Source organism: Apodemus sylvaticus, chromosome 3 (assembly GCF_947179515.1).
Source record: "Apodemus sylvaticus chromosome 3, mApoSyl1.1, whole genome shotgun sequence".
Lineage (NCBI taxonomy): Eukaryota > Metazoa > Chordata > Mammalia > Rodentia > Muridae > Apodemus > Apodemus sylvaticus.
The window spans coordinates 53930140-54002228 of NC_067474.1; positions in this window are offsets into that span (position 1 = coordinate 53930140).

Genomic DNA, 72089 nt, shown 5'->3' on the forward strand with positions numbered 1-72089 from the left:
GCTAATTTCTTAGCTCCAGCTAACCAGCATCAATAATCCCAGTAACACAAAGGTTTACTTTAGTGGTTCTGGTATCTTGTTACTCACAGCTGATTCTTCAGCCCCAGCTAACCAAAACCACAAAATCTTCACAATCAAAACATGGCCACTCTAAGAGTCTTTAATCTTCCCTCTGAAATTTCACAAGCCAGGCCTCCATCTTTTGCACTGTTCTTAACATTGTCTTCCAAGCTCCTATAGAACTTCCCACTGAGCTCTTAATATTCTAATGGATTTTCCAGCTCAAAGTTCCAAAGTCCTTCCACAGTCCTCCCCAAAACATGGTCAGGTTGTCACAGGAATGCCCCACTATGCTGGTACCAATTTGTCTTAGTCAGGATTTCTATTCCTGCACAAATATCATGACCAAGAAGCAAGTTGGGGAGGAAAGGGTTTATTGAGCTTACACTTCCACATTGCAGTTCATCACAAAAGGAAGTCAGGGCTGGAACTCAAGCAGGTCAGGAAGCAGGAGCTGATGCAGAGGCCATGGAGAGATGTTTCTTACTGGCTTGGTTCCCCTGGCTTGCCCAGCCTGCTCTTTTATAGAACCCAAGAGCACCAGCCCAAAGGTGGAACCACCCACAAGGGGCCCTCACCACTTGATCACTAATTGAGAAAATGCCCCACAGCTGGATCTCATGGAGGCACTTCCCCAAATGAAACTCCTTTCTCTGTGATAACTCCAGCCTGTGTCAATTTGACACATAAAACTAGCCAGTACACTGCCACACACTCATGGAACAGTCACTACATTGTCTAAATGGGAATAAGATAATTAATAGATATAAATGGAAAAATTAACTTGGCTGCTATCCTATACGCTATTCTATATTCAATACACAGATCGGTTATTTGAGTTCAGCAGCTATGCCAAAGTTTGATCTTGCCAGGGAATATTATGAAACCTGGCTTGTGTCACCAGCCTTCTTTGCCATACGGTGGTTATGAGTGTAACTAGAGGTGGCCACTTGCTCCCCTTAGAAAAGGAAGCACTGTGACAAGCTGCAGAAAGCATGTCAGGATTTAATCACTGTGAGCCGAGCCATCTGTGTCAGTGGAGAGAGGAGCTGCCTTTGAAGAATATGAAAATGAAAGGTCATATGTGTCAAGCCCTCAGAGGATAAAGTGCACAGTGGGTTCTACTTATATAAATGGAGTCTTCAGGCTGAAAAGCACCAGTCACAATGGATGAAAAATGACAGTCTCAAAGAAGAATAAATAAATTATTTAAAAGTTAACACCCATTCAAATATTGTGGTAGTCGAGAGACATTGGCCACCATCCTCATAAAATTAATGAAATGATTAATGATTTCGGTACAATCATATGATGGAAATTATGAGCACAGATTAATTCTTGTAGAGATGTAACATTTTTGCTTAAGCATTTATGTTTAAATATTAAATAAAATACAACAATTAATTTAACAGATACAATGATTATAATTCTACGTCTAAGCAGTACATATTTTCAAAGAACTAGGATAATAGGTTCTTTTTTTTTTTTTTTTTTGAGTTGGGATGGAGACTATATTTTCCTTAGTTCTACTGTCAGTGAGTAAACACAGCCTTCTGATTTGTTTCTGTCTATAGTGGAGAATGAGAACTAAGCTCTTTGTCTGATTTGGTAGGAAATTTCTTATGTTGTAGAATGTAGTTGAGTATTTTTTCCTAAAACTTCATCTGGAGAACTTTTTGTTTTCAACTAAAATAATAATAATAAAATGAAATGAAGAATCTACAGTGAAAGACTAAATTAATCTGGGCTTTTGGATCATGAATATTTATTTAGGTACCCATGTGATTCATTGGAATGCTGAATTGGATTGAAGGATATATTAAATTATCTGTCTCTCTCTCTCTGTCTCTGCCTGTCTTTTTTCTGTCTCTGTGTCTTTGTTCCTCTCTCTGTGTGTCTCTGATCTCTGTGTCTCTGATTTGTTCCTCTCTCTGTGTCTCTGTTTCTCTGTGTGTCTCTCTCTGTGTCTCTGTCTCTCTGTCTCTCTTTTCATGTCTCTCTTTCTGTCTCTGTGCGTCTTTCTGTCTCTGTCTCTGTCTCTGTCTTTCTCTGTCTCTCTCTCTCTCTCCCTCTCTCTCTCTCTCTCTCTCTCTCTCTCTCCCTCTCTCTCTCTCTCTCTCTCTCGCTCTCTGTTACAGTTTGAACATAAAATGTTGCTACAGCCTGGCATGTGTGAATACTTGATCTCTCCCAGTAGACGACCCTGGTAGGTAAATCCTGGCTAGAAGTGCATCACAGGATATGGGCCTTAAGGGTTATAGCCCAACATGGGGTCGGGTTTGAGGTCCCTCCTTGTCTTGACTGCTGTAAAATGTGGTAAGGTGCTTCATGCTCTCATGAGATGCAACCAGCTACCTATGCTGTCATCCACCACCATGCTGTCTCTGCTGTGATGCACTGCATCACCTCAAAAAGTACTCAGACCAGTGGTAAATCCTTCTTCAAGTTTTTCTTTCAGATACTCTTTCAAAGCAACTGGAAACATAATTTATCACACTGTAGGTTTGGTAAGAGCCAAACAACCTCTTAACCACAAACACCAGCTTTAGGTTTCCACAGCCGTGGAAGACTGCTGCTCAGCAAGGGTGTGACCAAGAGAATGAGATGAAATCTTTTTTTTTAATTAGTTATTTTCTTTATTTACATTTCAAATGTTATCCCCTTTCTACATTTCCCCTCCAAAAACCCCCTATCCTATCCTCCCTCCCCCTGCTCACTAACCCACTCACTCCTGCTTCCCAGCCCTGGCATTCCCCTACACTGGGGCAATGAGCCTTCATGGGTCCAAGGGCCTCCCCTCTCATTGGTGTCTGACCAGGCCATCTTCTGCTACCCATGTGGATGGAGCCACGGGTCCCTCCATGTGTACTCTTTGGTTGGTGGTTTAGTCCCTGGAAACTCTGGGGGTGCTGGTTGGTTCATATTGTTGTTCCTCCTATGGGGCTGCAAATCTCTCTGGGTCCTTTCTCTAGCTCCTCCGTTGGGGACGCTGTGCTCAGGCCACTGGTCGGTCTAGAATGTCCCCCTCTGTATCTGCAATCTTATTTTTAAGTTTTGTTTGCATTTACCTGTTTACTCTATGAGAGGACGATGGCATACGCATTCCTGGGGGCGGGGGGGGGGGGGGGAGGACAGTTTTTGGAAACTGATTTCCTCGTTCCACCACTTGAATCCCAGGCACTCAGCATAGGCCTCTAGTCTTAACAGCAGTCACCTCTACTCACTGACCCATCTCACAGGCCCAATAAAAGAAAAGTTTGCTATTAAGTAGAGAATTATAAACACCCAGTATTAGATTTCTGAGACAGCATAAAGACATAGAGGACTGAAAAAGGCAAGAGTCCTATGCCCAACAGGAGGAACTGTGGTCTTTAGATCATAACGCAAGCTATAGTCTCTCTCCTGTGGATAACCAAGAGGTCTGCCTAGGGAAAAGGAGAGCTGTGACCTTTGTATCGATGGGATGAAAGGTTTGAGAATGGAGGAATTGTTGCAGCCATGGGGGTTTTGTGGTTCTGTAGCGTCCCCTTCCTCAAATTCCCTCTTTCAAACAAGACAGATTATCTTCGGAGACAGGATATCTCTGTAAACATTCCTTCTGAGGCTGAAAGAATGAGGTCATTTGGAATCTTATTAAGAATCTTGTTTTACCACTGAGAACAGTATCACCTAGAGATTCTGGTCATCAAGGCACCAGTGCTGAGACCATGGTGGTTCAGAAGCATGGCAGAAGGGAGAAGTAATAGAAAAGCAAAGACGGAGAAATGCTATGGTCATAACCAGAAAGAGACACAGGACAGAGTGCCAGTGTGAACATAGCTGATCTGGGAACAGGCAACAGGCAACAGGCAACAGGCAGCAGGCAACAGGCAACAGGCAGCAGGCAGCAGGCAGCAGGCAGCAGGCAGCAGGCAGCAGGCAGCAGGCAGCAGGCAGCAGGCAGCAGGCAGCAGGCAGCAGGCAGCAGGCAGCAGGCAGCAGGCAGCAGGCAGCAGGCAGCAGGCAGCTGGCAGCAGGCAGCAGGCAGCAGGCAGCAGGCAGCAGGCAGCAGGCAGCAGGCAGCAGGCAGCAGGCAGCTGGCAGCAGGCAGCAGGCAGCAGGCAGCAGGCTCATGTTTAAAGCTTTGTTCTGATTCCCAGCATCAAGCACTAGGCAAAGTCAGCCTTCATATTTCTGTTTCCCCTTAGAAAACATTGCTAGGATGGCTTGGATATCCAACCAGCTTCTTGCTTGGGACCAGCACAAGAGACACTGAAGCAAGCTAACTGGGTACTATATACAGTGGCATTCAGGTTGCTTGCATGGAAGGGTGCAACATTCACTTTCATAAAACCTTTGTGACTCGCAGATGTGGTATCCAGAGTGAGAAAGAATTCTAGGTAAAGCTGACTGACTTATTATAATGGCAATGGTGTGGCGAGATTAGAATGTTGCATGTTCTTCAAAATACCATATAACCTAGCTACACCATTCCTGGGTGTTAACTGAAGTAATCAAAGGCATCATGAAGTAGACCTGCACAGCCATGTTTATTATAGTGACATTCACAACAGTTACCTCTGGCACGAGTCATCCGCCAATAAACCAATGAATAATGAAAATGTGATACACAGACAGACAGACAGGAAGAATTATTTATAACATCATAAAAAAAGAATAAATTGAGATTTTCAGAAAAAAATGATAGAACTAGAAATGATCATATTTTTAAGGTAAACCGGACTTAGAAAGACAACTAATGCATGTTTTCTTAGAAGGGAATATAAAATAATGAAAATTAAAGGACAATTATAGATGAGGAGGTATATCATATGGGGATGGTGAGGAGAACTGGTTATAAGGCCCGATATGATCAATGCACATAATGAGTCTATATAAAAATGACACAACCACACTCATTATTTTGTACAATTAATATATGCAAAGAGATAGAGTAGCATATTAATTGCTCAGGGACCTACAACATTTTATGAGCTGTATGTTACATTTATATTTGTTTACATAAAATTAAATTACATTTCAAAACCATAAAAGTCTCAAAACTAATGAGCCACTGCCACCTTCATCAAAGGAAAGATAAATTTTCTTACTTTTGAGTGTTAAAACTGTTTCAATACAAGTCTATATAAATATCATGAATAAAATGAGAGCATTAAAAGTAATTTTATATTCTTAAACTTGTACCAATTCTCAGTAGATATGTTTGATTCATACAGTCAGTGTTGTATTTTATTGTAAATGAAATCTAATATTTGAAAGTAAAATAATATTGCCATGATGAATATCTTTAAAGATTACTGTTGAATTTTAATAAGACTCAGACTATGGCTTTCAGGTACACTTTATGTTTCTAAAAAGTATCATTACTGTCAATTAATTACACCTGTGGTCCAGTGCTTGAATTGGAGATTTAATAGATGAATTTGATTATTATCAAATGAACTGAACTAAGCTTTCTTCAGAAACAAAATCACATTAAAAAAGTCATATGAATTTCATGTGGTATAGGAGATTGGAGCTAATTTCTCTTCAATTCATGATGTGTGGGTAGGGCATATATCAGGCAATTGTGAGGTGTAAATGGTTCATCTCTTGCCTGGGATTTGCACTAGTCTATAACTAAATAAAAAGTGTAAAAAGCCTACTTGGAAATTTAAAAAAAATTACCACTAATAGAAAAGCAACACTGCTAATATAGTTCATAAATGGAATATTGAAAATAAAATATGGTCATTTAAAATCAAAGATGATGAGACAGAATCACAGAAAATTAACAAGGTTAACTTTTCATACTGATTTGCCTAGTACCAGACCATTTGGAGGGAATGCTGCCTTGGGGCATTTCTAGGAGTGGCTTTTTTCCTAGTCAGATGGTGGCATCACCAGGTCTAGAGGACAGTGCACTACAGGCTACTTGCACCATACACAGAACAAACTCCCAGTCTAGACTCTTGCATTACCAGGAGTCAGTTTGGTACAGTTTCCTCTGCCTCAATTCTTATTGGCTCTTGGGATGAAATTAGGCCTGCCCCTTTAAATCAGTCTTTATTAGTTCAAGATCAATTGATTTTCAACTTTAATATCCCTGCAAAAAAAAAAAATGCCACAAAGTTACCACAATGATTAGGACTTATCACATCCGGTGTCCCCAGTTAAGTTGGGCAGTCTTGGGATCACACTCCTTACCCTCTTTACCTTCAATATATGTTGATTTTTTTTTTAATTCCCCTGTTGCTGTTTCTAGGAGAAGCAGAGCCTGTGATGGTTTTCTGTGGGAATGCTTCATCTTAATAGTGCATAAATCTACCATATAGGCACGTAAAGGAACTAAGAAGTCACATTGTTCCAGATCTAGGCTGAAGAGGCAACTAATATGTCCCTGACTCTTTTGCCTACTTGTAGGACCCTTTGGTCCTCTTGAGTTGCCATGTCCAGCCTTAGTGTGATGGTATGTGCCTGGTCTTAGTGTAGCTTGTTATGTCATGTTTGGGTGATGTCCCTTGGAGGCCTGCTCTTTTCTGAGGGGAGATGGAAGGTAGAGGTTAATCTGCAGAGAGGGAGTAAGGGGAAATTAGAGTGGAGATGAAATATGAGAAAGATGGATTCTAAAAAAAAAAAAGAAATATTACAACAATGGGGTAACAACAGATATCAGGGCTGGGGAAGTACATAAAACCCAGTTTGTTTCCTCTGGTGCTTACTTGTGAATGGGGAGCTAATGGTCACAAGAGGATGGACTGGTCAAAAAAGCAAATCATGCAGTGAAGGTCAAATCATCCCTGAGCTATGCAATGCACATTTATTTCTATCAATATATGAAAGTTCACTCTTGATGACTAGCAACTGCTTTATAATTGGGAAAAAATATAACACAAAAGAGAATGATGGACTCTAGCCCTCACTTTGCCAGTTCATGGCAACAAAGATGAAGATTCCTAAGTAACCATAAACAAAGGAGTTAGAAACCCCTCACCAAACCCTGACCTGGGAATGCTAGGTGTGGAAGGTCAGACCACCATCTTCCCTATGACTCAGAGAGCCTGAGAATGTGACACCAGTGTGGGCAAGTCATTTGCCTTCTCTGCTAGGGCTTTGTATACTTTTAGTTACTACTATATTTTATGAATATGATGTATTCTTTTATTATTATATAATAATAATAATATTATTATTGAGGCCTTTTATTATTTTATCAGTGTATGCATGAAAGAAAGTGATGAAATCCATATTGATTCTCAAGCTGTTGCTTTATATCGTTTCCCCATGAGTTTTGCTAAACATTTATCAACGTGATATTTTCAATGAATGAGATTTTTCTGTTTATTGAATGATTTTTCTACGAGTGGTTTTATGGATCTGGTCTTAATTTATTAGTTCCTTTCTTTTGCTTGATTACAATTAATTTTGTTCCTATTTTCATTTCCTAATTTTTTTAAATGGAAGCTTGGGTTATTTATTTGGGAGCTGTTTTCCTTCTTAGAATGGGCACTTTTACTGCACATTTTACTCTACACGTTCCTTTATCTGACTCTTACAAATTTTGGCATGCTTTCCTTCATTTTAATTCAGTTGAAAATCTTTCCCCTCAGAGTACTGGATAGATGCCTCAGTGGTTACGAGCGCTTTTTGCCCTTTCAGATGACCTGGACTCGATTCACATTTTCCACATGGTGGCTCATAACCGTCTGACTCTAGTTCCAGAGAATCCAATGCCTTCTTCTGATCTCTGTGGGCATCAGGCACACATGTGGCACATGGACATACATGCAGGCAAAACAGCCACACACAAAAACAAAATAAAATAAAAAATCTTATAACTAACCAGGGGTTATGTGAGACTATCTTAAACAAAGTCAAGCCCCCTGAAAAGTTTCCTTTTAGACTTACTTAACGTATAGAAATATGCTACTGAAATTCTCTATTGTTTGGACATTTTTCTAATATCTTTCTATTATTGGTTTATTATTTGGTTCCGTTATAAAAAAAAATCTTGGTTGGATTTGAATGCTTCTAAATGTGTTAGGGATTTTTTTTTTTTTTTTTTTTTTTTTTTTGGTGTGTGTGTGGGGGGGGCGGGTGCTAAAGGTTTGGTTCACCAGCTTAAAAACTCAAAGTGCACTGCATGAAGCATTCATCCTTGCTTATGCAAAATGTTGCATCATTGTCTTTAGATTGATTTGGTTGTAATGATGGCTTTTCTATATTGCTTATTTCCTGTGTTCTTAGATGAGTGGGTTGTCTTCCTCTCTGTTAGTGTCTCAGTTAGGGTTTTATTACTATGAAGAGACACCATGACCAAGGCAACTTTCATAAAGGAAAACATTTAATTGGAGCTTATTTACAGTTTCAGAGGTTCAGTCCTTTATCATCATGGCAGGAAGCGTGGCAGGGTGCAGGCAGATGTGGTGCTGGAGAAACTGAGAGGTCTGTAATTAATCCAAAGGCAGTAGGAGACTGTCTGCCACATTGAACATACTTGTTCATATATGACCAAAAAGTCTGCCTTCTTAGTGAAACACTTCTTCCAACAAGACCACATCTTCTCCAATACAGCCATATCTCCTAATAGTGCCACTTCCTATAGTCCAAACGTTCAAACAAATGAGCCTGAGAGAGCCATTCCTATTCAAATGACCACAGCTTTTACTTCCCCTTAACTTGAGACTTCCTTCAAAAGCTGTATACACAACCAAAACAGACTTTTCATAGTGAATTAAGCCTTTCATTATTATGTTATTTTCTTCTTTTCTATTAACAATTCTATCTGGTTCAAAATCTACTTTATTAGCTACTTCTATTTTTTGTCCATTAATGATGGTATGATATCTTCCTTTTTACCTTTTCCTCTGAGTATATAAATATCTTATAATTGAAGCAAATTTCTCAAAGATAGCATGTAGTTGGCCATATGTTTTATGTTTAGCTCTTTCAGAAAATAATTGTCTCTTTATTGAGTGCTTAGATATCCTGAGTTTAGTGTAATTATTGATTTTTTTAAACAACTCTACCATTTTGCTTGTTATCTGAACTCCCATCTATTTAAACTTTCTCGTTTTCTACTTATTGAATTCTTATGGATTAAAGAACTATGATTTAAAATTCCTTCTTTTATTTCCTCCTAGATTGTTCTTACTAACAGTCACTATATTTTAGTGATTTCCCCCATAATATTATAACATTTATTTACTTTTAACAGTACTTAAGCCATAAAATTATTTTTGTCTTTTTTATTGAATATACAAATCTTACCACTATATTTAAGTGCTTTTAACTTTCTCTCTTTGTGTTGCAGTTCTTTATTATACATGTTATATATTTCATTAGGACTACTAGAAAAATAAACTAAATAGAAATACAGTCTATAACCCAAAATAATCTATTCATAAAAGAGCATGAGATCTTAATAGTTATAATAGTAACACTGATAAAGTAAAGAACTGTCTGCCCCCATCTTAAACTTAAAAGTCATTTTATAGTAAAGAAAAACTAAGTTCATTTCTGTTTATGATAAAACCTCTACTTCTCAAGGACTGGTTTATGCCCCTCCTGTAACTCTAACTACAAATGATTCTGTACTGCCTGTTCCAGGAATGGCAATCATGCCTTTGTGTCAAATGCTGTTTAAAACTATCTTGTAACCCTATCTTTGCTTCAAAAATTTATTATGGCCACCTTTGACCACCTTGTTATGACTCCCTTGGTATGCCCACTTTGCCACCATGTCTTTGTTTCAGGAGGTCCCTAGAGCTAACTTGCCATGCTTATGTTCTGCTCCTATAATGCCACCTATTTTGCCCACCAAATGCCCCATTTGGACATCCCCTACCTGAGCTATAAAAGCCTTATCTTTCTCACATCTAATGCTGATCTCTAGAACGCTGCCTTAGGAGGGGGTGGCCTATGCACATAATTTTAAAAGCTTGATCCAATTAATTTGGACATAATACTTTGGGTCAATGGTCTTTCTCCTTCCATCTTTGTGATTAACAGAAGCTGAAGATCATTGTGTTCAATGAAATAAGCAGAGCACAGAAAGAAAACCACTGTGCCATCTCACTCAGATGGAATCTAAAATGATGGTCCCATAGAAGCTAAAGAAGCAGTATGATTGTTAGTTGCCGGGGTAGATCCAAGGAAGGTGAGACTGAAAATGTCAACCTTTGGGTCATAAGTTGTCCTTAGATACAAACAAAATGTCTAGATATGATACTGCACAGTGAGGTGATACCAGTAAAAAAAAAAGGCATATATATTTTTAAAGGCTAGTATAAAAGATCTTAAATGCTGTAGCATAATGAGAAAGTGCATGTTTTAGTAGATATGTATGTTTACTTTGATTTTAATATTGCATAAGGCATGCACGCATCGAAGGATCATACAGAATGATCTGTTGATAGGTACCATGTTAATTATGTTCTAAATACATTCAATAACAAGAGAAAAGACCACTTCCAGACATAACATTATCTGCCAACTGAAAACCAAACACGATTTGCCTAGTCCAAAAGTCCAAAATTCTCAAAGAAAATTAGCACAATAAAGGTGAGGGAGCCCTGACATGGGCGACAACATGATTAGCAGACAACAGGTTCTCTAAGTCAACCAGAAAATCTCAAGACAAACTTTTTAAAGAGCTTAAGGGAAATCTGTCAAACCAGAAATATATACAGGTCAAAACTATTCCCAGGATTGGGAGTGAAATAAAGACAGTATCAGGTGGAGGAAAACTGAGGTAAGTGACCACGTGCTGAGCTGACACAGAGCAAATGAGAGCTTTCAACACATGTAGATAACTGTACCGCCAAATGAGAGCAGTCAACACATGTAGATAACTGTACCGCCAAATGAGAGCATTCAACACATGTAGATAACTGTACCGCCAAATGAGAGCTTTCAACACATGTAGATAACTGTACCGCCAAATGAGAGCATTCAACACATGTAGATAACTGTACCGCCAAATGAGAGCATTCAACACATGTAGATAACTGTACCGCCAAGAACTGATCAGAAGAAATGAAGGAAGAGCAAAACTGGTAGACATCTTCTAAAATACATGTTTTCTTTCTGCTGTTACAAATCCATGTGAAAGGTAAAAGAATTAATTAAAATATGGACTGGCAAGAATGGACAGCACTAAAGAGCACACACTGAGGCATGAGGTGGCTCACAGTTGCCTATGACTCCAGCCCCAGGAGATATGACACTCTCTTCTAGACTCAGGGGTACCAAGCAGGCACACAGTACACAACATCCCATAAATCTTTTAGAATAAAAAAAAAGAGTCTGGTAGGTTTTTGTCCCCCATGTAATTGATACATAATTTTATTTTATTGGCATATAATTCATTAATTAAAGACATATATATTTACATTGTGAAGCCTGTTTTTAATGAACATATATACTGTGAAATAATTACCACAGTTAATTAACATATCTATTATATCACCTAGTGCCTTTGTTTTGATTTTTATGAGACCATTTAAGATCTCAAAAATTTTTAAAGTACGAGAAAATATTATTAGTTGTAATTGCCACACTCTATGTTAGACATCCAGAACCTCTTCATTTTCTTTTACTGAAATCTTCTACCCTTTACCTGTACCTCTTTCCATTTCCCCGTAACCAGGCCCAGCCAGCCCACCACTCCACTGTATAATTACTGGGGCCCAGAGCATGAAACCTGGTTATGATTCTGAAAGCTCACTTTCATGAAGAGAAAATGTCATAGCATAAAAGAAAACTGAAAGAAGAAGTAAATTTACAGTTTGGGCTAAAACTAGAGAGAAAATCCTCAGCCTCTACCTTGCTCATAGCAGTATCACAATTTATAGAAAGGATTTTTATAAGCCAGGAAATGTATATATGGAGAAAGGCATACCTCCCCAAAGATGTCTTTCATCTATTGCTTAACCTTTCATCTGTTGCTGAGGTGACATATTCCCTTGATTTCCAGTATTACACACACACACACACACACACACACACACACACACAAACACATTCATGTCACATACATACATCACACACCTCACTCATACACATAAATTTTTATGATCCTACATACTGTCTTCCAATTTGTTATATCACTGCATTCTTGTAAGAATTCACTTGTCCTTCCTAACTCATGTTGCCTTTTGGGCTTTCATAATAGTCATTCTAAGTAAAGTAAGGTGACATTTCATTGTGGCTTTGGTTGACATTCCTTATTAATGTTAAGCATTATTTCTCATACTATTGTGTAGGACTGTGAAAGGCAGCCTGGTTCCTGGGTGAGCTAAGGCTAGAAACCCCAATGACCCTAAAGGAACAGAAGGCATTTCGCCCCACTCTCAGGGAACCAGGCTCTTGACATGAGGCCACAGCCCTCCATAGATTTGTAGCCACATAAGGGCAAAGTCCCAAGCCCCTCCACAGGTAGAGGACATGGTCATTCAGCCTCAAGAGAGATCTCCATTTTAATGAGGTTCCTAAATGCCTGGAGGACTTAGCCAATAAAATCTCCTTCCCAGACACTCCTCCCTGCAAAAGGCCTGCCCTGAAAAGTAGGGTATGGCTGTACTCATCAAATTTTCACCATGACAATAAATGCCTTAAAACCATGGACCATCAGCATCTACAGTGGGGAGCAATGGAGAAGGCCTTTTCTTAAAGAGCTGCTGTCTAACCTCCCATAGAAGGCCTCTCTGCACTCCCAACCATGACCAAACTTAAGCCCAAGCCAGCCATCGACAAGCCAAAGACTCTCCCTGTGGGATCCAGCCAGAGCACCCCACTTTTCCCTCTCAGCCGGAGGTTAGATCCAACCTACAGAAGTCCACTCCCTTCTCAGCTCACCTGCAGCTCCCAGTGGCGCCTGGGTGCCCAGCAGCCTGGCCTGGGGACCTACAAGCCAGCTCCAGCATCCCCAGAACCTCAGACTGTTTCCCCCCAACCCCCAGAGTGGTGTCCTGAGGCTTCCTCATAACCAGGCACCCACCCAGCGCTGGTGTAGGGGTAAGCACACCAAAACTCCCATGTCTTGACTACTGCTTCCTGTCTATCCAAGCAGCTGAGCCCTGTGGCACAGCAGATGTGGGACCCCACCAACCCTACACTTTTTCCATTTGCTTCCCTCTTGTAAGAAATATCTGGTCAAGCATTTTCCTTACTTTCTAATCTGACAGTTTTCTTGCAAGGAAGTTATTTAGTGTGTGTGTGTGTGTGTGTGTGTGTGTGTGTATGTGTGTGTGTGTGTGTGTGTGTGTTTGTGTGTCTGTGAGTGTATCTATGTGTGTGTGTAAAATACACTATGCTACTCTGTGTCAACTATAGGGTTCACACCTCTTTGTTCTGTTTACTTTCTTTGTTGTGATGATGCATTTTCATTTGCTATAATCTCATTCCTCTTATTTATTTTATTCTCTACGACTTGGAAGTCATTAAAAACATACTGCCCTAATCAGCATCAAAGAACATTTACCTGTTCCTATTCTGAGAGGTAAGAAGAGTGCCTGTCCAGTTTTTTAATAACTCTCAAGATCTCTAAATCTATTTCCCAAGGGCACATCTTGTACGTGTTGGGAACAAGCACAAGAAATTTATTCAAAAATACTACCGTTTCATTTTCAATCTCCATTTAATCATAGGAAGAATCTAAATTCAAGGTCCTAGGCTCTAGAAGAGCTGAGGACTTCCCTATATCTGAACAGCTTGTGTTCTAAATAGTTAGTTGCCTGAGTCTAGGCATCCCAGGGACAATTTGTAAGGAGCCAGTTGTCTGAGTCAGCCATTTCAAGGATACTTCTCCATCTTACTGGCAGGGACAAACAAGTTCATGTTTCCATACCTAGGAATAAACACCTATCCCACTTCTCCAATTTTTTTTCTTATTGTCTGTTAACTAGTAAAGACTATAGAAATTGCTGTTATCTAAGCCAAGATGCAGAAGTTGTAAAAATATATAACCAGTTGCTTGTTATGCCCAAATTAACTACAAGCAGCTGACCCACTCCTTTGTCCACTTATCACGCTGAGCTCCAGACCTAATGTTCAGGAGAATTAAAGACCTTGAAGTCAAGTGTCCCGTATATGGTCCAGTCTCCAATGGGTACTACCTTGTTTGATCCATAATGTCAAAATACATTTAGATGGCACTGCAGCTCTCCCCAGATCCCCCCTCACTTTGTGTTCCATTCTATAAAAATGTTGTACAATCTCCCTTTGGGACAAAATTCTAATCCCAAATCAGCTGCCTTCCTGAGCTCACAGAAAATAGTGCTTTCATTTATAAGCTTTTGTATCCAAAGTGACACAAGCTAAGATTCCTCAGCTTTGTATATATTGGATATTAGCCCTCTATCGGATGTAGGGTTGGTGAAGATCTTTTCCCAATTTGTTCGCTGCCGTTTTATCCTTTTGACAGTGTCCTTTGCCTTACAGAAACTTTGTAATTTTATGAGATCCCATTTATACACAATAGAGTACTATTCAGCAATTAAAAACAATGAATTCATGAATTTTTTAGGCAAGTGGTTGGAACTGCAAAATATCATCCTAAACGAGATAACGCAATCACAAAAGAATACACATGGAATACAATCATTGATAAGTGGATATTAATTAGCCTGGAAGCTCTGAATACTGAAGATACAATTAGCATATCAAATGATTCCCATGAAGAAGGAAGAAGAGGGCCCTAATCCTGGAAAGGCTTGATCCAGCATTGTAGGGGAGTACCAGGACAGAGAAAAGGGAGGGGGGAAGATAGGAGAATGGATGGAGAGAAGAGGACTTATGGGACATATGGAGAGGGGGAACTGGGAAAGGAGAAAGCTTTTGGAATGTAAACAAAGATTATAGAAAATAAAAATATATTTAAAAAAAAAGATTTCTCGGCTTCCACCCAACATTAGTTCTGGGGCTAGTAACCTGGGGCTATGGCTTCTCTTTCTTTTGTGTAACTTAGAAAACCAAGCATTGTCAAAACACAGACACAGAAGCATTATAAATGTTTTCAATGCACCACTGTTCGTTCACATGCCAAAGAATTAAGTGAACACTACCTCACACTGTAGACAAAAACTAACAAAAACTGAGCTAAATTTCTGTGGGCCAGCATTTGCCAGCATTCGTGAGGTCACTGTATAGAAACCTCTGGTCATTTGGTAGCTCCAGGTAAATAAAGTACCACATGTGTGCCTGTGTCTGTGTGTCCGAGTTTATGCACACTTTTGATCATATTTTGATTATATTTTCTTTCATGTTCCCTTTAAGACTAGCAGAATTATAAGTGTGTATCTTTCTGTAGTGGACTTAGTTTTAGCAATATTATTTTAAATCTGTTTAACTGAAGAGTCAAGTGAATTCTGGATATCATCATATAAAATTACATAATTGTACGTTATTAAGACAAAATGGATTTTTGCTTCTTCTGGTATTCAAATTCACGACTAAATATAAAGTTAAATCCACATTTATAATTAGCAACTTTATGAGAAGCAACTAAAAGATGGGAAGCAAGTAAAGATACAAATCCCAGAATGCTTAAATATATTGTTTAATTATAGAGGACACCAAAGTTACCAGGTTTACCAGATAACTTTCCTGGTAAGTTTTCCATCTACTGTGACTTTTAGGTTAAAAATTTGTACATAAATTTATTTATTTTAGCTTTACTTAGAAGAAACAAAATTAATTCAAATTTTATCCACAGCCTCAATTCAAGTGTTGAAACTACAAAACTGTTAAAACATAGATTTAAATCATTACACTTTTGAACTTTATCAATATGAAAACATTTGTGCTTTAACAGTGAATGAAAATGAGGACATAGTTGAGATATGATTGAGAAGAAGGGATTTATTGTAGATACAGGAAAGAATATATCCAGAGATATCAGGAAGGCTCTAGACTAAACACAGAAAGCAGAATAGACCTGGGCCATGAAAGAAGGCAGGGGAGAAGAAAAGAAAAGAAGAGCAGAAGAGAGGAAAGAAAAGAGGAGAGCAGAGGAGAGGAAAGGAGAGCAGAAGAGAAGAGAGGGGAGGAGAGGAGAGGAGAGGGGAGGGGAGGGGAGGGGAGGGCAGGGGAAGGGAGGGGAGGGGAGGGGAGGGGAGGGGAGGAGAGGAGAGGAGAGGAGAGGAGAGGGGAGGGGAGGGGAGGGGAGGGGAGGGGAGAGGAGAGGAGAGGAGAGGAGAGTAGAGGGGAGGGGAGGGGAGGGGAGGGGATGGGGGAAGGGGAGGGGAGGGGAGGGGAGGAGAGGAGAGGAGAGGAGAGGGGAGGGGAGGGGAGGGGAGGGGATGGGGGGAGGGGAGGGGAGGGGAGGAGAGGAGAGGAGAGGAGAGGGGAGGGGAGGGGAGGGGAGGGGGAGGGGAGAGAGGAGAGGAGAGGAGAAGAGAAGAGAGGGGAGGAGAGGAGAGGAGAGGGGAGGGGAGGGGAGGGCAGGGGAAGGGAGGGGAGGGGAGGGGAAGGGAGGGGAGGAGAGGAGAGGAGAGGAGGGGAGGGGAGGGGAGGAGAAGAGAGGAGAAGAGAGGAGAAGAGAGGAGAAGAGAGGAGAAGAGAGGAGAAGAGAGGAGAAGAGAGGAGAAGAGAGAAGAGAGGAGAAGAGAGGAGAAGAGAGGAGAAGAGAGGAGAAGAGAGGAGAAGAGAGGAGAAGAGAGGAGAGGAGAGGAGAGGAGAGGAGAGGAGAGGAGAGGAGAGGAGAGGAGAGGAGAGGAGAGGAGAGGAGAGGAGAGGAGAGGAGAGGAGAGGAGAGGAGAGGAGAAGAGAAGAGAAGAGAAGAGAAGAGAAGAGAAGAGAAGAGAAGAGAAGAGAAGAGAAGAGAAGAGAAGAGAAGAGAAGAGAAGAGAAGAGAAGAGAAGAGGCACAAGTGGACAAAGAGAGGAGCCATAGGCCAAGAGAGAATCCATGGACCAAGAGAGCCAAGAGCAAGCCAAGAGAAGACAAGAACCAAGCGAGCAAATAGCTGAAATCACTGAACCAGATCCTGGGGAAGGGAAGTGGAAGCCTAGCCTGTGAGAGGGAGAGGTTTAGGGTAGGTGTACTGAGTGAGACTTGTCTCATATTTCTTTGAGACCTGGCAAACAGATACTATTGAGAAAGTGAGAAGACAATCTACAGGATGAAAGAACAAACGTGTAAATTGTATGTTAATTGAGAATTTATACTAAGATTCCATGTGGCAGTTTCTTCCCAGGACAACTTAGAGGGTTATAATTTGAGGTTTCCAAATGTGATATTTTATATGTTTATGCAAAGGTAAAGTGGTATAAGATATATTCTAGAGAGTGTGGTGAGGTATGGGGGAAGGGTGCCCATGCCAAGGCATCCCTTTCCCCTGAGGGACCAGCCACGTGATGTTATATTATAGAATAGAGTTTATTCAGAGCAGGGGAAGGGAGTTAGTAGAGTAGTAGAGGCAGAAAGAGGGAGATAGTAGAGTAGAGGCCGGGCTATGACCATGTGGAGAGGGTGGAAGGGAATCTAGAGGGGGAAACAAGAGGGAGCAAGAGAGAGAGGCAAGAGAGAGAGAGAGAGGCAAGAGAGGGAGGAGGGGCAAGCAGCCCCTTTTATAGTGGGTGAGGCCTTCCTGGCTGTTGCCAGGTAACTGTGAGGTGGAGTTTAGACAGAATGCTATCAACATCCCTTGTTCTCTTTCTTCTGTTCCTCTTTTTTTGAGATGTATTTTCAAAAACCTGGTGATTCCTTGATTTTCCACTTACATTTACTGAAATTTACTAGCTGCAAGCTTTAGGAAGTGGACAGTTCATTAAAGGAAGTCTTAAATACAGATATGTGTAAATCTTTCCAAGCCTCTGGCTTTTTTCCTAAGCCTGGAGGTGGAGGGGATAAAAACACATGCTGGGAACTGGGTGGTTGAGAAGCACTGATAAAAAGTCACCCACTCCACTCCAGTGAAGACGTGCAGACTGCCACAGCCCTTTACAGATCACTGTTTACTGGGTGTGACCATATCTCAAGTGCTCATGCGATGTTCATCTGTGTTCAGCATTGGTCTTTGCCCTTGCTTTCTTGATACTTTTCTGGAATATCCAGAGATTTAAAAAATCGATCTCCCAAAAGATGTCATGTTTCAAAAACAAGAGTAGGTATTTGGTCTTTGGAAGCGAGAAGAGCCATCAAGGACAATGCCTGCTTCCTAAGTTTTCATCAAGTTTATCCTTGCTTAGCAGGGTGCATGGACCTCCAAGTGTGGTGAGTACATCCTCTGGGAGCCTCCTCACATGTCATCAGTAGCCATGACTTCTGTAACCTTGCATTAGATTTCGTTGCCCCTGCCTCAACAAATCAGTTACAACCTTGCCCACATGTCCCACTCCAAATGTCTTTTATCCTGCTATCTTATTTTCCTCTATGGTTTGTCTTTGTGGATTTGAAACTTTGTTTACATTCCTGTAATAACACTCAATGTGGTCTTGTGAGACAAAGGAAATAAGATTTTTTTCAGTGTGTCGTTTTTAACTAGAAGGTTAATATATCATCTTCTTTCAATAAATTGGAGATAACAAAGCTGACACAGACCAACAAAATGCCTTGACTCTTCATATCAAAATGTATCTTTCCGAGTTAAATGATGCAATTAAGACAACAATGATAAAACAACCCTGCTCCAGTTTCTCTGTGGAGGTTCACATAGTAAATGAGTCAATGAGAGATAAGTCCCCGCATTTAATGCATTGGTTGAGGTGACAAGATTCTGAGGGAAACTGACCCTGTTTTAACCGATAAAATACATGGAAAAGATTTCCTGAAAGGATTGACTTATTGTTACAAAGAAGATTGCTAAAATCTGAACATCCTTTCTGTATGAGAGATGCCTTTGTACTCAGCCTGACCCATTGGGCTTTGTTTGGAGGAAAACCTTGGCCAGTGTCCAGCACAGGTAATTTGTGGTCTGAGAGAGATAATTTTCTACTTTGTTTCATGAGAAGAATGCCCTGACCACAAGGGACTCTTGGAAGGAACAGGGTGAGATTGAAAAGTGAGAGAAGCTGGTGGGAGTGGGCCAGGTTAAAGTTGAATGTGTAATGTATGTGGTTACTTGGGGAGTCATCTGCAAGCCTGAAATAACAGAGACTATACAGGCAATCCTGGTGGTTCTTGCTCTGCCACTCCATTAACTTGCTAATAGAGTTGTTGTGTGACTTGTTTGTGGGGGTTTAAGCAAAACATTTCTCTTCCAGTCACCAAAAGGAGTGTGCTAGAATGTTCTTCTGTAAGACTGACAACAGCGGAGGTCATGAACTTGAGCAGGGGAATTAGCAGGCACAGGGATGACTGTCAGGCTTGCAGAACGTTTATCTCTGAGATAAAACCTTGTATTTTATTTTCAAGGATAACCAGGAGTAGGCAAAGGTAATGCAATTATTCTCAGAGGAAGTACACAGCTATAGAACAATGGGAACTCTTAAAAGGTGCCCTTAGCTATTTCACAAACCGAAGGCTGAAAAGGCTCTGCTCATTCCTTTATGATGTCATTACAAAAGAAACCAAGGTTCATAAATGTAAATTGCTGGGGAAGCAATGGACATAATTAATGGAGGAGAAAGTCTTCTTTTAAAAATGCTCTTTACGGTTGGAGCTTGGATATAGTATTGTTTAAAATGTGTGAATAATACCATCCAAACTTGGCTTGGATATAGTTTTCTCTTTTAAGTATCTATGGCACATGAATAAGAACTGGGCTCTGTACCCACCTTTTATCCAACAGTGATATGGCATATATAACAGGGGTGTGTCTGAACACTTAAGATTCTCAGTCACTCCCATTTTTGTAGATATACCTCAATATTAGAATTCTTCAATACTTTTAAATAAATTTCTAAACTTAAAGGACACAATCTAAAAATATTATGGCAAAATTATAAAGTATTGGTTTATTTTACTATCTTATAACTATCATACCTTTGATCTAGTTAACAATAATGACCACTGGGATATATGCCAAATTTTGTATGATACCTCTGCAGGGTCTAGAAGTCATATTCTAGCAGTGATTATTAGAAATAATCAGTTTACTCTGATAATTGCTTTATCTTAAATAACATTGACAACAATGTTTTATCTTAAATAACTGTTTCCCATTTGATTCAACACATACCTGAAGCTAAATTGGCTTTGGATTGAATCTATCTATTCTGTGTTTCAAAACAGTATAGCTGGATAGAGTTTACTTAATGACAGTATCTATCTTGTCACATTATTATAATATTTCAACATATTAAAACTAACAATTGTACCTGAGACGTAGTAAAACTCAATAACTTACTACTATTAATAATGTAATTTCAGTTAAACGAGCAATAGTCAAATACAATTTTGTGGCCCACTCTTGAATCATCTTAGTATGTGTTCAACTTTTCTATATCTAGATGAAACTCTTTTAAAATGCTGGAGTTGTATTTTGTATCCCAACAAGTTCTTCCTTCATCTTGTCAGCTATCATCAATGCCTCATGAATCTAGTATTTTCTACAATGATTAGGTAAATAGGATCCATAAAGAAAAAATTTTTTAAATATGTAGAAAATCAAGGAACAGTGAGATGGCTTAGCAGAGCAAAGTATGGCATGAGCTTGGTTCCCAGAACCTCCTGCCACAAGTGGCCATTTGAACTTAACGCATGCATACATGACATACACACACACATATACAAACACATGCATGCAGATTTGTAGGCATGCAGATTTGTAGACATACATACACACATGCACACAGACTTAAAAGCATATGAACACACATATGCATATTCACACACATTTGTGTACACATACATGCACACACATACATACACACTAAATTAATTAATTATTTAATTAATTTAAGAACTATCAACTAAAGTCAACAAGGAAACCCACAATTATTATCAAGTGATAGCACATTTTTTTACTGAAATAAGCTCAAAGACCAGTGCTTTAAAATGCAGTTTCACCATAGCAATTTTTACACAGTTTCCACACAGTAAACATGAGATAGAAATCTCATTACTGTGGGACTTTTACGAAGAAAAGTTATTGATAAATAACAACTTGCACCAAAACCTATTCAAAGCTTTATTAGATACTTTGGCCCTGAAAATGCCCCCACACAAGAATAAACTTAGTTTTTATATGTGTCATAAGGAAGGAGAACAGTGGAGACCGAATCCTTGAGACCAAGGTCAGACTGAATTTGGGAGACAATAAAACAGCCTTGGCAGGCTCCATCCCTGCACACTGTCCCAGTCACGAGGCCAGTTCTCCTTGGACCCCACATTTCAGGGGGTGACAGCAACAGCTGTGTTGAGGATTGGGTCTGGGAGCACTGTACTAAACCTAAAGCACAGAAGAATTTTATTTTGACTTTCCATGTTTACCTAAGTCGGGTGCTTCCTTTACAAAATGTTACATAGTTCAAAGTTGTGTGTGTGTGTGTGTGTGTGTATGTGTGTGTATATAGATACATATTCATAAACTGTGTTAAGTATTACGTATTATATCATGGTTATATCAAAGCTCTCACAGAGAGCAAAAGGAGCAGTCATAAATACAGGGTCAATACCCATTGTGAATTTCCTAAATTTCTTACAAGTTTAGGAGGAGCAGGGTCTATTAGGCATGAAGCAGGACACAGATAAAGCCAAAAGGCATACAGTCCATTTGTCCAGAAAGGGATTCTGTCAGGCTCAGTGGGCTGTTAAAATCTTCCCCTAAGGAAGTTTTGAATCTCTTGTAGGAAGCCAGATCTGCACCATGAGGGAGAGAGGACTGTTTGAATAGACTGAGCACGTGGGCAAGAGAAGCTATTTGGGGACAGGAACCACTGCCTAGTACTCAAGATACAGATCACAAACCCAATCCTAAATTGACATCATTTTTATCTACCCCAAATAAGGTTGAGCTCCTAATACATAACCAAATTCTGGCTCACTCAGTGCCCTAGCAGTAGCTAAAGTGAAGGTCTCTAATCTATCCAGCTCAGCAGTGAAAAGAATTGATAGGTTGAAAGTTTATATATCGGGTAGTCATCTCACGAGGAACCTCAGTGTTGCTTCAGGGGCCTTTAGACCAAGCAAATCCTCTCATCTCTTTTGGAATAAGAGATTTCAATTAATTAACTCCTTTAAAATGACTCTACTTTGCCTTGCTGGGGCTGTGAAATTTAGAGAACTTTATCAAGTTCTTTAAATGCACTGGGCTCCTTTCCGTGGCGTCACTGACTAGAAAAAGGTCAGCGGTTTATTCATTTTCCTGGGGACAGCAATATTCACACTGCACACTAAACTTATTCAGAGACCTGATAATTTATAATTAGTCAACGATTCAGTTCTTAAAAGATAATATTCAATCTTTGGACTGTTGTACTGTTCATCCAGTGCTCCTATAATTAAATTCCTCTTGCTTTAGAATCTAGTCTCATCTTTTTTAGGAAAGCAAATGCAACTATAGCCAAAAGCTTAACATTCCTGGACCCTAACCACTGGATCCTAATCCAGTTTTGATCTTTCTGGAAAGTGGTCCTTTTCCATGCTGCTCTTTTGACCACCCACAGGGTGTCCCTTGAGCAACTAAAAAAAATCAGAAATTATAACAGGACTCTTAAGTCCTAAGTCCTCATGGCTCACCTTTGTTCATGGATAAACAATTTACTAGATCCTGGCAGCACTCTCAGAGCATCTTTGTTTTACGTTGCTTTTTTCATTACTGGGTTAATCATGTTCTATAAGCATTCTCTATGGCAAGGAAACTCTTGCCTATGGCCCGAGTTATATTAAGTTCATGGAAGTGCTGCTGGCAACCTGCCCGAAAGGGTACATAGGAAAAGAACTGAAACTCTAAAGACCCAGGCATTGGCCAAGACTGCTTTTCTTGCCTCAGTACGTATAGACTAGTTCATAATGTTGTATCTTTTTTCTTTGTCAGTGTTAGGAATGGAACTCAAGACCCTGAGCATTCCTGGCCAGTGCTCTATCAATGAGTCACATGCCCAGGTTTACATTTTTTCTTTGGTTTAAAGTTTAGGCCTCCTGAAACCTAGATCGGTTTCTGCTTTTGGCACTGCCTTTTAATTTGGAAGTCTGTAGCTTTTCTGGCCTCTGTTAACCCCTGGGAGAACAATAGGAGAGGCTTCTCTTCCTGTTAGTCTGCTCACACCTGGGGATATATTAGCATTGCAAGAACCAAAGCTGTTTGTCAGCACTTGACCTCCAGTTGTTTCTGTCCTGGGCATCCTGCTGAGTACCACTCCTTAATTGCCTCAGAGGTGGCTTCAATCAGCTAGCTCCTCATTCCTATTTCTTCTGAGTCTCCCTGCTTCCTGACCTGCTTTGGGGTTTTTATATCTACCCAAAGGAACATTCTTTGATGAGAAATGTTACAAGATAATCTTGGTGACTCTCCTAATCTGTAAAACAATTAATTAGAATTCCCAGAGCATTCCCTATGGACAGACCTTTGCATGTAATAGGCTGCTTAGTTCTCCTGCCTGGGTGATTCCTTTATTTTCAGAATAGGATCTGCTTGGCTATGCAGGAGAGTCTCCCTTCTGTTCTCAGGTTCATTTTGAAACTGAATCCTCTCACTGAATTCTTCCATGAAAAGACCAAAGCTGTCAAATTGGGGGCTGGGGAGAACTGAGCACTATGCTATTCACAAGAATAGTCCTCAGACCAACTGATGAGGACAAACCTACGATACTACAGAAACAAAAGACAAGTGTGAATGTTCAGGAGTCCAAAGTTGTCACATTTTATTAGAAAAGGTTGGATATTAACAGTGGTATGAAATGCTGAGTTTTAAAATTATAATTGTCACAATTCATTCACAGAACAATTAAAACATGATACTACTTACAAAATACATACATATTTATGAAAAATATATTAGAAATGTAAGAGGAAATTGATAGAAGTCAAATGATGCTGTAAATAAATATGATGAAATTATTAAGGTTTAGAGCATGAAATAAAGTAATGAATGTGAAAAAGTAACATCGGAAAAACTTCTGTGGGCATGTATGTATGAGTATATATATATACATATATATATATGCTCACTCAAATGTGATATCTACTTTTATTATATCCATTTATGAAACAAAACCATGTATCAGAAGAGACAACATTAAATTTTGAAAGGAAGACTTTTATAGCTCACAGTTGCTGGTAATAACTCAATCACTTAAAAAGCATATCTTACATCTGTTGCTTCCCTCCAAATAAACAAATACAGGCATCAAGGAGAAAATTCAAGGTTATATAGACACAGGAGTTGAAGAGATGGTAGCTAAGCAGTTAAGAGTATATACTGCTCTAGAAGACTCAAGATTAGTTCCAGAACCCACACTAGGCAACTAACAACTACCTGTAACTCCAGCTGCAGATCTGATGCATCAGGCTTCCACAGGCATCTAAAGAGATAGATAGGTAGATAGATAGATAGACAGACAGACAGACAGATAGAAGATAGATAGATAGATAGATAGATCGATAGATAGATAAATAGATACATAGATACATAGATACATAGATAGACAGACAGAAATAGAATAGAATCTATATTAATAGGAAATGCATATATTTCATAAAGTGCCAGCTTACCTCTCTGAGACAAGAATTTTTGCCACAGATATATTCTCAGGGAAAATAGAGTTTGCTCTACTACCAAACATGCTCAGGACTTGTAGGAGCTCAACCTTTGTATGAATCTCTTCTCACCATCCATAGTTACCACTCATATAATCTTAAGGAAATTGTGACTCTTGTAAGTTTCGGGAACTTCCTAAATCTTGTCAGATTTGTTTACATCCTGAGACTTACTGGGCTTTGAATTTTCTTTACTGACTGAGATGAAGAGAGACTTCCTCTAAGAGGAAACGTTTAAATTCAGAAGAAATAGCTGCACAACACAACACTTCACAGAGAACATAAATTACAGAGAGTTTATTAGGTAGTTAATGAGTACAATTGAAGAGAAACGTTGCAAAGGATTTACAGTGTAGGGGCCTTTCATCATCCTTAGAAACGTTTTCAGTCTTGATACTCTGTAATTAATATAAATCACTTTAGATACAGATCTTCACTACTTTATTGATTTATTCCAAGTGAAACCCTGCCCCCACTACTATCAAACACACTCTGCATCATGTCTAATGAGTTTTAAATCTCCAGTAGTTTCCTCTTGTCACTGGTGTTCCATCATGGTGATCAAGCCAGTTCTTCTACTTCCTGATGTGGCTGGAAGTCACCTGATTGTATTTAGAAAGAAGCTAAAAAATGTATTACCCTATAATAGACTGAAACATGGACAGCATTTTGGTTAGGGGACTAAAATAGCCTCTCCATCTGAGGATGTGTCCTGCTAGGCAGCCTGGAGGTCATGTCCTGGGTTCTTATGCTCAATAAGCTCTCCATGTATGTTGTCCTAATGATTAACACATAAATTTGGCTGGGACCACACTTCTTGACTTCAAGGCACAGGTGGTCAGGTATCCCTTATAGAAAAATGCCCCTGCCCAATCTCACCTTTATGGTAGATTATGAGGCATACAAATAAGAGGGGGGAAATCAACTGGAAGAAACCTGCTGTTAAAGTTCAAGGATGTTCCTCATCCTTTGGTAGCAGAGGAAAGGTTGCAGGTCTGTCCACAAAGCAGTACCTTGACAAGAGATTCCTAACAGAAAGAGCAGTAATTCTATTTTCAGGCAAGCAGCCATCTTAATAAGGCCGTTTGGCTCATAGTCAGCATCAACTCAACAGGAGCAAATTGGAAATAGAAGCCAATAGCGCCATCATGTGGAAAAGCTGGTGACAGTGGAAATTTTGAAGGCTTCTACAGTTTTTCCACAATACCTAAAGAAAATCAGAACCTTGAAGATAATTCCTAGATCTAATGTCTGGATTCCCTTTGCAGAATTAATCAACCAAAAGCTACTATAAAAAGGTACTAGTGTACTAGTAAGTACACAGGGGCCTGAGGAAAGCATCATCAGGGAATAGCTGATAGTTACCTGAGAGACAGGGAAGATACAGGAGGCAAGATCATGTCTAAACTCAAATTGCAAACCTTTTTGCAATATGAGTTTATATGCTATGATAAAGTTATTGAAATTTTCAAAATGGAAACTACAAATCATGATATTCCCTCATGAAGACCTTTCTACCATGGAACCCTCACTACTTCCCAAGGGACATCCTTGACTATAAAGCACAGAAGAGTCTCTCAGTTAGGACAGGGATTACAACACAGGAGAAAGAATGTTGAACTGAGACTAGGGGACCTTTGGTCTACTTCAGACTTGACCACTAACTGTGATATTTCTTTTTACCCAACTTCCCTGCTTCAAGCATCAATTTCCTCAACTCTGGGGGTAGGGGGTTTAATTTCTATTGAACTAAGCTGAACTCTCTGGAAATGACCCTTCAGCATCTCTATTTTGACATGGGACTCTGGGGATTTGTCACTGTAAGACATTGGCCAGCAGCTTTTAATATCACCTGGGAGAAGATTTAAATGAACTTTGGATCTTATCCAGGAGCTAGTGAACCTTCATTTCAGTGAGACCCCTGAGGAGATTAGAATACACTTAAAGATCTGAGATGCATCTCTTTACATCATCAGTCAGGTGTAGAGATCATAAATGTAGAATACCTCTAAGGCTCATCCATTTCCAGCTGTATGGCTTCCTGTAACATCTGCCCATCATGGCACTTTGTGCCCATACTGGAGAATTAGGTAATTTCATTAAGGAGGGTCTTAGTTTTATTAATATTTTGACTCAAAAGGTATATTTACATAAAGGTTTGTTCTGTTTTTAATACAATTCTGAATGACTTGTTGATCATAAAAATTGAGTTAATGACTTACTGTATTTAAGAACAAAGTTAAATCTTACATCATTATTTTCAGCAATTGGTACCTACAATTTAGCAGGAGGAGTTTCTTTTAAGTCAGCATAGATTAATTTATTTGGTACTATGATGACTTTGTGGAAGGGTTTTCAAACTCGAGTTGTAAAGCTTCTGTTTGGTCTTTGATTTTTGGATCTATTATTATGTTCCCAGAAGCAAGGTGATTAGGTGAAATTTTATACTTTAAGCAGGTATTCTAATTCTCATAGGGTCTCTGACTAATTTTATATCTTATGTATTTTGTACCTTAGGCCCTCCGACTGCCAATGAATCCTGAATACAAGAACCCCATGCTCCATGTGTTCTTAGCACAGCCTGCATTACCTATGCCAACATCCAAAAGCAATTAATTTTTTTCCTCTTGTCCAATTTATGTTGATTTAAGGAACAAGACATTCTTGTAAGTGACGTTGATATTGAGATGATGGCTTTTCATGTGGTGAGGCCCTGGTGGCTAAGGTTCTTTTTTTTTTTTTTTTATTTAATTTTGAAGCTTCTTGGAACCTGGGCTAGTTCTCAAGATGGTGTAAGGAAGAAGGCCCTGAAACAATTTAAAAAGTAGCATCACTCTGCATGAATTATTGGCTCAGACTCCAGAGCGGATGCCAGCAGGCTGATTTACAATAAAATGAGTTTTGTTCTTTTCTTCCTGGCTCATTTTTAAGCATCTGCTGAGAAGATTGCAGTTCCTCCCATGTAGTAAACACAGCCATTAAAAGGAAACTAGAATATACCTACTGGGTTAAACTGGTTTTTGCTTTAAAAATGTTCTCTCTCTTTACCTGTGAGGTGGTTTGAATAAAAATGTCCTCCATAGGCTCACATAGTTGAATACCTAGTCATGAAGAAGTGACACTACCTGGGAGGAATTAAGAGGTGTGGCCTTGTTGAAGAATGTGTGTCACTGGGGACAGGATTTGTGTTTTCAAAAAGCCTGTGCTAAGCTCAGAGTCACTCTCTTCATGCTGCCTGTGGATCCAGATGTAGAACGCTCAGCTACTATGTCTGTGAGCCACCATGATCCCTGCTGTGAGGATCTGAGCCTGTAAGCCAGCCCCAATTAAATGCTTTCCTTAACAAGAGGTGCCAGTGGCCATGGTATCTATCTACAGCAATAGGGTACTGACTAAGACAACCTGAAATTTAATGTATGTATTTAAAAAAAAAAGAAAAAAAGGTAGAGAGGGAGGAGCAAAAAATGGGAAAGGAACAGAAGGAAGGAAGAGACCTGGTATGGGAAAGGTTAGAGATGGTCTTGGCAGCCACTCAGCTACTGCCTTCTGAATTGATTAAAGAGTGTTGCAAAAGTGAAAATGATTGGTTTTGCAAAAGAAGGCAGAAAAAGTCATCCCTATGACCCACACTAGCAAGATCAAATGTCTGTACTGCTACTAGCTTTACTCCCCCAAGCAATGGAGCTCTACCTGCCCAGGGGACCCACCCCAGCTGTGCCCATTCCTAAGGGAAGGGGAAGGCCACAAAACATGGCTCACAAGGTACAGACCTCTAATCAACCCTCCTTCTCTAGAATCAATTTGGAGTACTTGGGAATCTGAATTTTCCACCAAGACCCCCCCTGAGACCCTCCCATCCACCCCACCCCCTTTCTCAGATAGATATCTGTTGTTGATCAGATATGCCTCCGTAGACTTAAAGGAGGCCATAGGGCAGCTGAGAAGATTTAGATCAAGGCGGATTATGCAGACTAGAGAGTTTCAAGTCTGCAGACTCTGCCTGCAAGACAAAACCAGGGATGGAGAAAAGAAAATGTGTGAGATTCAGATAAGGTCTTGATATGGATATCCACACAGTCTAAATTCTCAGTTCAAAGCTAGCATTGTAAAAGCACATTTCTCAGGATACAAGGACAATATATTTAACAGTTTACTAGATTTATTTGTTGCCTTAAGTACTTATACTATGTGTGCCCAAAGCCCACAGTGACATGGTGAGACACACCTGTAAACAAATATATTCTCTTATGAGCTCAGGCCAAGCTTGTATTAGTGAGACATTAACCCTGGGTTTGAATATCACCTCTCCAGTTTTGCTTGCTATGAATACCAGACAATTCCCTAAAAATCTCCATCATGTAATAAAGCATTGCCTTCAACTATTCATGACAGCCATCCTTATTTGCTCTGGAGTCTCCTCTCTCTTTAGTATACAGACCACCTATAATTCCAGGAGCTTGGTTTGAAATATCACTTGTAGTTTTACTCATTTCTGTTGCTCATATTTAAAACCTTAGCAAATGTTATGCCCCCTCCTCCTTGGTCATCCCCTGGATTCATCTGACTTGCCATGCATGCATTGCCTTGTTCTCCTGTTTCCACACCCTCATTCCTTTTGGGGTAGGCTAGTGAATTGGTGTCAGTCAACTTGCTAGCCCGGGCAGTTTCAGAAGGCTTATTGTAACATGACAAACTGCCAGTGAGGGCCATGCCAGTGAGGAACCTGTGTGAGCTTCAGACAGTAAAATTTTAGCACTGGCCATTAGTCTCTGATAGTCTTTATGCTAAATAGCTGTGAGCATAACAGATGCAGAGGGAGCTGGCACACTCAGCTGCACACTGGTCTCTCTACAGCCTCTCTCTGTATGGCCACATTGTGCCCCTAATATATTTGGCTTCTACATTGACTGGTGTCTTTTCTGAATCACTAGCTGCCCCACCCCGATTCCACATGACCAAGAAAAATTTCTTCTTCTCTGATATTGGGTAGAGTCGGATTCGTATAGTAAGTCTTTTCATGCCCTACAGTAGGGAGAGAAAACTTGTAGACCCCACCTCCAGCAGAAAGACAGGGCATCAAGTGAGGGATGGGGTTGCCATCCCACAGTCAAAACCCTGACTCACAATTGTTCCTGTCTGAAAGAACTTCAGGAATGGAAACGGAGAGGAGACTGAGGAAAAGGAGGCCCATTGACAGACCCAAAGTGGGATCCAGCACAACGAACGGAAGGCCCCAAGGCCGGACACTCATACTGAGGCTATGGGGCACTCACAAAAAGGGACCTAGGATGACTGCCCTCCAAAAGACCCAACAAGCAGCTGAGTGAGTCAGATGCAGATATTTGCACCCAACCAATGGACAGAAGCTGCTGACCCCTGTGTTTAAATTAGGGAGAAGCTGGAAAAAGCTGAGGAGGAAGGATGACCTGGTAAGGAAGACCAGCAGTCTCAGTTAACCTGGGCCCCAGAGATCTCGCAAACACTGGACCACCAACCAAGCAGTATACACCAGCTGATATGAGGCCCATGACACATACACAGAAGAGGACTACTGGGTCTGGGTTCAGTCAGAGAAGATGTACCTAATCCTCAAGAGACTGGAGTCCCCAGGGAGTTTAGAGGTCTGGTGGGGTAGGAGGTAGAGATATTGTGGAGACAGTCAGGTAGGAAGGAGGTATGGGATGGGGAAATGATCAGAGGGTGAATAAAATCTGGAGTATATAAAAAAGTGATTAAATTTTAAAAAACGTCTCTTCCTCTAGTACTGCTTCTGTGCATTGTGCCCTTGCTAATGCTTTGCCCTCTAATTCTTTTGTTCACTCTTTTATGTTTTTCCCTTTGTTCCTAGAAATTCAAGGCTAATCCCTATTCACATACCCCTTCCCCCATTCTTATAAATCTCACAATTGAAAAATCACAATCATTAATCATCTAAAAACTCATTTTGTTTTATTGTTGATCCTGTGACTACTTTATTTCAAAAACCAAAAACTCCTCAAAACAAGAGGATTTGGAGAATTATTTCACCTTCCTAATACCAATAAAAGGACATAGTTTAAATCTAGATAAGTATAAAACAAGTCAGTATTTCACATCATAGGGAAGATAGAAAGTCATCTTAATGCTTTGGCTTTTTTTCCTCATTTCCATCCAACGCCTTAAAACCTGAATTTTCTGAGTAAAGACCAACATAGAATAGCTTTTTCAATTCAGGAAGTATATTAAATATATAGGAAAAATGATTTGATATGTTTCAAGATTTAATCATGATAAAAAATGATTGAATCCATTTTTCTCATTACTGCCAACACACTTGGCAAGTGCTGTATACTCTATTACACATACAGACACTTGATAAGTTACTCTAAGGGGTGAGATTAAAAATATTAAATAAATAAAGCATAAAATCCTTATTATAAAGTTCCCTCAAGGACTTTGATAGTTTATCTGACTTTACATTAGTTTTAATTCTTTCTTTAAAACCTGGTGTTTTCATGACCACAATTTTATTGATCTTCTAAATACTTCAGTGGACTTAATATGAAAGAAAAATGTTTCCGCAATACATATCTTTTTTAGGCAGAAGAAATTAAATTCCTGGGATATATTTCCCAAATGATGTGTTCATCAAAAGAAAGTCCTTCCCACCAAGTTATTGGGCAGTCCCTGCCACCCAGAGGTCTATAGACATTACTGATATGTAAAGATAATTCAGAGAAGTGGAAGAAACTGACGTAATTCTAAATTATGACATAATATATACCATTCACTAAGCCTGCTATGGAAAAAAAGCTTTCAGTCTGACAATCCAATAAAAGGAAGATCTCAGAGATTTTTGCATATGATTATGATTCTAAGATAGTACTATGGTACTGTCCTGAATCCATAGACAACACAGGCATGCTAAACAAATGGGTCAAATATATCTTAGGAAATTAAATGTATTATCAGTGAATTCTTTGCTTGACTTGAAGCCTACAATGTCAATGGAAATGAGAGGATTTCCATATTAAATTCTGGTTATTAAAGCAACCTGATAAATTAAGAAAAGTTTCAACATTAAAAAATACCATCATTTTATGCTATAAACATACAATTGTCTGTAGAGGCCCTTGCTAGTAAATTAATTAAATCTCTGTTCCATTATGGTGTCAGCTAATTTGGAAGCTCATTATTTATTTGGCACTAATTTAGCCTAGCAAATTAATTAGAAGGAGCATGGGAAAATAGATGATTCAACATGAAAGTCCAAATCAAGACAAAGAGACAGAATTAAAGAACTTATTTAGAGAAAAGGGATCACTACATCACTTTTAGGACTTTCAAGAGGGCCCTCCTTCCTCCCAAAGACTGACAGAGTAGTGCAGAGGTATCCAGAAATGGTATTTTCAAATCAGAATTGGGAACTTTTTTCAAAAGAAATTTCAGCTCAGGCAGAGGATTTCTACTCAAGACTACACTCCACAGTTTGCAAAGAGCTCTTCCTAACACCAACCTTTTCCATAATGCACTCTTGAAATCCTTGGTATCGCTGGCCATTGATGAAAACCTTTACCAACCCTGTTACCAATTCCTCTAGGGTTCACCCAACAGTTGCCTAGTAACAGCCTCCTGCCAGGTAAGAGCCAGGAACCAGGGATAGAAGACCATTGTTACTTTATTCTCCCCTCCCCCCCTCTCTCTCTCACACACACACACACACATACACACTCAATAATCTGTCAACTCTAAGTTATGCTGTACATATATTCCCTGGCTATAGACTCTATACTATATACTTTATACTATGGAGCCACATACTGTAGCCATGGTTGACTATTAAGGGCCAGACCCTAAAAAACATTGTATTTTCCAGAAACCATCAATTGTCCAAAGTTGCTTAATTAAGGTTGAGTTTCATGGATAGCACATTGCCATCCATGCTAGAATGTTGAGTACTTTGAACTTCTGAAGATCTTGAAAGGAAACCACAGTTGCTTAAGTCCACTGGTCAGTGGTCCTATCAAGTCCAAAAGACTATGTTTCATTCTGGACTTCTGCAACTTCTAACTCTTAAAACCTTTCCATGTTCTCTTCTACTATGGTCCCTTTAGCCTTGAGGAGTGGGTGTGACATAATACCCCATCGGTGGATGAGCATTCCACTTTAAACTTCGATCTGTTTTGAGTTTCTCTATTAACCTCAACCGACAATGGGACAAAGAAACTTCACAGATAAGGTCTGGGAGCAGCATTAATGGACTTGTAGAAGGATGGGAATTTAGAGGTCAGTTTGATATAATTTAGCAAAATAATAGTGGTAAGTTTACCCCTGAAGCTTGTGAGATTCCCATTCTTGATTTCTTAGTCAGATTTGAGGAATCTGGCACATGTTTCTTCTTAGGGAGTTGGACCATAAATCTAATCAGAATGTAATTGGTAACCCTCCCCACATACACTTGTCCGATATTGCACACATGGCCATATCTTGGCAGGACATGTCATTATTATAATTCATAGGGCTCATACTATATATAAGACTGGTAATGAGAGGGGATTTGTTTTTTGTTTGATTCAACAGCATCCTTCATAGCACTTTCCAGTACAATGAAAACTTGTCAGCAAGGAGGAAGCTTTCTGGTCAGTACTGACTTGATTTTTCCATGCTCTGTGATCAATATGTTTGGCATTTTCAACAGTAGGGTATTATCAAATTCCGGTGGTTGACCAAGAACAATGTCAAAAGCCTGCATTGATTTGGCAGTGTCTCTGACATCTCTGACCAAAAAGTTGAAGAAAGTCTGTTCATACATGAATATACATTAGTTAGTATTGCTGGATCAAAGAAAAAGTGATTTTGGTATCATTAATAAGCAAAATTAAAAGTCGGCCTACATATTAGGAAAAGTATTTCTAAATCATGCATCCAGTAAGGACTTAACATCTGAAAGAGAAAATACACAACTCAATATCAAAATTATAATAACTTGACTAAAAAGATAAACAGTAGCCTCAATGGAATATTATTGGATTTAAGAAAGGGAGGAAATCATGTCATTTTTTTTTACAACATGAAGGAATCTATAAGAGATTATTATAAATCATTTAAACAAAGGAAAACCACTGGATAATCTCTCTTTGTAGAATTTTAAAAATCTAAATCTCATAGAAGGGGTTAACAGGGTAGAATAAGTTCTGGGGATTATTCTATACTATATATATAGAGAGAGATTCTATATAGTATTATATAGAATTCTTTGTAGAATTTTAAAAATCTAAATCTCATAGAAGGGGTTAACAGGGTAGAATAAGTTCTGGGGATTATTCTATACTATATATATATATATATATATATATATATATATATATATATATATATATATAGAGAGAGAGAGAGAGAGAGAGAGAGAGAGAGAGAGAGAGAGCACTATCTATGTATCTTTTTGGGGTTTTTTTGTTCTTTTTATTTTTATTTTTTTATTCGATATATTTTTTAATTACATTTCCAATGGTTTCCCATTTTCTAGCTCCCCACTCCCCGAAAGTCCTATAAGTCCCCTTCTCTCTGCCTGTCCTCCCACCTATCCCTTTCCACTTCCCCGTTCTGGTTTTGACCTATACTGCTTCACTGAGTCTTTCCAGAACAAGGGTCCACTCTTCCGTTCTTCTTGTACCTCATTTGATGTGTGGATTATGTTTTGGGTATTCCAGTTTTCTAGGTTAATATCCACTTATTAGTGAGTGCATACCATGATTCATCTTTTTTTTATTCGATATATGTTTTATTTACATTTCAAATGATTTCCCCTTTCCTAGCCCCCCCCCCACTCCCAGAAAGTCCCGTAAGCCCCCTTCTCTCCTCCTGTCCTCCCACCTACCCCTTCCCACTTCCCTGTTCTGGTTTTGCTGAATACTGCTTCATTGAGTCTTTCCAGAACAAGGGGCCACTCTTCCTTTCTTCTTGTACCTCATTTGATGTATAGATTATGTTTTGGGTAATCCAGGTTTCTAGGTTAATATCCACTTATTAGTGAGTGCATACCATGATTCATCTTTTGGGTCTGGGCTACCTCACTTAGTGTGATGTTCTTCAGCTCCATCCATTTGCCTAAGAATTTCATGAATTCATTGTTTCTAATGGCTGAATAGTACTCCATTGTGTATATATATCACTGTTTTGCATCCACTCTTCTGTTGAGGGATACCTGGGTTCTTTCCAGCTTCTGGCAATTATAAATAGGGCTGCTATGAACATAGTGGAACATGTATCCTTATTACATGCTGGGGAACCTTTTGGGTATATGCCCAGGAGTGGTATAGCAGGATCTTCTGGAAGTGAGGTGCCCAGTTTTCCAAGGAACCGCCAGACTGATTTCCAGAGTTGTTGTACCAATTTGCAACCCCACCAGCAGTGGAGGAGTGTTCTTCTTTCTCCACATCCTCGCCAACACCTACTGTCTCCTGACTTTTTAATCTTAGCCATTCTGACTGGTGTAAGGTGAAATCTCAAGGTTGTTTTGATTTGCATTTCCCTAATGACTAATGAAGTTGAGCATCTTTTAAGAGAAACTCCGCCATCCAAAGTTCTTCAGGTGAGAATTCTTTGTTTAACTCTGTACCCCATTTTTTAATAGGGTTGTTTGGTTTTCTGGAGTCTAACTTCTTGAGTTCTTTATATATATTGGATATTAGCCCTCTATCTGATGTAGGATGGTGAAGATCTTTTCCCAATTTGTTGGTTGCTGATTTGTCCTTTTGATGGTGTCCTTTGCTTTACAGAAACTTTGTAATTTTATGAGGTCCCACTTGTCAATTCTTGATCTTAGAGCATACGCTATTGGTGTTCTGTTCAGAAACTTTCTCCCTGTACCAATGTCCTCAAGGGTCTTCCCCAGTTTCTTTTCTATTAGCTTCAGAGTGTCTGGCTTTATGTGGAGGTCCTTGATCCATTTGGAGTTGAGCTTAGTACAAGGAGACAAGGATGGATCAATTCGCATTCTTCTGCATGCTGACCTCCAGTTGAACCAGCACCATTTGTTGAAAAGGCTATCTTTTTTCCATTGGATGTTTTCAGTCCCTTTGTCGAGGATCAAGTGGCTAGGTGTGTGGGTTCATTTCTGGATCTTCAATCCTGTTCCATTGATCTGCCTGCCTTTCACTGTACCAATACCATGCAGTTTTTAACACTATTGCTCTGTAGTATTGCTTGAGGTCCAGGATACTGATTCCCCCAGAATTTCTTTTGTTGCTGAGAATAGTTTTATCTATCCTGGGTTTTTTGTTATTCCAGATGAATTTGGGAATTGCTCTTTCTAACTCTGTGAAGAATTGAGTTGGGATTTTGATGGGTATTGCATTGAATCTGTATATTGCTTTTGGCAAAATGGCCATTTTAACTATATTGATCCTGCCAATCCATGAGCATGGGAGGTTTTCCCATTTTTTGAGGTCTTCTTCCATTTCCTTCTTCAGTGTCTTGAAGTTCTTGTCATACAGATCTTTCACATGTTTGGTAAGAGTCACCCCAAGATACTTTATACTGTTTGTGGCTATTGTGAAGGGGGTCATTTCCCTAATTTCTTTCTCAGCCTGCTTATCCTTTGAGTATAGGAAGGCCACTGATTTGCTTGAGTTGATTTTATAACCTGCCACTTTGCTGAAGTTGTTTATCAGCTGTAGGAGTACTCTAGTGGAGTTTTTTGGGTCACTTAGGTAGACTATCATGTCAAATAATGATAGTTTGACTTCTCCCTTTCCAATTTGTATCCCTTTGACCTCCTTATGTTGTCGAATTGCCCGAGCTAGTACCTCAAGTACAATATTGAAAAGATAAGGAGAAAGGGGGCAGCCCTGTCTAGTCCCTGATTTTAGTGGGATTGCTTCAAGTTTCTCTCCATTTAGTTTGATGCTGGCTACCGGTTTGCTGTATATTGCTTTTACTATGTTTAGGTATGGGCCTTGAATTCCTGTTCTTTCCAAGACTTTAAGCATGAAAGGATGCTGAATTTTAAGCTGGTAATGTATGCTCTCTCCATTTTCTTTTTGGAGGCACTCAGGGCTATGAGTTTTCCTCTTAGCACTGCTTTCATTGTGTCCCATAGATTTGGGTATGTTGTGTCTTCATTTTCATTGTGTTCTAAAAAGTCTTTAATTTCTTTCTTTATTTCTTCCTTGACCAAGGTATCATTGAGTAGAATATTGTTCAGTTTCCACGTGTATGTGGGTTTTCTGTTGTTTTTGTTGCTATTGAAGACCACTTTTACTCCATAGTGATCTGATAGGAGGCATGGGATTAGTTTGATCTTCTTATATTTGTTGAGGTCTGTCTTGTGACCAATTATATGGTCGATTTTGGAGAAGGTACCATGAGGTGCTGAGAAAAAGGTATATTCTTTTGTTTTAGGATAGAATGTTCTATATATATATCTGTTAAATCTAATTGGTCCAAAGCTTCAATTAGTTTCATTGTGTCCCTGTTTAGTTTCTGTTTTCCTGATCGGTCCATTGAGGAAAGTGCAGTGTTGAAGTCGCCCACAATTATTGTGTTAGGTGCAATGTGTGCTTTGAGCTTTAATAAAGTTTCTTTTACAAAAGAGGGTGCCCTTGCATTTGGAGCATATATGTTCAGGATTGAGAGTTCTTCTTGTTGTATTTTTCCTTTGACCAGCAAGAAGTGTCCCTCAGAGTCTCTTTTGATGACTTTGGGTTGAAAGTCAATTTTATCTGATATTAAAATTGCTACTCCAGCTTGTTTTCTGAGACCATTTGCTTGTAAAATGGTCTTCCAGCCTTTTACTCTAAGGTAGTGTTTGTCTTTGACCCTGAGGTGTGTTTCCTGTAAGCAGCAAAATGTAGGGTCCTGTTTATGTATCCAGTCAGTTAGTCTATGTCTTTTTATTGGGGCATTGAGTACATTGATGTTAAGAGATATTAAGGAATAGTGATTGTTACTTCCTGTCATTTTTGACGTTATTTTTTAAATTTGATTGCTTAACTTCTTTTGGGTTTGATGACAGGTTACTATCTTGCTTTGTCCAGGGTGAAGTTTCCCTCCTTGTATTGGTGTTTTCCTCTTTCCCCTGTATTTCTTTAAGAGATTCATTTATGTCCTTTTTGTGTTCTTCTAGCAGCAGCATGACCAGTGATTTTAAATCCATATCTTGTTTCTCTGGTGTGTTGGTATAACCAGGACTTGCTGATGTTGAAGAGTTTGGTTCAGATGCTGCCATATTGCCTAAATTTTTGCTAGTAGCGTTCCTGCGTTTGCCCTTTGCCATCTTGTTCTTGGAGCTAGTTGGTCTTGTCTCTGGTGTTTCAGCCTCCTGAGAGGCTCTAGGGCTATTTCTGCAACACTGGATGGCAGGGTTTCCCCTGTTGCAGATTGCTGATGTGCTGTTCTCCTCTTAGGTGCCCTTGCAGCCCTAGTGTGCTTTGCCCCAGATTGTGTCTGTGAAGCAGATGGTGCCTGTTTGCTCCTTCAGGGAGTACTGACAGTGTATGCTGCAGGGACCTTTTCTGAGTGCTGATCACTCTGCTGGCCAGCGGAACTCCCAACCGGGTTGGTGCACACAAGGCTAGCCTCGCTGCTCAGGCCCTGAGTCTAGGCAAAAGCCTGGCAGGCCAATGTCGGAGCAAAATTCCCCTCAGCTGTGAGTGTTAATTGGGTCTGTCAGGTGGCCAGGATGGCGGTGTGCGGGTGCTCCCTGAGAGTGCTGGGAGAGTCTGCTGGGCTAACAACCTCCTGGCCAGGTCGGCACACAGATGGCCCACCGAGCAGCCCAGGGCCTGGGGGCAGTCCAGGGCCTGACAGTCTTAGACCCCAGCTATGTCAGCCTCAGGGTATGCCTGTTAGCTGGTTTGGTTTTGCCTGCTAGGACTCTCTGGCTTCCTGTAGGCAAAATGGCGGCGGTGCCTGCACATGCATGCCTCCTGGCTGGGTTTGCACACCGGTGCCCCCCCCCTCCACCAGCCCAGGGCCTGGGTGCAGGCCAACGCCCGTCGGGCTTAGACCCCCGCGATGTTGGTCTCGGGTTGTATTTGTGTACCTGAGTCTGTCTGATCTCTCTGGCATCCGAGAACCAAAATGGAGTCCAGTCTCTCGTAACTGACTGGCAGAAGGCAGAGTTCTGATGTGGCTTCTGTGTGGCGAAAGGCGCCGTAAATCCTCCGCTGCTTGCAGCCCGGGCTGGCCAGCGATGGCCAGTAGTCGTGGGCACAGGATCTGCCTGGACCCTGTCAGCTTGGTTCCACTGCTGATGGCCCTTCCTCTGGACCAGCCGCTGCTGCTGTTGCTGCTGCCGCAGCCACCGCCTCTATGTATCTTTTAAAATGACTAAAAGAGAAGACTATTTTCACCACAAAATAAATGCATTAGATAAGTGATATAATTTGTTTGAGTCAATCATTTCATAATGCCTTCATATATTAAAATTACATATTATATCTCATAAGTAGAATATACATACAATTTTTATTTGCCACTTAAACATTGATAATCTGAGGTATGGAAAACCTCAGGGGCACACATCGTTCTTCAAGTCTGTTTTAAGATCTATGCCCCTGGGCTCTGGAAATACCCCAACTGACCTGTCATCTAGTTGCTATTCTTCAGATTGCATCCGTGCATTTGGCTCTGCATATGCTGCTGTAACTTGATAGTTTTGATAACATATAGGATCCATACCAAAAAATGGTTATGCTCTAATGGCAAGACAGCTTCTGGCACGTAGTAGGCATGAAAAGATAATGTTTCATGAAATAATTTATTCTTGTAAACTTTGCCTTTATTTCTCCCTATAAACTAACTGTGTGCCTTCTTTCTAACACACATGTTCTCCCCAAGCAGGAACCACAGGATCCCAGAGACAAAGTCCCCATGTGGGAAGCAACAAATTTGAAGTACTTGTCAGTAAATGCCATAGCACTGTCCTGGTTGTTTTTCTTTCAGAAATGACTTCCTGACATAAAATGATCAACACCCCAGCCTGCGGCTTCTTGCAGTTCAGAAGCAAATGATTCATGCTTCTTATTATATTAATGCACGGAGAAAGCAATAAAGAGTCCAAGAAGCCATAATATAGTCACAACACCATAACTTTCTCTCATTACCCAGAAGTCAATGCATCATTACTCCTGATGTGTATTGATCCAGGCCAACAGCACTGGAGTTTATCTTCACGATCAATCATATTCTGTAAGTCACAGAACTGTCATAACCACATAGTACACTCACCTATGGAGTCAGAATGGACTCCGTAAACACTGTACATTTTGTCCTGTGGTGTTCCAGCTGAGAGTGGGACAAAACAAGGCTGTTGTCCATAGCCAGGAATTTTCCACATACTGTGTTAAGTACCTCACAATTTCTATATCATTTCTTCTTCACAAACCTCTTAAGTGTGTCAGTATAAGCATTTTTACAGATGATCACACTGTGGCCCTATGGTGGTTTGAATCAGAATTCCACCACCCCCAAAGTCTCATATATTTGCATGGTTAGTCCCTAGTTGAACTGTTTGGAAAAATTAGGAGTTGTATCCTCAGAGTAGTGTGTCACTAGGGGTGGGCTTTGCTGTTTCAAAAGTCCATGCCAACCAAATCTCTCTTTCTCTCTCTTTCTGTCTCTGTCTCTCTGTCTCTCTGTCTCTCTGTCTCTCTCTCTGTCTCTCTGTCTCTCTCTCTCTCTGTCTCTGTCTCTCTCTCTCTCTCTCTCTCTCTCTCTCTCTCTTCCCCCCACCCCCGCCTGATTGCTTTCAATCTTGCTTCACTGATATTAGAGCCTATTTCTTTGGAATTTTGATGTATACTGAAGACCAATTGAGAAATCCAGCCTTATAAACTGAACAGCTATTGGATCCTTGGACTTTTAGTCAGGTGACAGTCATTGTTAGATTAGCTGGACCACAGCCTTAAGCCATTCTAATAAACCCAGATATGTATATATGTGTATATGTGTATATGTGTATATGTGTATATGTGCATATGTGTATATGTGTATATGTGCATATGTGAATATGTGTATATGTGTATATGTGCATATGTGTATATGTGTATATGTATATATATGAATATGCACATATATAGATGTATATTATTCTCCCAGTTCCCTTCCTCTAGAGAGCCCTGACTAATACAGGCCCCATGGCTGATTCTTGGTACCATCCTTGGGCAGAAGTCACAAAGGCACTAGCCTGAGTTTGAGCTCTCATCTTTTTCTCATTGCCCTTGGTTTCTGCTTATGGTACCCAGAAACCCCTTATGCTGTACCATAGAAACCTCTACACACAGCATCCTGATGCTACCACTGTTTAGCCAGAGGTGGAAGATGCCAGGACTTTTCTGGTTTTCTGTTGTCATCCGTGGGCTCCTGGTCAAGTGCTCTCCATGGTCATCACTGTTTGTTAGATGTAAGTATGAATAAGCTTTGAGACACCCATTCATTTATCAGTATGCACTATGCCAGTTACTAATAAAGATATATAAAGTATCTTACCCTTACCTTAGATTTCATTTCAAAACCCAGCTCTGCCTTTGGTCCACAGCTCATGAGCTCCTAAATTAACAGAGCTCTGTGGACCCCAGGAACTACTTCTTTCCTCATGGGGTACACCCCAGGCTTATCACAGCATCATCAAATTTCTACAGGCCTTGCTTCATATTACCATCAGAAACTCTCCATGTTCTTGTGTCCCCAGAGTGGGCTGCAGGAATTTCTAACACAGTGTGACTCATGGAGAAGATTTTGTCTTGATCTCAGGGCCATCCACCGTGTTTTCTCTCTCTTGTTCTCTCTCTCTCTCTCTCTCTCTCTCTCTCTCTCTCTCTCTCTCTCTCTCTCTCTCTCCCTTCCTCCCTTCCAATGTCCCTCTCTACCTCACTACCCCTCTTCTCTCTCCCTCCTTAAACTCACAGCTCACTTAATTCAAGAACTCTCCAAGTACACTTTAAGTTGGTCATCTCATACCTGAGATGTCTGCATGCAAATTGTTTTGAAAAGTGAAACACAGATATTTACATGGGTCCAGGTCTGCACAGACATTGATAATACTTAGAGTGTTAATGCTAGGGTCAGGGAGGCTATAGGATGAGAGTAAACATTTCCTGTCCTCTCTGTTCTTTCTAAGCTGATTCATATACTTGGGCTCATGGCCTTCTACTCAGCCACCTAAAGATACAAACTGTTACTAATCTACTCTCACATCAGCCTCCTTCAACCTCTGCTCTCCATTTCTGCATGTTCATAGCTCTCCCATACACCAAATAAAACTAGCATAACTCGGAGCATCTCCATGCCTCATTTCCTTTCTGAGCTTGCATCTTCTATGATTCATCTTCCCTTGGTGTATCTCCTGTCCACTCTACAGACTTCATGGGTGGGACAAATAACAGAAATCAGCTTCTTCTTGTTCTATCCTACCTATCTCTGATCTTTTTAACGACTCCAATCCCATGGTTACTAATGTTAAAAGGCTCTTCTAGATATTGAACCTTCTACAGTCTTCTGACTGCTCATTCACTTCCTTCCCTTCCTGGCTTCTTGTCCACTGTCCTGAAGTCACCGCCATGCTCTTTAAGTCTTGTCATGTGGCTCTTTGCTGTGAACTTGTCATTCCAACCCTGGGCTCTGCTATGTTCTGCCCCGCCTTAGCCCTCTTTTCCACCACGCTGGGCTGCTTTTCATCCTTCCTGTAACGTCTGTGTAACTGCCCTTCCCCCAATCCTCCCCCTCTCAATATTCTTCTCCAGTACTATGCACCTGGCTTTCCTCCTGTATTTATGCCCAGTAGCAAATTGTCTTCCTCAGAGCATAAGCTTCCATTGCAGGCTTTCATATTGCACAGGGTGTTTCTGGTGAATACAAGCATTCTTGGTTTGTATTATAAAATACAGTATTCTGGTGAATATAACTCATCCAAAAATATGGAATGAAAACATTCAATGCTGTCTACCATGCTGAAGACCCTGGAGGAATGCTTTTTAAAAGGGCCCCCAAATGTGGAAAATTTCAAATAAAACATAATGCCCTGATAGGATTCTTCCACACCTGACCCTTTGTTAAGAACCATATCACACAGGCACTACAAATACTGTTTGAACCCACCTTTGGAATTTGTATATAAGGTCTCAATAAAACCATATGAAACAATGAATTTCATGTTTAGATGTTTAGAATTCCATGTTTCCATTCCCAGTATAGCTCATTATGCATATTTAAATATTAATAGGTCCAAACTAAACTGAGTTTGGTCCTAAGCACAGGTCCTAAGCAATTCAAATAAGAAATATTCAACCTGTAGTGGCTTTTAGGATTTGGTGTGGTTTCACTGTTTCAAGAAAACACACCTATATTTAAGAAGTTTTATGCTAACTATCATGGAGATTTATTGTGAATAATTTACTGTGCTGTGACTTGCCTGAGAATTATTCACATATAATTCTCACATAAGTTTGAGTTCAATTATTCACTGATAATAATACTAATACTACTACTACTAATAATAATAGTGCCAGTACAATTTTGCATTACCTATTCTTCTTGATTCAGTACAAGACATTCCATGACGTAAATAGAAAAGAGGATATATCATTGATTACTTTACAAATGCTCATGAACAAATTTTGCATTGTTTACATCACTTTTTAACTACCATTTTATCCTTCAGAGCTCTCTCTCTCCATTTCTTCCTCTTCCTTCCTCTCTCTCCCTCATTCTTTTGATCTTTTTATTTTCTTTTATCACCTTTACAATTTTTTTTTTTTTGGTTTTTTGAGATAGAATTTTCCTGTGTAGCCCTGGATGTCCTGGAGCTCACTCTGTAGACCAAGCTGGCCATGAATTCAGTGACCCAACAGCCTCCTGAGGGCTGTGATTAAAGATATGTGCCTCCACTTTCCAGCTTAAAAATATTTTTGCAAAATAGTTTTAATTTATTTTTATATTGTATTATGCATGTTTCATTTATATCCTTCACCCTCTTCTCTTTTGTCCTCTTTCCAATCCTTCCTGCCCTAATCTAATCTCTCTCAATTCATGGCCCTTAAAAAGTATTGTTGCATATAAACTAATGAAAAATTCATAGATACAACCTGCTGTGTTCATTTGGTGTTGCTATAATTTTAGCAATCATAATATCCACTGACCAAAGTAGAAGAGGGAAATATCACACTATTCCACTACTAGATGGAAAGCTATAGGCAACTGATGATTGCTGAGAAAGGGAAAATTGGTCTTCCCTGGGAGATAAACATCTGAATTGGTTATCCAGTACCAAGTGGCCAACCCCTTTGAAATTTTATGAAATATTACCTTCCTTTGTTATTTATTTATAAAGCTAATAATTATCTTAGCTTTTAACTGCTGTGTTTAACTGCTGTGAACAGACACCATGACCAAGGCAAGTCTTATAAGGATATTTAATTAGGACTAGCTTACAGGTTCAGTGGTTTAGTCCATTATCATCAAGGCAGGAGCATGGCAGCATCCAGGAAGGCCTGTTGCAGGCAGAGCTGAGAATTCTACATCTTCATCTGAAGGCTACTAGTAGAAAACTGTCTTCTAGGCAGCTAGGAAGAGTATCTTAAAGCTCATGCCCACAGTGGCACACTTCCTCCAACAAGGTCACACCAACTCCAACAAGACCACACCTCCTAATGGTGCCACTCCCTGGGCCAAGCATATACAAACCATCAAAATAATATACTTACTAATTCTTCCAAAATTGCATACATTTTTATCAAATTACACTTCCAACTCATCCCAAATCCACCCTCACCTTCCTGTCCACCCAAATTTGAATTTTCAACTTTTTCAAAAACCTATCAAGTCCAATTTGTGTTATCCAACTACTCCTCGAAATGAGGATGCCCTGAAGTGTGGTCGACTTACCAGAGGTCATACAATTAAAGAAGACTGACTCTCCCTTTCCCAGCAGTCATGAAATGCCAATGGCTCCTCAACTGGTGGTGAGATTTCAGGCCCAAAGCCCACATCCTATATAGTGATTTTTGTCTGGTTTGAGCTTGCACAGGTCATCTGTATATTCTCAGAATCACTAAGTTCATATGTGCCACTGCTCTATTGTATGCAGAAAACACTGTTCCCCTGAAATTACCTACTATCTCTAACACTTACAAAATTTCAAAGGAGTTACTCTCATCTAGTAAGAAGAATTCCTTATCCAATATAGGGCAAAGGGAAGGAGCATCACCCAGTCCCAACCAGTCTTTAAGACTAATTTAGTTAAGGTCTCTTTTAATGTTCTATTAATTCTTTCTTCATGACCTGAACTTTGGGGTCTGTACACATAATGCAATTTCCAATCTTCCTCAGCAAATGTTGACCCTATCTTATGAGGAAATACATACCTGGGTAAAATACCTTCCAGCAATTCCCTTGCTATCTCAGCCTTGGTTGAGACCGATTTTGTCCATCCAGAGAAAGTGTTCACAAATACCAGCAGATACTTTCAGCCATACCCTCCCAGCTTGACCTCTGTAAAATCATTTTCCCACCAGCCTTTTGATTTAATTTGGGTGACTGAATATCCTGAGACTGGCTTTTGCACAATCAGTGGAATCCCCTCTGATCAATGATGGTAATGAGGTCTCATGATCAACAAATTAGGAAGAACAATCAGGAACTCAAGGAGTCCAAGATTGGCCTCCAAACTTCTCTCAAGCTAGTAGAAGGGGGAATGAAGGGACTGAGTTAGCAGAATTAACTCCATTTTGTTTTTAAGGCTCCATTCTAAGTTAACTTGTCCTTAGAGAAGCATGGCCTCCACCCTTGAGGGCTGAGAAAAAAATTATGAAATGTCCCTGGCAGTTGCGAAATAGACACAGCAGCTGCAACTAGCTGATAACAACAGAGTGGGCTAAGAAAACATAAGTCATTCCCAGGTCAAGATGCTCCTTTCTTGTGGTTTAACCAGGTGCTGTAAACCAATTAGCTTAAAGGCCAGTATTCCTTTACCCTGTCATGTAAAGCCAAGGCTTGGAAAACCCTGCTTGTGTGTTTTTTTTCCTTTATAAACCCCTTCCCCTAGACATTAGGACTACTCTCTATCCTGTTGCATCAGGAAGGTTTGTGACCCGAGCTCAAGCTTGAATAAAGACTCTCATCTGCTTGTATGAGAGTCGTGGTTCCTGGTGGTCTCTTTGGTATTTTTGTGATCTGGGCACAACATTTCCATCATTTATTCATCAGTTGATGGCCCTCTAGGCTGTTTCCATTGTCTGGATATTGATAATACAACAGCAATAATACAGAAAGGCAAGTATCTCTGTAGGAAAATAGAGTCCTTAAGATAGAAGCTTAAGAGCACTACAGCTGGATTGTATGACAGATGTATTTCCAGCTTCTTGAGGAACCTCCACACTGATTTCCATAGTGGTTGCTGAAATTTGTACTCCTACTATCAGTGAGTAACTGTCTTACCCACATCCTCAGCAGAATCTGATGTAATTTGTTTTTTAATTTTGGCCATTTGGATTGGGACCAGATAAAATCTCAAAGCAGTTTAAATTTACACTTACCTGATGGTTAAGGATGTTGAACATTTTTAAAAAATGTATATCAACCATTTGTATTTAGTCTTTTGAGAACTCCCTGTTTAGTTTCACCCGCCATTTTAAAATTAGGTTGTTTTCTTTATCTTTAGTTTTCTGAGTTTTTCATATATTCCAGATACTAAACAACCATCAGATATGTAAGATGCCAATTCACTCCAAGTAGTTTGTGCTAGTTGTGTTCTGTTCAGAAATCCCTTTCCTGTGCCTATAAGCTCAAATATATACCCTACTGTCTTCCAGGCCAGACTGAGAATATCCTGTCATACATCAAAGCCCTTGATGCATTTGGAGTTGAGTTTTGTTCAAGATTAGAGATAAGGAATAGTTTCATTATTTATTATCTAGGTATGCAGCTCGACTAGCACCATTCAATGAGATTATTTATTTTCTTTAGTGCATATTTTTGACTTTTTGAAAATCAGGTGGATCTTTGTGTGGTTTAGGTATAAGTGTAATTGTATCAATTCTATATCTGATAGAGGGTTAATATCCAATGTATAAAAAGAACTCAAGAAGTTAGACTCCAAATAACACTATTAAAATGGGGTACAGAGCTAAACAAAGACTTCTCAACTGAGGAATATTGAAAGGCTGAGAAGCACCTAAAGAAATGTTCAACATCCTTAGTCATCAGGGAAATGCAAATCAAAACCATTCTGAGATTTCACCTTACACCAGTCAGAATGGCTAAGATCAGAACCTCAGGTGACAGCAGATGCTGCTTAGGATGTAAAGAAAGAAGAACACTCCTCTATTGCTGGTAGGAATGCAAGTTGGTACAACCACTCTGGAAATCAATCTGGCAGTTCTTCAGAAAGTTGGACATAGTACTACCTGAGGACCCAGCTATACCACTTCGGGGCACATACCCAGAAGATTCTCCAACATGTAATAAGGACACATTCTTTACTATGTTCATAGCAACTTTATTTATAATAGCCAGAAGTTGAAAAGAACCCAGATGTCCTTCAACAAAGGAATAGATACAGCAAATGTGGTACACAATGGAATACTACTCAGCTATTAAAAACAATGACTTCATGAAATTCGTAGGCAAATGGATGGAACTAGAAAATATCATCCTGAGTGAGGTAATTCAGTCACAAAAAACACACATGGTATGCATTCACTGATAAGTGGATATTAGCCCCAAAGCTTGGAATACCCAAGATCCAATTCACAGACCATATGAAACTCAAGAAGAAGGAAGACCAAAATGTGGATATTTCACTTCTTCTTAGAAGGGGGAACAAAATGCTCATGGGAGGTAGAGGGTGGGAGGGACTTCGGAGGAAAAGAAGAGGGGAAGGGGGAAAGGGGGAGGCAGGATCAGATATGAAAGAAGACAGGATTGATATACAGAGAGTCAAGATTTTGAACAGAGATGTATAGCAATGGGGGATGGGGAGCTGGAGGAAGCCACCAGCAAGTCCCAGATGCCAGGAAAGCAAGAGGCTCCCAGGACCCAGCATGGATGAGATTAGCTGAAATGCCCAACAAAGGGGAGGGAGAAGCCGTAGAGGCTAGGCAAGGCCTCCACCTGGAGGATGGGACCACCCATTCATCTCCAAATTCTTAACCAAGAAGCGCCCCTGTCTAAAGGAAAGGCAAGAACAAAGTGTGGAGCAGAAACTGAAGGAAAAGCCATCCAGAGACTGCCATCCCATACACAGTCACCAAAGGCAGACACTATTGTGGATGCTTCAAAGTGCTTGCTGACAAGAGCTTGTTATAACTGTGTCTGGAGAGGCTCTGCCAGTGCCTGACAAATACAGAGGCAGATGCTTGCAGCCAACCATTGGACTTAGCATGGGGTCCCCACTGGAGGAGTTAGAGAAAGGACTGAAGGAACTGAAGGGATTTGCAACCCCATAGGAAGAACAGCAATATCAACCAATCAGACACCCCAGAGTTCCCAGGGACTAAACCACCAACCAAAGAGTACACATGGAGGAACTCACGGCTCCAGCCACAAATGTAGCAGAAGATGGTATTGTCTGACATCAATAGGAGGAGAAGCCCTTGTCCCTGTGAAGGCTCCATTCCCCAGTGTAGAGGAATACCCAGGCGGTAAGGTGGGAGTGGGTAGGTGGGAGGGGGAGCATCCTCATAGAAGCAGGGGGAGGTGGGATGGGAGTTCTGGAGATGAAACCGGTAAAAGGGGATAACATTTGAAATGTAAATACATAAAATATCCCATAAAAATAAATTGTGAAAAATAAAAAAGCAAATCAGGCAGCTAGAAGGGTACAGCACAGATCTATTCTATTGATCAATGTGTCTGGGTCATCAATTCTATTCTGTTGATCAATGTGTCTTTTGCAATGCTAGTCTCATGCTGTTTTCATATTTATACTCTGTGGTGCAACTTAAAATCAAGGATAAAGATACCTCCAGAAATTAAAATTTACATCCCACTAAAACTGGAAAATCCATCAACTAAGATTGAGATAAAGTTATTTACATAGACCCATAAAACCAACAAAACAGAATCATAATTTAAAATCTCCCAACTCAAAAATCCCCAGGATCCTGTGGGTAAGGTGCAGAATTCTAAAAGATCATCAGACAATAAGTTGCTCAGAATTTTCTGAAACGCAGAAGAGAATACATGAAGAATCTACTCCCACTGTCTCAGCCACCTTTAGAGGCCACTCTGCATCCGGAGACAACATAATTTACTACTTCCTAGGCCTCTTCCTGGGTGATGCATGCACATGCAAAATGGCCTCTCATCTAATATCTTTCCTGACAAGTTGGGTTACATAGGAAGCCTCTAGCCATTTTCTTCTTCAAATGTTAGATTGCTCTGTACTTTCCCAGCTTCTATGCCTGACCCCAACCAAGCATAGCTCCTTAGGCTCTGCCTGCTAAACATTGCTTTCCCATCCACCTTTCATCTGCTGGTACTTCCATTTTTCTACTTCTTAGAAAACTCTCTTTGCTTTATTTTCCTGTTAGACTTGTGGACCAGCTCCTGACATTGGCTTTGATTGTGGGTTTCTGACTTTTCTCTCCCTCACCTGCTTGCTCTGGGTTTAATGGGTAGTCAGCCCCTCTCCATACTCAGCTGACCTCCTCTCAGTGGTCAATATCTCTTAGCCAGACTAGAAATAAGACCCAGAGCATAAAGGATGATGTCAGCTGAGTTATACCTCTGTAAAAATCTAACGTTGAGCCCCTACTCCCTGGCCTGAAGGTGTTTGGAAATTAGAACTTCGAAGGAAATTTTGGGTTATGTAAGATTCTAAGACTAATATAAGTATATGTGTGTTTCTTAATCTAACCAGTTCATGCTATTAGACAGCTTGAGCTTCAGGGATGACAACAAGTATTTGAAAGCAATTAGAAATTACTCTGGTTTCATAAAGTAGGGTAGTATCTGTCGCTTCTCTTCAGAGAAGTTTCTTTGTTGCAAACAGAGATCATTATAGGAAGCCACAACTGATCGAACTACAGAGACAAAAAGACTCTGCGATGTCTAGCCCTCTGAGTTGAGACATCTGCCAAACAATCCCTACACCTAATGGTTAGGAAAAATTGCATAAGTAAGGCAAAAAAATTGTAAGAGCCAAAGGACCAGGAATGCCCTGATGTGATGTGTCTTTCAGATATAACATAGAAGCTATAATCATGAAATGTCAACAATATGACTTCCTAAATAAGGCCTGAAGAATGATACCACCAGTGTAGAGACCAAATATGGATGGGCAAATCTATCCTTATATGACAAACTACAGAAAATCAATGACTGCTGAGAGATGGAGAATTAGTCTTCTACTGTGATAAGCCCTTCTACATGGTTACCACAGTACCAAGTGATCAGCCCTAAAATATGTACACATAAACAACACTAAAAGATCTGGTAGGTTGCACTTGTATATTTATTCACACACACACACACACACACACACACACACACACCAATAATTAAAGAATCATGAGACATAATGGCACACACTACTTTCATCCCAGCACTCAAGAGAAAGATACAGGCAGATCTCTGTGAGTTCAAGGCCAGCCTGGTCTACAAAGCAAGTTCCAGGACAACCAGGGCTTTGTTACACAGAAAAACCCCATCTAGAAAAAAAAAAAAAAACAAAAAAAAGTTCCATTAATTTGAGAGGGAGTGTAAGAGGTGTGGGTTAGAGGGAAGATGTGGGAGAAATGTTGTAACTATATTTTAAATTAAAAAGTACATTGGTATCTAAGAAAAATGAGAATACCTGACTGTACATGAATAAAAAGCACACTGGTAATTATGGTGATATTATTCATAGACAAAACATGGGGAAATCTCATTTCTGTCAACTGATAAATAGACAAAATGCAATACAATACAATGAGTTGTTATTTATCAAAAGTAAGACTGCAACACTGATATGAGCTACAACACAGAGTAGCTTTGTAATAATAAATATTAAATTAAGGAATTTAGTCAAAAAGGCCATTTATGATTCCACCTGTATAACAAATCCAGGATAGACAATTCTATAAAGACTGTCAGCCGATAAGCATTTCCTAGGGCTGGGCTGAGGCAGGAAAAATGGGGAGTGGTTGTTAATAAACAGGAAATTCCTTTGTAAGATGACAGAATCGTTCTGAAATTAGTGGTAATGATGGCACATGCCTCTTGAAATCCTAAAGCCTTTGATTTATACATTCTAAGTGGGTAGATTTTATGTTTTATGAATTATTCCTTAATAAATTCCTTATTAAAATGCATACAAGTCACCCCTTCAAAAAGTCACAAAGGAACATCTCATTTATTTAAGCTAAAGGATAATAATTTCAGTAATATATCAAAAAGTATTTTATCTAAGCAGGGTTCACTCTTACACTGCTTTTGAATATCAATGATTATCTCAAACATAGAAACAAGCATAGAGAAGCCAGATGGGTTTGCTTTGTCAGTAGATAATAGAGGGGAAAGGACGCCACACTGTTGATACTGTATTCCCTTAAGCTGATCTTCTCAATAATTTGAATAGATTACTTTTATTCTCAAGCCTTAATGCTAAGTAGTGAAGAAACCCCAGAGACCCAGGTGTTTCATGTTTTCTTGTTGCCAAAGACTGACAACAATTGTTGATAAAATCTACATTCTGTTGGTTAATTTGGTACAAAGGTCAAAATACTTTTAACCACGGTGTTAGTTTTCCATCACTGTGACCAAGTACTTGAGAGAAACCATTTAAAGAGGGGGACCATTTATTTTGGCTCACAGTCTCAGTAGGTTTAGTTCGCATAGGGATGGCTCCAGTGCCTTGGGCCTGAAGAAGAACAAGGAAAAGATGTCAAAGTGAAATGGAAGAGCAATGATTTCCCCTCACAGCCATTGGGAGGCAGAGGTGAGGACCAAATATCGGCCCCAAGAGGACGTGTCTATGGTGACCTACTTCCCACCAACAAAAGTCCCTAGCATTGCCCACTGATGTCATCAAAGTATGAACCTAGCAGTGAATGAGTCCACTAATTAGGTCAGCACCCTCACGAGCCAATCATCTCTCAATAAGTGGGTCAAACCTTTCAAAGAGCATTGTATCCATCTAAATGTAGACAAGGGACTACTATTGACAAAGGTCAGTACACTTTCAATTATGCCATTAGTAGGAACCTTTGTTCATGGAGCTGAGTTAGAAAGTGAGTGAAGACATATCCCTTGGGAACAAAATTTAGTCCTCACTTCTGCTTCCCAGTTGCCATGAGACAACAGCATTGCTCCTCCTAGCCCTTTCACTCTGATATCCTTACCTTTCCTTTCTGAGACAACAACAACAACAACAACAATACCTCAAATATGCCAGCGCTCTGATATGTTTCCCTTAAGGTAATTTGTTGATCCTTTGATGTCACCATATAAGATGCTATTTTAATAACACACTAGAAATGAAGACACTAAGTTGAAAAGAGAATAATTAACTTTCCCAAGGTCATACCTCTAATATATGGCAGGGCCAGTCTGGCTTCCAATTCAGACAGATCCCTGAAATCTGAACTCTTAATTATCACATGATATCTGTCTCACTCAGGAAGCATTCTCAATTCTAAAATAAATCATGTTTTGTTGGAGACACAGAGTATATGCATCATGTAGGAGAGAGAATAATTCAATTAAGATCCAGATTGAGTTCAAGTAGCCTACATTTTAAAAGCATGTTTATCCTGTGATAGCTTTCAAATAAATTAACATACTTGATTTTTAAGCAAATCTTTTCCTCAAATTCCACCATGATTAAGACTTGTTTGCTCCCACAAAATAAGCTGTCTCCTCAGCACTGCTTAGCATGATGGGCATCTCCCTCCCTTAGGACTGGAGCTCACCACTTCTCAAAACGGCACAGCACTGGAGAATTTCACTTCAGTCCATGTCGAGGGTCTTCCAGCTAGCAGCACTCTGCTTATAGCTTGTAGCATCCCTCCTGTAGCTCGCTCCCATTGCTACATGGCCTACCCTGTGGAATTATGATGACTAGCGAGTATGCTGAGAAGGAGAGATTTCAGAACCAGGTAAGCAAAATCACTGAGCTAAACCCCAAGTAGAAAGAAAACAATCCATAGGTCAAAACGTGGGATATTTCACAATGAAGACAAGCAGATTCTAAGGGGACAAGACTTAGCTGAGAGAAATAACCACAGTTCAGGGGGGCTGGGTCAACATCTGAATAGATCTGTGAAAAGAATCATTGGCTACAGACATTTAAGTTCTATATCTCATACATGATGGCTAAATTTATTGTCTGGCTTGACTTCCCTGATGTTTGGTCAAATGCCAGGTTAAGGATACTGATAAACACATTGTTTGACATGATTAACACATATATAAGCATTCCTTGAAAAGGGCAAATTGCCTTTCATCAGGGTAAGTGGATTCCATTAAATCAGCTGAAGGCTTTATAGAAATTAGTTTAGTTTATATAAGTTTGAATTTTTCAAAGAATTTTTAAATTTATTTATTTATTTTGTGGTAGGCACACAGATACCATAAGAGGAGTATGGGGGTCAGAGGACACTTGCTCAAAATGGTTGCCTTATTTCACCATAGGATTCCAGGAATTGAACTTAAATTAAGCCTTGACCACAAGTAAAGTCCTCACTGAGCCATTTTGCTATGCCCTAAGCCTATCATATTGAAGTCACACCTGAGTTTCCTAATTAGGCCTACTTCCATCTGGAACTTTGACTCAATACCTCAGCAGGATCAAAGCAGCTGGATTCCCAAGGCATCAGCTTGCCCTCCTCTGCCAACACATGAAGCAATTCCTTAAATCAGCCTCTCAATGTCATTTCTCTCCAAAAACTGATTCATAGAGATGAATGTACGTGTATGAAAGCACATCTTCATTTCTTTTCCTGTCACTGTGATAAAATAAGCTGACAAAAAAGTAAGTTAAGAGACAAGGGGTTTAATATGACTCACAGATTAAAGTTATACTCCAGCATGGCAGGGAAATCACCTGGCAGGAACTTGGGACAGCTGAACACCTCCCATCTGTATTTAAGAAGCAGAGAATGATTAATCCAGGGATCAGCTCACTTTCCTCATTTGTTTTATCTAGTCCAGGGTCCCTTCTTAGGGAATGGTCCCACCCATAATTAGCACATCAAGTAACCTAATCTAAACAACCCCTCAAGGGCTTGCCCTAAGGCAAGCATTTGGGTCTCCTGGGTGATGCTAGACCCTGTCAAAGGACAAATAAGAATAGTGACTGTGGGGGGCACTTATGGGTGGGGCTGAGGGCATGGGGAACTGTGACAAGGATGTAAAGTGAATAAATTAATTAATGGAGGAAAAAAGACATCAGATATTAAGAAAAGAGATAAAAAATAACAATCATAGTCTCCCACTGTGCGGGGTTTTTGTTGTTGTTGTTGTTTTTTGTTGTTTTTGATTTTTTTTTTTTTTTTTTTTTTTGTCTGCAGAACCCAGACAGAAACCACTGACCCCACAGGCCTTGTGGATGCTATCAGACTTTTCTAACCCTGTTTCCTCACTTGACAGCCGAGGCAACAGTACACAGATTAGCAAGCTGTGAAAAGCCCTAAAATCCTTCTGGAAAAAGTGACAGTGGGTGACAGTTGTTATTCTAACTAAATCCTAAACCGTTGCTTGGGTGATTTATTCAGGTAAAAGCTTGTCTTAGTACAATAATTTAAGACCAATGATTTAAGTATCTTTAACCTGTTTTGCTTCACTCTGCCTCTCTGTCGTTTTCAGTTTCCCTTAAGTTAGCAAGCAGTTCTAATGACTGTTTCTACTATGGCAAACCAATAGTACCCAAATGGTGTGACTCTGGGCAGGAGTCACCACAGACTAGAGGGCAAGGCAGACACAGATGCCAACTAATGAATTACCATTAGACAGATAATTCTTTGCAATGAAAAACAAAACAGTTCGTACTCCGAGAGCTCAAAGGAAGAGGGCCAGGGAATGGGGAGACAGAGGAAGCAAATTTTGTTTTGTTCATTAAAAAAAAAAAAAATAATAAGAGTTACAGAGCTGAGCATGTGGGCCCAGTGACAGTCATGTAAGGTTTTTCTTGAAGGAAAACATTGCTACCACTCACTGTTAATAGAAAACCAGCTTTGTCCAGCCCCATGGCAGGAGGCTCGATTTTCTCCAAGCTCCCCAAACCAAAAGAACCTTTGAGCACGCTACAGGCTGTTGGATTGGAAGGAAGGAGAACTTAGTCACTTAAGGAATTCATATGAGAAAAGGAGTCTGCGTATTACTTTTTATTTGGGTAAATTTGTCAAGCTGACATGCCTAGAATATTAGACAAACCACAGCCTGGGGCCCCAGTAATTGCCGAAATCCCCTTCTGTGGACTTTGGAAGTGACAGCAGGTACCCACGTTGAAAAAGACCACAGAGAAGCTGGAAGAGTTATTAAACCTCCCCAAAAGGCATTTTGAAACAGTCTCACACATTTCAACGCCTCTAAAACAAAATAAAAATAAAGCGTGCTGTAATTTGAATGTTAATATCTCATCAAGTTTTATGTTTGTGTATTGGGGGTGGCTCCATAGCCTGTTTTCCAGAAGCAGATAATGTAGCAATAAACAGCTGGCTGCCCTCCATGCAGACGTTTATGCTGCCTCTGTGATCCATCTTCCCCACCATGTGGTGGCATGAAGTGAGAAGAGGCAGGCTCAGGGGCTCTTTATTCTGAGGCCAGATCACAGCACGGGGAGAAACATGGTCCTGAAAAACAGTGGTGCTTCTACAGTGCCCAGGGTGGATCTGGCAAGAGAATATGAGGGCACCTGGGTGTTTCCTGGCATTGTGTGGCACGAGGAATACTGCAGATAGAACCATCCATCAGCATGGAGTCACTAAATGCTCAGGTGTCCAATCACACTACTCTGGAGGCATGTCAGCATGCTTCTCAAAGAGCGATGGAAGGAGAATCAATTATGTTAGAGCATTGGAATGCTGTTGGGTCTGAAAGAAGAAATTGCTAATGAATGCATATCACATGCGACTCTTGGCGGGATGTCAGTACAGAGTGTCTGCAAAGGAAAAGGAATCACTATTACTATTAGTGTGTTCTCCGTGTGTGTGGTTGTGTGCACACACATGTAAATGCCCCATTAGCTCTCACTGGGATTTCATTTTTGTTGTTTTTATTTCCTTATAAAGGACAACATAATTATGGCTGTCTTACAGATTCAGAGGTTCAGTCCGTTATCATCAAGGCCAAGGCCAAGGCAGCATCCAGGTAGGCGTTTAGCTGGAGGAACTGAGAGTTCTATGTATTGCTCTGAAGTCAGCCAGAAAACTATATTCCAGACAGCTAGTATGAGGGTCTCAAAGCCCACCCCCACAGTGACACACTTCCTCTAACAAGGCCACACCTCCTAATAGTGCCAACTCCTGGGTCAAGACTATTCAAATCACCATAACTGATGATTTGGAGGAAGCTTTAAAACCAAAAACTGGGAGTCCACTGATTTTAATCTTTGTCAAGATTTCCTTTGGCTTCTTTGAGACTGGGCATACATTTTTATGATGACTTTTCTATGTTTTACAAAACTATCATTGGGAAAACTGGAGTGGTAACTCTGTGCTAGATCATTTCTCCACACAGGCGGCATTCTGGGTTCAATCCCTCATGCTGCCAAAAACCAATCCAAACCAAAACTGCCATTGGGGTTTTGATAGGGATTGCTTATAACCTGAAGGCCATCTTGGATGGATTTTATAATGGTTGTAGTTTGAATGTGTCTCCTCCTTATCTAATTATGCTGAGGGGTATGGCCTTTTAGAGGTGACTGTGGGCTCTGGTCTCCCAAATGAGCTTCACAACCTCATGAAGGTAGGGGGAATGTATGTACTATTCTCTGCCCTTTCGCTTCTGCTGTGTAAAAGATACAGTCCCCTCTTGAGAACACAGTGAGATGGTACCATCTTAGAAATGGGGACTAGGTCTCAAAATACCTTGGTTTTGGATTCAGCACCCATTCTATGCTCTTAATTCTTTGTCAGGCTTTAATTTATGCCACTGCTGTTCTAAGCATTCCCCTTGAACATGTCACTGAGTCATCACTGGACTAAGATGTAAACTACATTGCAACTATTATGGCCTACAGATGAAAAAAATAGCATAGACATATAGATGCCAAGTTTGCCAAAGATATTATAGCTAATTAACAGTATAGGCAATAGAGGTAGAACTGGAACTCAGAACATGTGGCCTCAAGAGTAATAGCTATCATCACTAAGACTTTTCTTTCCAACCAGACCAGAAGCCCTACCTGCTATCCTCATGATAGAAACAGGTAGCCTCTATACACCACTCCTCCAATGTTATCTAGTTACTTTCCTGGTTACTGAAGATAATTTAGGGTAAATACTCACATCTAAACATTTAGGGGTAGGACCAACAAATAAGAATGAATACTCAATGTTTGTTGTCTGTGTTACTTCACTCAATATATTTCCTAATTCCATTCATTTACCCACAAATTTCACTTTTCGTTACAACCAGAAGACTTCTGGTGGTTTCCCTTCTCTATCTACTGTGAATAGCACAGCAATGAACATAGCTCAGCAAACTCTGAGCTCTGTATCAACAGGCCAACTGTTATGACTTTACAGTCATGAATAATACATGAGTAAAGATGTTGTAGAATCTTCCTCCAGGGCTAAGGGGAGCCACTGAGGACAGGTGCATGGCAGCAGGGTCACTGCATAGAGGCCTCAAGAAGCCATTGCATGAAGCTGTGAAAGTGAAGCCTGGATCCCATTGTGGTTCTATAATATAGAGACAGAGCCATGTGATAATCTGTCAAGAAAAATTGCACACAAGAAGCAGAACCAACCCAAGAGAGGGAAGTGTGTTGTGGGCAGCAAAGCTGAATGGGAGGAGCAATGGAAGCTCGTTAATATTAGAATGCAGCTACATGATTTAAAGTTTTCCCTCCTGGGTTTTAGCCTAGCGTTGGTCCAATAGTTCCTCACTGTGCCCCTAATAATAATGTATTATCTGTGCCTATTATGTGTTGAAGCCATATAATTTCATTTTTTATTTTACAGGGTGACACAATTAAGTGATTCTCTAGAATAATAGAACACTTCAGACTTTTATTCTGTGTTGAGATTGAAAGAATATAGTGACTTTTGAATTTAAACTAAATGCATTTTGTATTATGATAGACCACAATGGGCAGATATGGCAGTCAGTGGGTAGAATATGTAGTTTGAATAAGAATAGCGTTGGCACCTGGTATGTATCTAGAAAACTGTCCATTTCCTCCAGATTTTCAAATTTTGTTGAGTATAAGCTCTTGTAGTAAGACCTGATGATTTTTTGAATTTCCAGTTTCTGTTGTTATGTCTCCCTTTTCATTTCTGATTTTATTAATTTGGATAGTGCTTCTGTGCCCTCTGTTTAGTCTGGCTAAGGGTTTATCTATCTTGTTGATTTTTCTCAAAGAACCAGCTCCCAGTTTTGTTGATTCTATGTATAGTTCTTTTTGTTTATATTTGGTTGATTTCATCCCTGAGTTTGATTATTTGCTTCTGTCTACTCTTCTTGGGTATATTTGCTTCTTTTCATTCTAGAGCTTTCAGGTGTGTTGTCAAGCTGCTAGTGTAAGCTCCCTCCATTTTCTTTTTGGAGGCACTTAGAGCTATGAGTTTTCCGCTTAGCACTGCTTTCATTGTGTCCCATAAATTTTGGTATGATGTGTCCTTACCCTAAGATTCCACCTCACACCAGTCAGAATGGCTATGATGAAAAACTCAGCAGACAGCAGAGGCTAGAGATGATGTGGAGAAAGAAGAATACTTCTCCATTGCTGGTGGGATTGCAAGCTAGTAAAGCCACTCTGGAAATCAGTTTGGTGGTTCCTCAGAAAATTAGACATAGTACTGCCTGAGGACCCAATTATACCACTCCTGGGCATATACCCAGAGGATGTTTCAACATGTAATAAGGACACATTCTCCACTATGTTCATAGAAGCCTTATTTATAATAGCCAGAAGCTGGAAAGGACCCAGTTGTCCTTCACCAGAAGAATGGATACAGAAATTGTGGTATATACACAATGGAGTACTATTCAGCTATTAGAAACAGTGAATTCAATGAAATTCTTAGGCAAATGGATGGAGCTAGAAACTATCATCCTGAGTGAGGTAACACAATCACAAAAGAACACACAGAACACACATGGTATGCACTCACTTATAAGTGGATATTAGCCCAAAAGCTCAAAATAAACAAATTATAATTCATAGACTACAGGAAGCTCAAGAAGAAGGAAGACCAAAGTTGGGGGAGGTGCATTGGTTCCTCTGAGAGATGGAAAAAATACTCACAGGAGCAATTATGGCGACAGAGTGTAAAGCAGAGACTGAGGGAATGGCAACCCAGAGATATTCTACCTGGGGATTCATCCTATAAACAGTCACCAAGCCACGACACTACTATGGATACAAGAAGTACATATCAAAAAGAGCCTGTTATGGTTGTCTCCAGAGGGGCCCTGCCAGAACCTTACAGATACAGAGGCAGATGCTAGCAGCCAACCATTGGAGTGAGTGTGGGGTCTCCAATGGAGGAGTTGGATGGTGGACTGGAGGAGCTGAAGGGCTCTGCAGCCCCATAGAAAGAATGACGATGTCAGCCAACCAGATACCCCAGGGCCCCCCGGGAATTGGCTATCACCCAAGGGCTACATATGGTTCCAGACAAAAGAGTGGCAGAAGAATGTCATGTCAGGCATCAGTGGGAGGAAAGGTCCTTGGTCCTGTGAAGCCTCAATAGATGCCCCAGTGTGGGAAAATCGAGGGGGTATACGTGGGAATGGATTGGATGGAGGGGCATATCCTTGGAGGCAGGGGGTGGGAGGTTGGGCTGGGGGTTTTAGTGGAGGGGGAAAACAGGAAAGGATATAACATTTGAAATGTAAATGAATGTATTCAATAAAAAAGTTTTATACAACTAAAGGGCACAGAGAAAGTATTCAAATTAACAAAATTAGAAATGAAAGGGGGGATATGACAACAGAAACTGAAGAATTCAAAGAATCATCAGATCCTATTACAAAAGCCTATTCTCAACGCAACTGGAGAATCTGGAGGAAATGGACAATTTCCTAGACAGATACCAAATACTAAAATTAAATCAGGACCAAATAGATCATCTAAAGAGTCCCATAACCCCCAAAGAAATAGAAGGGGTCATAGAAAGACTTCCAACCAAAAAAAAGCACAGGACCAGATGGTTTCAGTGCAGAATTCTATCAGACCTTCAAAGAAGACCTAACACCAATTCTCTTCAAACTATTCCACAAAATAGAAACAGAAGGAACACTACCCAACTCCTTCTACGAAGCCACAATTACACAGATACCAAAACCACACAAAGATCCAACAAAGAAAGAGAACTTCAGACCAATTTCCCTTATGAGCATCGATACAAAAATACTCAATAAAATTCTTGCCAACCAAATCCAAGAACACATAAAAACGATCATCCATCATGATCAAGTAGGCTTTATCCCAGGGATGCAGGGTTGGTTCAATATATGGAAATCCATCAATGCAATCCACTACATAAACAAACTCAAAGGAAAAAAAAAAACACATGGTCATTTCATTGGATGCTGAAAAAGAATTTGACAAAATTCAGCATCCTTTCATGCTTAAAGTCTTGGAAAGAACAGGAATTCAAGGCCCATAACTAAACATAGTAAAAGCAACATACAGCAAACCAGTAGCCAGCATCAAACTAAGTGAAGAGAAACTTGAAGCAATCCCAATAAAATCAGGGACTAGACAGAGCTGCCCCCTTTCTCCTTATTTTTTCAATATTGTACTTGAGGTACTAGCTCAGGCAATTAGACAGCATAAGGAGGTCAAAGGGATACAAATTGGAAAGGAAGAAATCAAACTATCATTATTTGCAGATGACATGATAGTCTACCTAAGTGACCCAAAAAACTCCACTAGAGAACTCCCACAGCTGATAAACAGCTTCAGCAAAGTGGCAGGTTATAAAATCAACTCGAGCAAATTAGTAGCCTTCCTATACTCAAAGGATAAGCAGGCTGAGAAAGTAATTAGGGAACTGACACCCTTCACAATAGCCACAAACAGTATAAAGTACCTTGGTGTGACTCTGACCAAACAAGAGAAAGATCTGTATGACAAGAACTTCAAGACTCTGAAGAAGGAAATGGAAAGAAATTCTCAGATTTTAAGTATATTTTCTTTTTTTTATTCGATATATTCTTTATTTACATTTCAAATGATTTCCTCTTTCCTTGATCCCCCCTCCCTGCAAGTCCCATAAGCTCTCTTCCCTCCCCCTGTTCCCCCATCCACCCCTTCCTCTTCCCTGTTCTTGTATTCCCCTACACTGCTGCACTGAGCCTTTCCAGAACCAGGGACCACTCCTTCCTTCTTCTTGGACATCATTTGATATGTGGATTGTGTCTTGGGTATTCCAAGCTTCTAAGCTAATAACAAAGGCCTTCTTACTGACTGGGAACACCAGTGCGGAGAGAAAACTCTGTGTATTTTAATTGGTTAAGCTATGTTTTCAAAGAGTTATCTAGCTGCCCTTACAGTTGTGCTCTGAGTGACATGTGAATGCTGGATACCCCCAGGCCTTGCCCATCTGTGTATTGCTGGCAAGGCCAGTATGAATCACTTTATTGAAAACTACGCATACTAAGTCATTTTCAGCAGATCGACTCTGCATCCATATGATCTCTCTTACTCCTCTTTTAGTCTCCACTTGTCTAAAATTATTATTTTCTGTTTACATGTCTTCTTCCTCATACAGTAGGTAAGAGAGTCAGCTACATTCTGAGATTTTTTTTTCTCTCTGCTTAGGGGAGTTCTATATCCACTGCTTTGATTCAATGAACATCTATCAAGATGATATGCTCAAATTTCTTTTTAAATCTATTGAGAAATTTGTCAGGTTTTCTTGAGCTGACTGATTCCTGAACCCACAGGTTTATTTTGCATCACAAGAAATAGATGACACATAGGGGCTGGTGAGATGGCTCAGCAGTGAAGATCACCAACTGCTCTTCCAAAGGTCCTGAGTTCAAATCCCAGCAACGACATGGTGGCTCACAACCATCTGTAATGAGATCTGACCCCCTCTTCTGGTGTGTCTGAAGACAGCGACAGTGTACTTACATATAATAAATAAATAAATTTTAAAAAGAAATAGATAATACATGTTTTCCAAGCATCCACCAGTATGCAGGGAACCAGTACCACGGAGATCAAGAAGCATGCAGAGAACTCTGTTGAGGTAAAGGCTTTGATGAAGATGGGGAATTTGCACACCAAGCATTTTCAGGCTAGGCTACCTAAGAGAGAAAGTAATTGCTTTTCTGAAAGGGGCGGTCTCACAATGTAGCCCAGGTTGGCCTGGAACTCATAGAGTTACTGCCATTACCTCTAGTGCTGGCATTAAAGGCTTGTGCCATCTTGAAGATCCAGACTCATTCTTATTTTAATTCCAAGAAACAGGTTGTGGGATTTTGTTTTTATTTTTGTTTTCAGTTAGAGCAAGAAGATTGCTGAAGTCACACTCTTTTGCACTCCAGATTCTGGGCCCACGGCCATTCCTCGATGCCTATGTTTCTGTGCAGGGCAATCTGGAACCATAAACAGACATGGGACTTCTAAAGGTTGGCTTGTTTGCTTGTTTGTCTTCTGCTTTGTTTATTTTTAAAATTGCATGCGCATAAGCTTCCCGAATCTTAGGTGTGTCACATAAGCACAGGAGATGGTGGAGGCCAGAAGAAGGGACTAAAGCTCCTGGGACTTGGGTCAGAGGTGGTTAATGAGCCACAGTATGGATGCTGGGAAACGTACTCAGATTGTCTAGGAAGAACAAGAAGCTCTCTCAACCACTGGACCAGTTCTATGATCCTGTAAGAGATCTTTACAAATACATTTAGATGTAAATTATATATTTGTAAATAGAGTAAAATAATAACGTATAAAATAATGTGTCATCTTAACACTGAGCCTGCATTTACTGTTGTTCAAATATAAGCATTGCATAGGTGTGGTATTAACAGGGAAGAACGGAGAAGGTACCATTAAAGATGACAGGAGATAGGTCCATGGTTCCAGAAAATTAATAATTTATCAGTTAACATTACAAATGTAACTCTTCATCTTCTAAATTCAATTTTACTACAGAAACATGCAGTTTGAATCGTTCATAACATATAAAATATCAAAATCTTAAAGTAAGACAGGTTCATGTATACTAGTCTCAAAGCATACTATGACTCCTGATCTGTCCCAAGCAGGACTGTTTCACAGGTGATTCTTAAACAATGTTGCAATCTGTCACTGGCTGATTCTAATCTTTGGATATAGTAAAATCCATCAATTGAACAAATTACTTGAATGTCGAAGGATAGAAAAAAAATCACTTAATTGGCAAACTTTTTAGATAAAGCCCCTGCAGTTGGGAAGAAGCCTGTTTAATGCGTGGTCAGCAAAGATCAAAGTTAAGGCTGTCTTGGTCAGTGGTCACTAAAATCATCAGTTTAATTGATGGATTTAATTTCAAGAGTTACATGTTCTTTGTCTAAAGTCTTTTTTTTCCATTTTGTATAATGAGAAAATTAAATTTTCTGCAAACTATCCATTTGCTTATTGGTTCTTTTAGAAAGAACTAGATATGCTTTTTCTAAATAGCAACAACAAAAAAGGTATAACTACTTTAATAAGATGTATGAGAAGGAGCTTTGTGTAATCCTCATAAAAGAAGCCACTGTCCCAGAAAGAATGATGTGGGCATGCCTCACTATATTCAATAACTACCAGAGCTTTGCTTTAGAGTAGCAACCTTAGCTTTCAATGTAACTGTTTATCTTAAATTTCTCTTTATGTTTAGCAGTCAGTCTAGCATGTGGTGTGCAGATAATATATTCTAAATGGAATTAAAACATTCTAAAATCTAGGAGAGAGATGAAAATAAGGCAGGTGTATAGGAATCTCTTTCCAAACATGTCATTTATTCCACGGAGGTACCAGAAATTTGCATTATAGTTGTTCCTGAGAAACTGACAAATTTCATGGCTCCCAACGCCTCTGATGAAAGCGTAAGAGAAAATGAAATCCTTTAACCTGTGCTGGCACAGGCAAGCCAGCCCAGCAGTGTGCTTCCGATGACATGCAGCCAAATGACAGTGAAGACTGGGAAACCAAACAACAACAAAATAAAAATGAGTCTTCACACACATCTAAAGATGTCACCATCAGGACAGTGATTCATTTTCCTTGGTGTGGAATTGGCTGTGTGGCTCCTGGGAAATGGAAGGGTACTTAAAAGAGATCTTTAAATCTACAGGACTTCATCAGGAAAACACCAGCTGGCCACCAAGCAGACCACAGCACCGACGCCTCCCCATCCTCTGTCCATCATTCACTCAGCCCCGTGCTCTTTGAGACTAGCAAATAAAGAGTCAGAGAAAACAGCAATACTAACCCAACTCAGACCTAGGGTAGATATAACAACAAGAAAAAAGTCAAAGGCAAAACCATCTCGTCTACAGTCTGGAGAGCCCCAAATGAAATAGGAAGAGAAGATGGATGGAAAGAAGAGGCAGAAAGACAGCAAAAATAGAAAGCATACTGGAAGAAGAAATATCGTGGGCAAAGGTCTTGGCTCCAATAACGACATGTCTGAGTAAGCAGGAAAAGGAACTTTTAAAAATATATATTAAAACAATGCTAGCCCTCCAGCAGCCTGAGGGCCCATCATCCTGTGCTTTTCTGTATAACTTGAGTGTTTAATCAGTCCTGTTATCATTATTCTGTCTCTTCTCTCTCACAAACCACACACACACACACACACACACAACACACACACACACACACACACACACACACACACACACACACGCACACGCACACGCACACGCACACGCACTGCCATGGTAAAAATCACTTTGCAATCAGCCATAGCAGCAAACCCCTGGTACTCAAATACTTTTCAGCTTTATCTCCCTGGACAAGTTATCAGAGGTTCTTTGGAACATTTCAAATGCATGGACCACACACTTTTTTTTTAATTCATGAAGAAGGCTTTTCTACTGCTCCCGGGGTTTCTTAGCTGCCTGCAGTTCTGTGTGTATGGGTGGGGCACTGGGCCATTACTCCCTTTCCATGTTAGCACATCTATGGGTGTTGGACTTGGTCAAGTCTTGGGGAGACTACCATGATATTGAGATATCAGGGGTGAGGTTCTCTGCCATTTCTAGGAGACATTTATTTAATTTTGTAGAAGATTTATGGACATACCTTCAATATTTGATAGCATAATGTGTTATTAGCATCAATAACTACTTGGGTTCATCACATGCATCATTTGTTTCTTAAAAATGACTTTATATTAAACATAATATCTACAGAAAGTTGATAATAGATGGATTATCTTCTGTTGTCTATTGGCTTTTTGGCTTTGGTGAGAAACTTAACAATTATACCAAACCTGATTCAAAAAAGAGAATGAGATTGATGTCTGTTAAGAATTTAACTCAGGTTTCAAGTGCAGAACTCCGAGACTGCTCAGATAATCAACATCTGAATATAGTATGAATAAAGAATTTTTAAAGGATCTTTAAAACTTTTAAAGTTCTGTCAGGCTAATGTTATGAGCTTTCTGGATGAAAACGTCTTTTTCACATAGTGACATCTCAAATGAAAATCTCTTTATAGAATATGAATTGCATTTTATTAAAAGTGGCATATGTGGCAGAGATTGCAAACCAGTGAATGAATTCCTGTCTCTAACTACTGGTCCGGTTTCTTCAGTGTTTGTTTGTTTGTTTGTTTGTTTGTTTGTTTGTTTTGTCCTATTCTGGTTGATTTCTGGTTGGTTTGTTTTTATATTATTAGTGGTATCATTATTATTTATAGATCCTGGGGCTAAAGGGGCTGGATGTTGGCTCAGCAGTGAAGAACACTGATGACTCTTTCAGAAGTTCTGAGTTCAATTCCCAGCAACCACATGGTAGCTCACAACCATATGTAGCTGGATCTAGTCCCCTATGCTGGTGTGTCTAAGGACAGCTATGGTGTACTCATAGAAATAAAATGTAAAAAAAAATTAATTTTTTCAATTTTTAGCTTTATTTAACTCAAAATTATAATAGCAATAAATGTATAGTTAAATTTAAAAATACAGTAAAATAAGGAAAAGATTAATAGTGACAAATATATTACATTTATTTATGCCTTGTAACATCTAAGAAGAGAAGGGGAATCCATTTGTACAGTGCTTACAAATAACTTCAAAGTCTTTGTGAAATTAATGGTTCATCTTATCATTGAATGTCCTCAGGTTGATGACATTTGGCTTACCAAAGGTGATTATCAAAGATATCTTAACATGTTGCTGGTAGCATACTTGTTATCTGACTGAGTTCTGCTTTCTAAGGAAAAAAAATAACATGATTTAATCGTAAAATGCAGTAAACATCTCAATAGGTGAGTCATATTATAAATTACATATTAACAAAGGCAAACCAGATTCCATGACTGAGCAATCCATCTGTTCACTCAACAGTTACCTGAGAGTTTTAAGACCATAATTTCACCTATAAAATTAGTAAGAGGGAGCACAAAGAGAAAATAAGAAGGTAAGTTAAGGCAAATGTGCATAGTATATTAGATATCATCCTGAAGGCTATTCCAAGAAGCCATTGACAGACATGAGGAAATGAAAATAATGCTAGCATGCACAACTACACTAATTTAAATAAACTACCTACTGCGTGGAGCACTGGAAACCAGCAGGAGGGAAAGGTAACCCTGTATCTGTTGTCAAGGAATACAGACAAGTATAAGAATGGCTGTAGACCCAAAGACAATTTACCATAACTGAAAAGGGAAATCCAGAGACCCTGGTCAGTGCTGTAATCTGTGTCCGTGCCTAGAAGTCACAGAGAGGGGAAGAAGTTTACATGGGAGGAGATACGTTTCTTCTAGTGCAGCAGGGAAGATGCAGGAGGCATTTCCATTGAACAAGTATTGTGTAGCTGTAATGCAAACATGTAAGAAAAGTCTTGGTTATTCCAGTTACATGTATGCGATAGAGTTAAGGTCTCTGGAAGACACCTGAGGAATGAGGTGGATAAAATGAAGAATCAAAAGATAACCAGGAGCCAGTCACAGTGGTTCACTTTTAATCCCACAATCAGGAGGCAGAGGCTGGTGGATCTCACTGAGTTGGACAGGCTAGTCTACATAGTGATTTCTAGGACATTCTGGGCTACATAGAGAGACCCTGTCTCAAAGAGAGGATTTGTGGTGGTACATAGCTTTAGTTTGGTTGTTTGTGAGGCTGAGCTCATAGTTTGAGTTCAACCTATTCAAACATGATGAAATATGATCTCAAAAAATAAGTAAATAGGATGTAATTACAGAAAATTGATATTAGTCAAGCTTCCACAGAGCATCATCTCAATCAAAATTCATAAAGCATAAGTTCCTGTTGTCTTTAATAACACCTTCTTCTCTCTTCCCTGTTCACACCTATGCAATGGTTATATTTGAACAACAGTAAATGCTGCCTCTGTGTTAAGATGTCACTTGTTTTTATTTTCTATATTCTTTGTTTACATTCCATATGTAAGATGTCACATTATTTTATACATTATTATTTTACTCTATTTAGAAATGTATCATTTACAGACATGTAAATGTATTTGTAAAGACGTCTTACAGGATTATAGAACTGGTACAGTGGTTGAGAGAGCTTCTTGCTCTTCCTAGAGGATCTGAGTTCATTTCCCATCATCGATACTGTGGCTAATTAACCACCTCTGACCCCAGTTCCAGGAGCCTTAGTCCCTTCTCCTGGCCTCCAACATCTCCTGTGCTTATGTGATACACCTAAGATTCAGGAAGCTTGTGCACATGCAATTTTAAAAATAAACAAAGCAGAAGACAAACAATCAAACAACCCACCCTTTAGAAGCCCCATGGTTTTATTGGATGCTGTAAAACATCGGAGGATAACCATCTCACAGTTGCCACCTGCAAACTTTAGGTCATGAAAAAAATAGTACCTACTCAGTCTGTGAAGCTAGAAATCCCCTGGAAGCTGCCTGGAGAGTTGCTGGTGCACGTCCACTTTTAAAGACTAAAGACTAAGTAGTCTGACAGTTCTGATTGACAGCATCAGTGAAAATTCCACCTGCTCAAAAAGAGACTAACGGGCATGGTTGTGGCCTCTGTGCCATGTGCAGTCCCAGCTCTTGGACTGTGTTATTACAGGGATAGTGATATTGGTTAGACTTTCCATCACTGTAAGAATACATGAGCGAAAGGTTGTGACTCATAGTTTCAGAGATTTGGCCCAATGTTGGACCATGAAAGGCAGTCTGTGTTCCAGTTGAGCTAGGTTTAAACCCTGGCAACCCAGTAGAGAATTCTACAAGGGACAGAAGGCCTATTTGCCCATGTTCCTAGCTCTCCATAATTCTGTGGCCATCAGTCACACAGGGCAGCACCTCAGGCCTCTAACATTCTGACTGGACTCCACCGCCAGAGTTACCTGGCAACAGCCAGGTATGCCCTAACCCACAGTTACCTAGCAACAGCCAGGTAGCCCAGCCCACTATAAGAGGGGTTGTTTGTCCCCCTCCCCTCTCTTTTACTCTCCCCTTTCTCTTGCTCTTGCTTTTCTCTCTCTCTTGCCCTCATGCGTTTTCCATGTTGTGATGGCCAGCTTCTGCTTCTCTGTTTTCTCCCTCTCTCTACTACAATAAAACTCTAAAACCATGGAGTGCCTCCTTTCATCAGGATTCGCGTGCTGGAGCAATGGAATAGGCCTTCCTCTAAAGAACCTTGTCTAATCTCCCACAGGAAGGCCTCCCAGCATTTACAGCCCATTCTCCATACCAGACCAAGGACTCTTCCTCATGGAAACTTCCCAGCATCCTGCCCCTCTCACCCTTTTCCCTTCAGCCCAGGGACCACTGCTGTCCCAGGAGCCCCCACCTGTTCTTAACTTTTCCGCAGTACCCAAAGGTGTCCTGCAATGCCCAAGAGCTAGAACCTGTTGTCCCTGACCTCTGTGAGGCCTAGGGACCAAGAACTGCGCTTTCCTCCCCCCGCCCCCCAGGAGAGGGGCCCTGCTGTAGCCTGTGGGTCACACAGTCTCCAGCATCCTCCTCTTCAGTGCCTGCGTGCTCTCTAGTGGCAAGCGGGTTCCCTTGCTCTTTATTTTCCCAGTTCTGCACCCTACAGTCCAAGGTTTTTCTGAACCCATTGTTTTGGCTTCAAAAGAAAGTGTAGTGAAACCTGCTCACTTACAGAAGACTGAAAAACAGTAACAAGGTAGCTGGACAGAGCTAGACTCTTTGGAATTACATTTTGAAGAGACAAGTTTCCTCCAAGAAGGTCCCACTTTCTGATTCCCTCCTATGCCTCCATTTTCCAATATCCTACTCAAGTTTTTTGTCCATCAAGGGACTAAGGCATTGATTAGGTCTGAGACTTCCTGACTTAATTGTCTCTAGGAAAGTCTTCACAGACACACTCAGCGGGTGAGTTTTACCAGTCACTAGTCAAATGTAGTTGATTATCAAGATTAATCATTGCAATGCGTCCCCACTCTGTTCACTGAGCCACTTGCCAAGCCTCTCTTGAAACACCCTCTCAGGCACACCTAGAAGAATGTTCCAGCAGTCTATTCCTGTGTTGATTCCACCCAGAGGACAACCAAGGTTATATACCACACCTAGAAAGATCCCTGGCTATTCCAAATAATAGATTGCAGGTTAATGAAAAAAATTAAAATACTGAAACAAAAAAGAGCTAAAAGAAGTAAAATAAGAGTAATAAATAAGGAAATGTATTGCATACCCTGTCTAAAAGATGCAAACACCCCAAGTATCAATGAGTGGATAAATGGATAAGCAACATAAAACTGATGATGCAATGGGTATTAGTCGACATTTTAGAGAGAGAAAAATCTGGAGATTCTGGGTATGTCAGTACACCCCCATCAGATCAGCTCAGAGGCTCAGCCAGCAGGAGGATGAGTTCCTGTCTATCCTGGGCTACCTACCAAGTATAAAAACAGCCCTGAATGCATAGAATAACCTGTCTCCAAAAAAAAAGAAAGAAAGAAAAAAAGAAAGAAAGAAAAAAAGAAAGAAAGAAAGAAAGAAAGAAAGAAAGAAAGAAAGAAAGAAAGAAAGAAAGGAAGGAAGGAAGGAAGGAAGGAAGGAAGGAAGAAAAGACAGAAGGAAGAAAGGAAGGAAAGAAGAAAAGAAAGAAGAGAAAAGAAAAGAAAAAAGAAAGAGACAAAACAGAAACAAAGAAAGAAAGAGAAAAATGTTTGCAAAAGAAAATTCTGATATTTGCTTCAATTTGAATTTATGTTGAGGACATTATGCTAAATGAAATAAATATATAAAAACAGTCAAACATTCAGTACTTCAATTATGTGATGTGTTTAGAGTAGTCAAAATCATAAACTCAAAAAAAAAAAAGAAATAAAATTGTGGTTTCTCAAGTCTGAGAGGAGAGAGAAATGGGTGGGGGGTATTATTTAATGAATGTGTAATCTCAGCTTCACAAGATTAATAACAATCCTTGTGGGTATGGTCGTGATGGTTTAAAACCAAGACATTCTCAAGAGCACACTTCCTGCCACTGAACTGTACACACATAAAAATGGTAAAGATTTGCAGATTTTATGTTGTGTATATTTTACCACAATATAAGAATAAAACACACAAAATAAGTAGGTCAAAGATATGCATTATGAATGAGAAGGAGAAGGAAGGAAAGGAGAGTGTATTGCTATCAAATGAAATAGAGCTACATTAAAATTTGAAACATGGGAAAGACAGCTCTTTTAAGTTTTTGAATAAACATTACCATTTATAATCTCAAAACATAAAAAAACCTTTAGGTATTCTTCCACAAGGTACAGCTAGGAATCTCTTCCATGTCGTCACACAAGGCAGCAAAATCACTGGCGCCTACAACATTCTGTTAGTTTATGAACCTTGACTCTGATGGAAAAAGTTGGTTTCCAAAAGTGACCCTTAAAGTTTAAAAGGTAAAAACTGCTAAACCTTGAATGAGAAGACATGCTTATAGAATAGGTATCCCTAAGAATTAGCAAGAGGTTTGCCAACACCGAGACAACTATTTATACCATCGTGAATGTGAAAAAATAAAAAATAAATAACACCACTAAGCTGCTACCTGCTACAATCCAAGACTATGACTTTAAGACTCATGGTCCAAATGGCTCTTCACAAAGTTAACGTAATTGACACACAGATGAAACCCAGACTAGTTTCTTGACTTACCAAGGAGCACAGCTAAGATGCACCCAACTGAATTGGAAACCACTGTCTCTGGAAGCTAGATGGTACTAGGTTCACAGAAAGGGACACGGCGCGGGAATCCATTAATGCAGAGTTTTAATAAGCAAAGGGCTCTTACTAATGTGTTGGCAGAGCATGAGAAAGCAGGTTGTGATCCCACTGTACCCTTGAGATAAACATGGAACCCTTTCTAGTCAGAAGTCCACTCCAAGTTCTGATGACACAGACCTGCCTTTTACAAGTGTTTTCATAAGAAGGCACATGCCCTTTACTCTGCAGACAATCACAGATTCTGGCTTTTGACAGATTTCACTTGTACTTTTTCCTACAACGTGCACATATAAGTGTAAAATTTTATGTTTATTTTAAAAATGGGAATTTGGATTCATCAGGTATTTCTTCTGAGTAAAATAAAATTTTACTTGGATTGATAATTAAATATATACATAAATACATATTTTTTTTAAAAAACAAGATATGTCTCCTCAGTCTGAACCAGGTGTGTCTGCTGCATCTGGCATGTTTGGTGCTTACGTTAGCATCTATAAATGTTAGTATGCCAGGAAAGAGAATGTTACACTATAACCATAGACTCTGTTAATGATGCAGGTACAAAGGATACAGGAATGCTGGGTTGGTAGTATCTGTCTCAGTAGACACAGACAAGTACAGAAACACTGACCAGTTCAGCCAGATTGTATGTGTGGAGATGGCCCTGCTCACTAGTGACCACGACATCATTTTCTTTGTTGGTACAATATTTTCTAGTTAATGGGTAATACTGACTCATGAAATAAGTTAAGCATCCACCCCTCTTTGATTATCTGTAAGAAATGTGCAAAACTAATATTAACCCTCCTGCAAATGTGAAGTAGGACACTCCAGTAAAAGCACTCATGACAAGTCATTTATTCCTAAAAATATTTGAAAATTCAGATAGTTTTAATAGTGTATCAGAGGATGGGTCTAGTTATTCATTATATCTTGGTTTGAGTATGTGTAGTTTACAG